The sequence below is a fragment of the Puccinia triticina genome, chromosome 18A, assembly GCF_026914185.1.
Source record: "Puccinia triticina chromosome 18A, complete sequence".
Lineage (NCBI taxonomy): Eukaryota > Fungi > Basidiomycota > Pucciniomycetes > Pucciniales > Pucciniaceae > Puccinia > Puccinia triticina.
Window position 1 is genome coordinate 693,630 of NC_070575.1, and position 56,914 is coordinate 750,543.

General features: G+C 46.2%; 4 protein-coding genes across 4 annotated transcripts; 2 read left to right on the plus strand and 2 right to left on the minus strand.

Moving 5' to 3' along the window:
* Positions 1-5,930: 5,930 nt before the first annotated feature.
* PtA15_18A88 (uncharacterized protein) lies at positions 5,931-27,534 on the plus strand (the record flags this gene model as incomplete). The annotated part of the gene is made up of 9 exons (XM_053165046.1): positions 5,931-6,072; positions 16,125-17,320; positions 23,236-23,247; positions 23,328-23,378; positions 23,472-24,885; positions 24,956-26,020; positions 26,116-26,468; positions 26,528-26,989; positions 27,079-27,534. The coding sequence occupies 9 exons, from the start codon at positions 5,931-5,933 to the stop codon at positions 27,532-27,534; spliced, it is 5,151 nt and encodes a 1,716-aa protein (XP_053028587.1).
* A 3,085-nt stretch (positions 27,535-30,619) lies between these two features.
* On the plus strand, positions 30,620-31,698 carry PtA15_18A89 (uncharacterized protein; the record flags this gene model as incomplete). Its single annotated transcript, XM_053165047.1, has 3 exons — positions 30,620-30,772; positions 30,847-31,251; positions 31,333-31,698. 3 exons carry the CDS (start codon positions 30,620-30,622, stop codon positions 31,696-31,698), a joined length of 924 nt encoding a protein of 307 aa, XP_053028588.1.
* A 6,025-nt stretch (positions 31,699-37,723) lies between these two features.
* Positions 37,724-38,797, minus strand: PtA15_18A90 (uncharacterized protein; the record flags this gene model as incomplete). The annotated part of the gene is made up of 7 exons (XM_053165049.1): positions 37,724-37,777; positions 37,855-37,977; positions 38,048-38,081; positions 38,147-38,189; positions 38,253-38,319; positions 38,395-38,645; positions 38,740-38,797. The coding sequence occupies 7 exons, from the start codon at positions 38,795-38,797 to the stop codon at positions 37,724-37,726; spliced, it is 630 nt and encodes a 209-aa protein (XP_053028589.1).
* Positions 38,798-47,104: 8,307 nt separating this feature from the next.
* PtA15_18A91 (uncharacterized protein) lies at positions 47,105-50,289 on the minus strand (the record flags this gene model as incomplete). Its single annotated transcript, XM_053165050.1, has 2 exons — positions 47,105-47,426; positions 50,273-50,289. The coding sequence occupies 2 exons, from the start codon at positions 50,287-50,289 to the stop codon at positions 47,105-47,107; spliced, it is 339 nt and encodes a 112-aa protein (XP_053028590.1).
* Between the last annotated feature and the right edge of the window lie 6,625 nt (positions 50,290-56,914).

Sequence of the window (56,914 nt, forward strand, 5' to 3'; positions counted from 1 at the left end):
AGACGGAAGAGATGAGAGAAGGAAGGGGAAGAGAGATCGAGTATGAGATGGGAAAGGGAGCGACTGGGAGCGGACGAGCATTGTGCGCGACAGAGCGGAAAATCATGCGCGACGGGGCGGGAATCCCAGCTGCCAAGTTGGGCAAATTCCAACACCCCCCTCAATTTGGTGAGAAAAGAACTAGAAAGCACCTTTCTCTGATTCTGTTGAGGGATGTGTGATTGCTTGCTTTGGTTAGTGCGTCGGCTATCATAGCTTCTGACGGTATGAGTTTGACATTGATTTGATTCTTGTTCTTGAGTTCACGTAGCCATTTTGCCTTGATGTCCAAATGTTTTGTCTTCGAGTTTGAGCCGAAGTTTTTTATTTTTTCAACTAGACCTTGATTATCTACTTTGAATTCAGAGGGATTGAGTTTTTCTTTCCACAGTTCTTCTATAAGATATGTGATCCATTGATTCTCTTGAGCTCCATCGGATAGGGCGTTCATTTCGGCTTCTGTTGAGGAGAGAGTAATATTTTTTTGTTTTTTGCTGTTCCAAGAAACCGGACATGATTTCCAAAAACAGATTGAACCGCTCCGAGAGAGTCTAGTTTCGAGATCATCAGCCCATGTTGCATCTGTGTAATATTCTAGAGCTTGAGGATGCTTGTTTGAGTCGGGCAATAGTTTGAGACTGAGATCGGCAGTGCCCTTGAGGTATTTCCAACAGTGAATCACTTCTTTCCAGTGATGAATTCCGGGGGCATGATTAAAGCTTGAGAGAATAGATACAGCGGGTGCTAAGTCAGGTCAAGTTCAACAGGCCAGAAAGTTAAGTATACCGGTGAAGGATCAATAGTTCACTCCGAGATTTTCAAACTGTTTGCGCTCTTCCTCTGATGCGGGCTTAAGTTGAACACCCACAGAGAGAGGAGTCTTGACAGATCTGCATTCGGTTAAGTTCAGCATTTCCAGTCCTTTTTGAATTAGTTTTGGCTGTGACAGTTTGATTGATCCCACTTCCTGTTTCACTTCCATGCCAAGCAACGTGTTAGGGTCGTGAGCGGTGGAGTTGGGAAATTGGTTCATGAAGAGTGCTTCGAATTGTTTGACTTTTCCGACTACGATTAAATCATCCACGTGAAAGAAAATGAATGAGTCGCCATCATTGTGTATGAAGAGGCACGGGTCGGATGTCAATTGATTCAAACCAGTCTGTTAGGGTTTTATACCAGTTAGCGGGAGCTTGTTTGAGACCGTAGAGGGATTTTTTCAGTTTGAGAAAAGGAGCTTTCCGGTGAGAGCCTTCAGGAGTCTTGATGTATAGTTCTTCCTCTAAAGGTGCGTACAGAAAGGCGCTTTTCACGTCAAACTGTCTTAATGGAAGATTCTTGTCGATGGCAAACAATAAGAGAATCAGCAGTGTTGTAAACTTCCCGGTCGGAGCAAAAGTGTTTCCATAGTCGATTTCAGGAATTTGAGAGAAACCTTGGATGCACAGTCGTGCTTTCTTTCTCTCGGCAGCGGAGAGAGTTTGAGGCTTGGTTTTGAAAATCCATAGCGTGTGGAGATAGGACTCGGGTGTTTTCCACATGTCGTCCCATACTTCGTGAGCTTCGATGTTATTCAGTTCTTCATCGGCAGCATTCTTCCATTTCTTGCATTCAGGTGAAGCCATGGCCTTTTTGAACAAGGACGGATCAATTGATAAGTGAGAATATTTCACTGGTTTGACTTTTGAAGTTCGTTCTCGAAGGTTTTGCATGTTTTCCATAGGTGGAACCAGACTGTCTTCAATGTCTTCTTCGCTTTCATCAGAGGAATCGGAGCTCGAGTCGGAGTTTTCTTCAGGTTCGGACTTGCTCTGAGGGTTCATGCTTTGAGGAGTGTCTTGTGTTTCATCTTCATTGTCTGTTGCATCGTCCGTGAGATCGACGGGGGAGTTCTTTGGTACTTGTGTTTCTTCAAAGGAGTCTTCAGTCACTTGAATGTTTTCTTCAATTATCTCAAAGTCCTCTTCGTCGATAGAACTGTTCGAGCTTTGAAGGTGATCTAGAAACCGTACGTTTTTGGTGTCAACAATTTTTCCGGATTCACTCAGAATCTTGTAGGATTGGATTTCGTCGTTGTATCCAAGCAAGGTACCTAGTTCTCCCTTTGGCATCAGTTTTGAGAATGATTTCTGAGGTAGAATGAGATAGGACACCCTATTTCCAATGGGATGAAAATAGTCAATTGGGATTGTTCTGTTTTTGAAGATCTCAAACGGCGACTTCTTACTTCTGTGCGACGGTATTTGATTAAGGGTGAGCGTGCTGACTTTGAGAATGTCCGACCAATATCGTTGACTAAAGCCTGAGTCTTTGAGGATAGTTTGAAGTGATTCAAGGATAGTTCGGTTGTGTCTTTCAGCCAGACCGTTCTGTTGAGGTGTGTACGGGTCTGATGTTCGAGATCGAATGAGATGTTCCGAACAGAAATCAAGCAAACTTGTGTTAATGAATTCACTTCCTCGGTCTGAGTGAATCACAGTTGGATAATAGCCAAATCTTTTTGCCTCATGACCAATCATCTTAATCAGGGTTTCAGCAACTTCACTTTTTGACTTGACTGGAATTGCCGAGCAGTATCGAGAGTGACTGTCTACCACAGTGATGATGTAGCGGTGTCCTTCTCTGGAGAGAGGATGAATTGGTCCAATCAAGTCTAGGTGAATTTCCTCAAAGGGCTTGGATGCAGGAGGATGCTTGGCTTTAAAGGAAGCCCGAGTAATCTTTGCTACTGAACAGGCCTCACAGGTTTTCTCAATTTTAATAGGAAAACCAAGCTTTTGCCTTAGTCGATGATAGCTGACATGCCCAAGAGACTTGTGCAAGTTCTCTGAGCTGGTGAAGTGCGATTGATGTTCATTGTTCACAAAGGAAAGACTCGGAAGATTAGAGTAGTAATGCCCTTTCATTTTCAGTTCATTGTGTTTGAAAACGTAAAAATGATTTTTTCCAAATTCAACAATATAATCATCAAGCGCTAAGCATCTAACAGACAGGAGATTAACTACAAGATCTGGAACAAAAAGCACATTGTTTAGAATCAGGGAACCGTGTTCATTAACAAGTCTGATTGATCCCATTCCCTTGATCTTCAGAGATTCGCTTCCTGAGCTCGTGCGGACTAGTCCTTTTTCTGTCAGATCAAGAGCAAAGAAAAGTTTGAGATTTGAGACCATGTGAGCAGATGATCCGGAATCCAGAATGAAGTGGGAAGAGGAATGAGAAATTGAAGTGTGAAAGCTGCTGACCGTAGATTCAGCACGTCCGGTGCCAGGTGACGAGTTGCTGTTTGCTGGTCTGAGGTGCGGATACAACATCCAACACTTCGATTCAGGATGATTCGCAAGAGTATTGTGTGCTGTTTTCTTGCACTTCTTTGAGGCATCAGTGAAAAGCGCTGTCACTTCAATCTTCGAGCTTCCAGTGCGATTTGCGGTGGCAGATTGATTGTTGAGGAATAGTCAAAGATGATCTAACACTACATCACTCGTGAGTTCTTTCTCCGAATGGGTGATCTGTTGACTGATGTTGGTGAGGGACGAGGGAAGCTTCTTCAGGAGAATATAAGCGACCAGGTCCTTCGGAAGATCGATCCCGATTTCAAAGAGTCGTGAGTTGACTGTTCTGACTGCAGTGATGAACGTTTGAACATCGCTAGGACTGAAGGTGAGATCCAACAGCTCGTTGAAAACTCGCGCACAATTAGCTGGTTGAGTAGATGCGAAGTAATTAATTATAGACTTCCATATTTCTCTGGCCTTTTTCTCGTTTTCGTGATTGATCACGTTCGGATGAATGGCGGAGTCGAGCTTGGAAGTGATGATTGTTCTTAATTGAATGTCTTCGTTAGCGGAAAGGGCACCATCCTCGGATGTGAGAGGAATTCGAAGTCCTTGAAGATCGAGCATATTTTCAACTCGATTCTTCCACATGGTGAAGTTGTCACTTGTGAGGAGAGGGATCGCTTCGATGGCTGTTTTGAGGATGGTGGCGTTGATTCTTTCCATGCTGGATTCTGTGTTCTTGTTTTGAGAGATTGGGTTCTGGTTGGAAGTTTCAGGTTCGGTGATTTTGATATCCGGGACAGTGGACATTGAGGTGTTGGTGATCGTTCGCTATTGTTTGACTGTTAATCGTGAGAGAAAACAGGATTGATTACGCTAACTAGAACCAGAACTTTTTAAAGATAAAAAAATAGTGAGTTAGAAAGGATAAGAAAATCAACAAGATAGTAGACAAGAAAGAGCATACCGCGATGAGAAGAGGTTTTAGGTGGAACAAGAACAGAAAGACTGAAGAACAATAGGTCAAACAATGACAAGTAGTAAACACTATAAAAGGGAAAAAAGAAGGTCAATAAGTTTCTTGAGGATGAGATTTCTGTCTTGAGATTGATTGTTTTCTCACCAAATTGGAAAGAACCAATTGATGAATTCGAGGGAAAGCGTCGGAGCAGCAAGGATGATTTGCGTTGAAGTTACAGCTGATCTGAGAAGAAACCGATGTCGGTTTGAGTTGATGAGGAGCGAAGTGAGTGAGAGGAGATAGAGAAGAAGAGAGGGAAAGAAGCGAAGTCGGAGGGATATTCGGAGGAGAGGAATGTTGGCTGGATTTGAGCAAGAGCCAGGCGGCTTGAGGCGGAGAGAGATAGTAGAGCAATGGAGTGATGACTGTGTTCGAGTGAGCCGCTGAGGAGGGAGCTTGAGATTGAGAAGAGGCTGTCTTTTATAGCTGTGAGGTTGAGGGTTGAGTTGTGGTTGATCTTCTTTGTGCGCATGAGCGACGGCTGACTTGTGGTTGTTGAGAGTAGTTTCAGGAACCATAGGCGGAATGACTCGGAGCAGATTACGGAGTTGTTTCGGAGTTGTGAGACGGAAGAGACGAGAGAAGGAAGGGGAAGAGAGATCGAGTATGAGATGGGAAAGGGAGCGACTGGGAGCGGACAAGCATTGTGCGCGACAGAGCGGAAAATCATGCGCGACGGGGCGGGAATCCCAGCTGCCAAGTTGGGCAAATTCCAACATGTCCTTGAGGTTGAGGACCAGGCACAGATGGTGGCTGATCCAGTAGTGCTTGCATTTGTGCCAATTTGTTCACATGGGTCCTAGATTTCACGTGGGCAGTGATACTTTTGGGAAGACAGGGCCTAACCCCACATACAAGACACCTATATGTCACTTGTCCATTCCTTGGAGACAGTTTTTCAAACCCTAAATGGCACCATCCAAACCAGCTTCAGCCAAATCAAAAGAGCAAAGCACAGATCCTTACCAGGTATTTCTGCAGACATGGCCCCTAAAATTAACCAACCCTGTTGAGGAAGAAAAAACTTTTTATGTTTTGTGAGGGATGGTGTTTTATATGTGTAATTTTTAGTAGTGATTTTTTATTAGTATCCCTCTGGTTATTTCAAGATAATAAAGTATAAGAATGATAAAAGAAGAATTAACAAAGTGGTGGGATATGTGTCTATTGGCACTCAAACAGAGTCCTTAAATAAAGGGGGCAAAACTTCCCACACCGGAGTGGAGGGGAGCCTTAGCGCTGCGCATACTCTCTCCGCAGTATCTGAGTTCCCCCAACCGCATCGGAGATGTATCCCTTGCTCCTGATCCACCAAGTCCCCTCGACTCCCCCAGACACTCCCCTCCGTTGTGATCCATCCCCAGACCCCAGCCAATACCTGCACCTCCACCGCCAATACAAACTGGCTTGACCCCGCTAGAACATCCTGCCACATTGACCGTCCTGGTTGATAACGGTGTCGCCGAGTAAGTCCCACCCCATGTTTCCTTCCCCCAACCGCATCAGAGATGCACATGTACCTCACTCCTGATCCACCAAGTCCCCTCGACTCCCCTCTGTTGTGATCCATCCCCAGACCCCAGCCGAGACCTATGGATCACACGCAACTAGACAATCCTCGGCCCGACACTGCCAGTAACTATCCTCGCCCCGACGCTAACGCCGCCGGTAACAATGCTTGCCCCAACGCTAACACCGCCGGTAACTATCCTCGCCCCGACGCTAATGCTGCCGGTAAATATCCTTGCCCCGACGCTAGCGGTAACTGGCCAATGCCAGGAGTAGATGGGTGGGACTTGTTACATGATGAACACCAACCAGCTCTCGTCGCTTGTGCACCGCTTCAGTCTAGCACACACCACGGGGCCCCAGGTGGATTGCCATTGCCCATGATGGCAATCCAAGGGGGGTTCCAAGGCCACTCAGCTAACGATAACACTACCGGTCAGACCGCAGGCCCCGGGCCGGCCTCAGGCGCATCATACCAACACTCCATGGCGCCCGGGCCCCCAATGAATCCCACCGTAAGCTACATGTATGTCTTTGCTCGGGGTATAACACTGAATGGTACTCCCCCAGCGCCCACCCACTCATACCACGGCTGGCAAGGCGCGAGCGACCCTGGTGGACCTGGACTGATCTGGGATACCCCAACTAACCCAAGCCCAAGCCCGTACCACTATAGCCGCCATGAGCCTCTGGCCCAACTTGAGCAGCCCTTGGTGTCACCTGAACAAAGCCGCAGACCGACCCAGATGGCTTCTGGGCCCCTTCCCCCAACTGGTGGTGCAGGCATGAGCGAGCGTGTACAGCCTCTCCGTCGAACGCACAAAGTGCGAGAGAGGCTTGTGTCTAAAACGCGCATGCTCGCGTGTCACGGTTGGGCTTCTGAGGTCCTTTTTTTTGTAAAAATCCTATAAAATACACCCAAATACCCAGTCAATAATAATGTTGGGCAGGGTGTGCCCAAGATGGGGGTCTTCATCCCCATCAAGAAGGATTTTGAATTTTTCAAAAATTGTATGTGTAGGATTTTTTACAAGCCAATTTTAGTTCAACATGACTTTGTTTGTTTTTCTTCAAACCAAACCATTCCTTATGTAATCAATAGAGGACGAGATGGCCATCCCAGGATAGTAAACAAAATTGTTTTGAGGAATTTTTTGAAGGAGGGATCCTGGTTGAGAAGACAAGAATCAACTTCAGTTCAATCCTGAAGAGTCAGATTTTCAGATTTTCAAAATCTTGAAAAAATTCCTGCTGGTCCAATTTTCAATATTTTCTTTTGAAAAGTGGATGAGGAGGTCCGCACCATCCTCCTCTATCTCCTTTTTACCTCCGGGGAGATGGATGTACAGGAGGTGCAGCCGTCCAAAAGTTGGCTACACCAAAACTGGCCAACTGTGACGCGGTTGTAAGTCAGTTTTGGACTCAAGTCCCTCCTTCGGAGGGGTCGCTCCGCGACCAGGGCTGCCCGCCCCCCCGCAGAAGAGAGACTTCCACAAGTTTGAGGCATGAGCAGCCCACCTGCATTGGAGCGGCCCCTTTCCCCCGCAATGAGCTGGAGCTCGAGCCACTCAGAAAACTTGTTGGCTTTGGTATGTCTCAATACTCTCACATTCATCAGAGACAACATCAGCACCCTTCGTGCCAACATTGCCAACACCAAGGAGTTTATCAGGGTTGCTGCGCCAGTATTTAATGTAATTCCAGTCCCCCTTTACCATAATTCCTCCCCAGGTGACCGACCTGTCTCTCACCGCGGGACATTATGCCCCCCCCAATCACAAACAAAATAGATACCCAAGCACAAGAGATGGCCAGCAGCCATGGTCATGATTTTTGCGGGGCTTGAGGATATCCAATCCGGTATGGTCACAAAGCTGGTGAGCGAGTTGAAATCCCGCACCAAGGAAGCAAGTTGACTGGCAACCACAACCCTACTGGCTCCCAAATCGGAAGTGGTGGGGACCCTCAAGAACTTCGTGCACACCAATCTTTTTATTGTCTTACTTGATGGCACTCTTGAAGCTTATGGCCGCCTCCGTGGACGACGTATCAATGGAGCTGTCACACCTTTCACGGCCATGAAGGTGGGTCTTTTAATTTTCTCCCCTTGTAAGCCTGGACCCGCAGCTTATCAAAAGTGTTTGTGATCAAGCAGGTCCTCATTGGCGAGCAGGACACAGCATTCCTCTCCCAATTTCCCGCCAATTGGCAAGACAATGACGTGTGGAACTCGCAATTTGACACCCTTATCACCAATGAACTGAAGGCCGAGAAGCACAAACTGGTTGGTCTCCTTGCATCCAACCTCCCAACCACGGGCAAACCACCCCCTCCGGTCCCTGACCTGTTTGACCTCGTCGAGAGTGTGTTCTTGGGAATGCTGCCGCGCTACAAGGATGCCTGCCCGAAGAAGATCAATGTGGAGGTGAAGGCGCCGGCCAAGGCTCAACTGGCCCACATGCGAATGGTTTTCAACCTTAATTGTATTGCACGTGACAAAGGCAGCAAGGTGACCTTCTGGCATCAACTGGACAACGACCTCTACACGCGGATCAGTAATCCGCGCCTGTACCACTTTGCATTTGCTCAGCTGATCCTGAAGAAGGATTGAGCCCTGTGGAACAAAACCCAAACGGTTAACAATGTCGACCCCGCTGACTTTGCGTTGCCAACCAAGGGAGAAATCGAGGCTGAATGCAAGAATCAACGGGTTCGGCGCCAAGGTCAAGATCCAGCATTGCCTCCCCCTGAAGATACATTGGACCTTGAGGACATGTATCCTGGCCCGGATTCCTCATACTTGCTGTCTCTCTCTCTATCTCGTCGTCTATCCTATTTACTGGTTCTAGCTCCATCTCACAGATATCTTGTCTATCTCAGTTTCTTATCCTTATATTACTACAACGGCGCAATACAACATATGATGAATGTCTACTTCTACTCTACAACTGTTTGATCGGAGTAATACGGAATTGGCAGTTGGAAACGTTAGGCAAAACGTTTTGCAGGGTGAAGCCAATGAGTTTTGGGAGCACCCGGCAATTCCAATAATGTTTTCCGTAACGTTCACGGAAACTGCAACGGTTTTCCATAACGTTTGTTGTTTCCAAAAACGTTGTCAATTGAGTTGTGTGGTTATCCAAACGTTTCCCATAACCTTCCTCGTTGGTGGAAATGTTTGAGGTGTTCACATAAACGTTTATGCTAACTTATAAAGTTGGGAGCACCACATCCCAACTTTATTAGTTTCAATTCCGTTTGGGTGATGGTTTCTCAACTTTTGTTCAAATATCTCCCCAATCTTCTCAAAGTGGTTTCTGTGGGGGCTTCGCCCCGACGTATTCCAAACGTTTTGGAAACCATACCACAACCACATCAAAACGTTCGCTTGCAGCCGTGGTGTACATACAATTTGTGAAGGGTCCACATAAGCCTGTGTTGCTGTATGCGCACTCAGCTTGGCTCAGTGATGAAAAATGTGACACACCACCATGCATGTGTAAATTTGTGTAAAATATTCTTCAGCTGCTAAAGTTTTTCCCCCGGGAGTTCAAATTCTGGGACAATTCCAGGGGGGCCTCAGATTACACGGGGTTTGTGAATGACTTCAGAAAATCTCCTCAAAGAGATTTATGTACAGATGTATGAAAATCAAGTGAAATTTGTCAAGGATTCTCTGAATCCCCTGGCTCTGCAGGGGCACTCAGTGTGGCGCAGTATTGTTTTGTGATGAACAATGTGTCACACAGACGTGTGCACATACGTTTGTGTGACACAACTTCTCACACAAGCCCGCACACATTATATGTTTGTGTGACAGTGGGACCTTCAGCCAATGCAAGCCAAAGTCAAATCATAGTACCAAGGGTGAAACAATCCGATCTGATCCAATACCAGCCCTTTTATTGGGATCATATTGCTGTGAAGCACCCGCGCACACTAGGGTTTCACAAGGAGTATCACAAGACTCCCCGGCCCGTATACTTAGTTCCGCTTCCTGTCCACGTCCTAGCCGGTAGAGATTCTTGTTTTCCCATCTCTCCCGGCTAGGTAAGAGTTTCCTTATTTCTTTCTCTTCATATTATTCCTGGTTGCACTCAACAGAGAGATTCTTGTTTTCCCATCTCTCCCGGCTAGATCCCCCGAAGAAATACAGCCCACCAATTGGACCTAGAAACGTTCCCGGCTTCTTAGCCCCTTCCCGAGCGCCTTTTCCCATCATTTTTAGTGAGGGTCCACGTGACCCTTACAATTGCATGTCTTGATACCCTGGATAAGAAAATCATGGATTGTACCAATCAACCAATACAATCCGGCTGTATTGTATTGGCTGGCCTGATCCCCCAGGCTCTCATTATGTGTATTGTAACGCAATCCCAGAGCAATACCAATACAGTATCTCTGGTATTGGGCAGTGGAAGTCACAATTAATTGCTACTGTGATAGAGAATGAAAACAATGTTGGAATTTTGTTCCCCTGTTCTCCTTTTACTGCCTTCTGCCTCATTTTCCCTTTCCAGTCCTCTCTCGAATGCCTCACTCTGATCCTGTTCTCTCTCATCTTATGCTACCTCACTTCCTATGACCTGTATATTGTAGGTCATGATCGTTGTTCCGTACTTGCCTTGTGACATTGTTTCCCTGCCGAGATTAGACTATCAATCTTTCCCCAATATCCTTGTTCTCTGATGTGCGCGCGCTCTGCATGTGAAAGTTCTGACTTAGTTGAGATATCTACTGTGTTTGAGTGTTCCAGACTTTTCTATTCATTATCATTTCTTATTCATGTCACCTCAACCACAGCTTGATCACTTGTACATAGACTACATAAGCCAGCCTAGATACAAGCAATCAAGTACCATCGGTTCCTCCTTATTTTTCTCCGCGCCTCCATCCCGAGCCAATCCGGTGAGCCCTCAACACTCACTGCCCCCTCTCGAGCCCACAGGCTCATCTTTCTGTTTCCTCGTGCTGCGGTCCTTCAGTAGAAATCTCAACAAACAATAACTACTTTTGATAACATGTGAGACTGAGTGGGGGCTGGGAGTAAGCAGAAGAGGTTTTTATTGGAGATCAGTCTTTTTTTGGGTTTTATGTTTATTGTACGTAGATAGCAGACTGAGTGGGGGCTTTGATTAAATGAAACAATAAAAAGAAAATATCATATCATTGAGTCTCTTTGACTCTGGCTTGTTTCTCTTGTTTGTAACTGGAGATGATTTCTTGCACGGCCAGGAATGGGCCATCAGGCTGAACTCCTTGTTGGATCCACTGGTGTGAACTTACACATCTTTTGATCGTTTGAGCAGCTAAGCCACCCCAGTCCGGACCACAAACATCTGTGGCCGCTGAAAAGCACCTCTCAACACTTGCCAAGGTGGCACACGTGGTGAGATAGTCTCTAGCTAGTAATGATAAGACCGGGAATTCATGGCCATGGTCCTGCAAGAATATTCTGTCAGTATCTAGCTGCATTCAACATGAGCTTGCCAAGTATCTAGATTGATACTGACCTTCCACCACTTTGAACAGTTTGCTGCTTGCTAGACGCCAAACTTATGCTTACCCGTCAGGTAAGTTGTTAATTCATTGGAGGTAGGATCAACGGCCTCAGGGAATAAGTCAATGTCCTTGGAATCGTCTTTCTGTGTTTCTCTTGATTTATTGATTGGTGATTGTTCTGTTGCTGCCTGGGCTTGGAGTTCTATTTTCTTCTCGTTGTATTTGCCTTGAAGAAGTATTTGAGTATAGTCAAAGTGGGCAGGATACCACTGTTGGATTAGCAGGGGTTGAGGACAGTTGCAAGCAGGATGGCATCACATTTCAATGCCTCGCCAACATACCCCTTTGTCTTGTCAAGCATCACTTTTATCATTTTTTGGAGTTTGGGTTTGGTAGTCAGTGTCGCTTTTTTTTCTAAGTGGTCCTTCATATATTTGTATTGAGCTAGAACCATTGATCCCAATGGTAGATTGCCCTCCATCTTCTTAGTGAGGAAGTAAAATTCCTGTATAAAAACCAATACAAGAGCATTCAGATGTTGATGCAATGGGAATGGCTTACCCCAAGTATGTAATTGACTTTCTTGATGATATCCCAGTCGCCTCAAAGGATTTCCTGCTTGTTGAAGTAATTTTTACCTCCCTTGCGCTGTGGTGGCCCATTTGGTTGACCGCTAGTCAGAAGCATTCTTGCCGCTGCTGCCAGCAAGATCAGCAAGTATCAGATTCATTCTCACCCTTCAAGATTTTCAAGATTCAAGACTTCACGCCTCAAGACCCAAGATCCTCACTCATTCCTCAAGATCCTCAAAGTTTCATCTTCAAGACCCTCAAGACGTCATCAAGATCCTCAAGGCTTCAAGAATTCACTCCCCAAGACCTCTCAATCTCAAGATTTCCCTCATTCCCTCTCATCCTCAAACTCCTCTCTCTTCAAGATCCTTTCCTCCCCCCCCCCTTCTTTCTTCTTTTTCCTGGTTGTTGTTCTTTGTTTCCTTTCTCAGTTTTATTTTCTCCTGTCCTCCCCTGTTTGTTTGTTTATTTCTCCCCTTGCGCGCATTGGTAGGTTTCAGAGTGGAGGGTTGGTTTTGTTTTGTGTTTTGTTTTGTTTTGTTTTGTTTTGTCTTTGCGGGCATCATGATAGGTCCGCTAGATGTCACAAACCCCAGACTCTGAGTTCAGCTCAAACTCAGAGGATGGGGTGGCATGAACTCTGTACTGATCCAAGTCAGAAATTCGTCAAACCTTATTGATCCTAATCCTTCCTCATCTTCCCTGAGCTTCCCTTGATCCCTTTTCCTGATCACTTTGCCGGCAGTATCCACGGCCCTCTTCTCAAACACCTCAACCGCCGACGCGCGCTCAACGCCGTCGTAAAATACCCTTTTACCTCTTTGCTTACACGATCCTCATCACTTTTCCGGACCACCCACGAGGGCAGCCTCAACAGCACGCATCCCCTCGACGCTCTGCCTACCACCTGGCACGGTAGGAGTTCCACAGCGCTCATGTTGGTCTCGCTCATTCTCAATGAGTTTATTTATCACATTTTGAGCATGATAGCCTCGTTCCCTACTCTCAAACTTGATGTGCCAGCGTATCCTGTATCCTGCAATGAGACCAGGGCCAGAGTACTTGAGTCTTTTGGCCCATGTATCAAATTTGGAATGCTTAGCAGCAGAGGACGTAATTTTTTGAATGATAAAGTCGACCTTGAGCAAATAAAAAGTTAGTCAGTTTATCTACACAATGACAGGAGGACCGAGGGCAAAGAAAATACCTTTTTCATGGTGGTGGCAATTAAATTTAAATTATCTTTTTTTTTTTTTTTTTGGAGTCTCATTATCACTATCTTCTGAATCAGAATCCTCTTGTTTGAGCTCAAGCACAAAGTTTTGGTCTAACTGAAATGGATCAGTTGGCAAAGAGTGATCTTCTGATTCTTCCGCAATGTCCGATAAGCCAGGTACGGATCCAAGAGTTGATTTATTTGACTGAACCCGGTGGTTCTTTGCAACATCAATTGCTTTGAGCCCGGCGTTGAGGATAAGAGCTAGTTTGTGACAGAAACATTGAATGTGATTATTGGCAAGATCAGCATTAAATTTAGTTTTGTCCTCTATCAAGCGGTTGACTTCAACCGCCATGGTGATGTTATTTGAACCCAAATCAGTAGTTTGAGCTATGATGTATTTAATTCAAACAAAAACTGATTAGAAAGCGACAAAAGAGTTTATCACAAATAAAGTATGAAAACTACTTATCTTTTGGTGCAAATGTGACTTGATTAGTATATTGGCCATTGGGATTGCTAACTATTTACCCTTATGCGTCCAAGCAATGTATTTGACGGCCAAATGTCTGATCTTGAAATACCAATGATTGTTGATGTAAGCCACCGATATCCCTAAGAAGGCGCGCCGATTCCCCTTAGTAGTCCAGACGTCATGTATGAGCAATAACTTTGAGCTGTTTGACTGCAAATCAGAGCAAGAGATTGAGTATGAAGGTATCATAATTTGTCTCAACAACAGATAAGAACTGACCTGAAGTTTGGATAAGAGTTTCTCCTGCAGCTGACAGTACAATCGATGGGCCTCAGTTGCGGCCCAGATCCAAGTGTATGTCTTGGATGCTTGGCAAAGGTAGTTGAAAGCCACTCTGAGGATCAAGTCTTTGATTTGATTCCAGGGCAAAGGATGTTGCACCAACCAGAGGACAAGAATTTGGTTGAACGTCCGATTATCGAATTTGCTGCTATGAACCCACTTTTGCAGGAGATTTTTCTTGGGTTCCTTCTCTTTGGCTTGTATCTCCTTTGTGGTCAAAGGGAGCTTGACCCCAGGAGCAATCGCCTTGGCTCGTTCCAAAAAAGGGGCTCGATGAATATTGCCATCACAATGCTTGACGAGGTTTGCGCGTGTACCAGCTCCTTTTTGATAAGTATTGTGACACCATTGGCATTTGTAGAGCATGGGCTCAGTCTAGTGCAATATTTAAGAATTTTTTTATCAATATTTGATTCTGAGTGAGAAAATGAACCCCAGAGAAGGACTACTTACCTTGCCTTTTGCACACACAGGTGGATGAAAGTAATCATTGATGTCCTGGAATTCAGATTCCTTTGCTGGTTTTTTCTTCTTTTGAAGGATGAACCTTGAGTTTTCTTCATTGGAATTCTGGGTAAAGTCAATTACCTCTACAGTTTTGGGATCAGTTATTCCAGGCTGGGAGGTTGAGTTGGAATTGGAATCAGATTTGGATTCAGATTCAGACGCAAGGCCATTGGTTGATTCAGCAATATTTTTCTTTTTCTTTTTGTTTGTTTTCTTCTTTCTCTTGGGTTGTGCCGCAGTACTAGTCAAAGCTGATGAGGATGGTTGAGATTGCTTTTGTTTAGCTGTGCGCGCTTGAGAGCCCAACAGCTTTCGAGAGTCACTGTGTGGTATAACGTAGTTGGGATCAGTCCGGACGGGTGTGGTTATTCTGGTTGACTGGCAAGATGTTGGTCAAGACTGAGAGGGAGTGACTTGGCCAGGTGGTGGAGAAGCCAATTGCCGTCTTGAAGAACAACCCCAACTCCGACTCGAAGCCATGTTGGTATTGGCGGAGGTTGGATGTTCCTATTCCAGGTCCGACCGGACCTAGGAACCCGGGAGCTGAATTTCCCTCACCTGAATCTGGTGAGGCTGCGCCGCATGCACCCACCCCCAGTGCTCAAATGCAAAACGTGCCAATACCGGCAATACTGTATTTGGTATTTATTGGTATTGTCCACAAATTCCAATACACAAAACCCAGATCCAGTGTATTGTATTGGCCACTCCAATACCCAAAATAACAAGAGCAAGTATTGGATTGGTTTTCAGATCCAATCCCAATACACAGTATCAGACCAAAAAACAATCTGATATTGATAAATACTGATACATACATTGGATCAGTTTCACCCTTGATAGTACCAAGGCAAAATCAGACCTCCCAGAGTCTCACTACACTCCATCATAAGTTTGAACCATGTGTAATAGAAAAAAATTAACAAAAACTAGCAGATTTTTGGTGTGCACCCAGAAAATCAATATAAAACTAGTTTCTGAGAAACCAACAGGGTATGTGTTTACAAAGAGGTCAAAAATCATTACCATCAAAACATGAAGAACTTTGGTCAAGATTGAGGATCAAGTAAACCTTATATTGGCCTTGTTTCCAGGATAGGTATGGCATACATTATACACATACATTATACAATACAGTGCTGAGCAAACTCCCATGGTGTCGGTTAAGTTCAAGCTCGACAGGAATGTGGACCGGCCGGAATCTCTCGCGGTCATAGAGACTGTACATACATCTCGTTGACCAGGAGTGATTCCTCCGGAGTCCCAGTCAGAAAGTAGGCCGGGGAACCACTGAACCACGCGATGGGTTATTTTCTGATGTTTCAGGAATCTTGATTAGGCTGGATTCCATGCACCTTGGGCTCCAAAATCTCTTTTTGGGTTTCAGACATGGTGGGTCAAAGATGTTGGGCCAGGTTTATACAACATAGCTGAACTCATGGTGAGCAGCGTGAAGGCCGGACCCACCCGATTGTCCTCGATTCCACTTTTTACACAATAATTATCCGAGGAAGTAGGAACAACTCCATCATGGTTCCGGGACCAAGGCGTAACTATTACGAACGCACTACCTACTCCAGCATTCCCTTCTGGGTGCTCATTTGGCTAGCTTGCTTATTCGTGCAGAATGTGCAATGTATGTTTCATCCGGAACCTGCAGAGACATGGCTCAGGCTGCCGTCGGCTCAAACGATGCAAGAATTGGATTCCCTTCATGATCTCCTCGTTTTCTCCCATAGCCCGTTGCCAGAATCTCATCCCGCTGGTGGAATTGATACGCGTCCGCCGCCTGGATCACATGACCTGAGCGACATTCTCAACGTTGCCAATATTCCTTGGCCGGAATCTCATCCCGATCCCCGTAGCACTATCACTATTGACAATGTGCATCCGCTGCCTGAATCTGGTTACCTTCACAACAACAACATCCTCGATTTGGCCAATCGCCCACAGCTGGAATCTCGTCCCATTTTCACGGCCACCGAGACGCATCCGACGCGTGTTCAAAAAAAGAGGCCAAGCGGCAAAAACCAGATCGGAAATTCAGCAAGAAAAAAGAAGAAAGCCTCAAGCGATGAGACTAGTGATCTTGCTTTTGAAATCATCAATTCTGAGTGGTCCATTGAAAACGAAAGACAAGTTGGCACTATTGACAATATGCATCCGCTGCCTGTATCAGGTCGCCTTCCCAACAATAATATTCTCGATTTCACCAACACACCACTGCTGGAATTTAGTCCCATTCTCACTTCCACCAATATGCACCCAACGAGTGTTCGAAAACTGAGGCAAAAGCGTCAAAAAAAGCTCAAACCTTTACCGAGAAAAAATAAGAAACCCTCCAGTGATGACACTGCTCCTGCGTTTGAAATAATCAATTCCATGCGGCCAGTGGAAAGCGAAATACGAGTCATCTTTGAAGCAATCCGAAGCTTGAAAAAAGTCAACGGAGACAGATTCATAGGAAGTGAACAGGAAGGCGAATACAAGATGCTTAAGATAGAGGAAGATCAAGTTTTCAAACGAAACGCAGACGTCTATAATCAAATCAGAAAAGTTAGGTCGCCAGGAACCGCACATATCGATTTTGACAAACAACATAAAGCAAGAAGGTGGGGTGCCGTGAAACGATTCATGGATGAAGCCAACAGTAGCAATCTAGAATTGTGGTCGCTCTACACTGATCGGGTTGTCCCGCAGTTCGTACATCTTAAAATTCAGCTTCAAGAAAAAATCAGGAAGAATCACTCTGGACCATCGGAACAAAGTTTACTGGACGACTTGGAACACACCCTGAAAATTCTACCAGTCTATTTGTTCTACGTAGATATAATCAACACACTCATTCCAGCCCAAGTTGCGGGGACCGAAGATGTGGCTACGTTGCAATCGCAAAGGCAAGCAGCTGGGCGGCATTTTTTTGAGTACCTGCGTGAACTTATTGAGCACCCATACCCGGTAGCAGATACACCTCGAAAAAAGGGCAGATTGCGATTATATACAACAAATTTGCATAGAATAAAAGCGATTTCTGGTTTTTATTGGCCCATCTTAACACGATGGATCTATTCCTCAAGAGCTTCACTATCATCTTCACTGCTTCTTCATTGCATGGAAGGAGAATTACCTGTCAGTTTCAAGTACTTGATCAATGAAATCTTTAGCTGCTTTGTGGAGCAGCTCAGTGACAAGCCCATGATTACACTTCATTGAAGTTCCCTTTGAAAAACTTTAGACAGATATAATCAAATCTTTGTTTTCTTTCAATTAATTTTATGCTTTAAGAACAATTCACTAGGCCTATCAACCTTACTTTTTCCAACATTCAGCCAGACTCTTAGGCAGTAAAAACAAAGAGGGAAAAGACTGTTTGAAAAGTAAGCACAAACACCCAGACAGGATGGCCAGTAATGTATGGTATGATGATTAGAAGCTGAAGCCACAACTCTATGCAATTAAGGTGTTCAAAGTTGAAATCATAAAATTTTCAACACATAAAATCATAAAATCATAAAACTTTCAAGTGATGATTTCATATGTACCATTCTAGAAATGTTGCTGTAATTTGAGTGTTTGGGTGGTACATATTTTTTTGAGCTCAGAATTTTATGATTTTGTGGTGTTATGATTTTATGCAAGTCAACTTTGAACACCCTAAAACCAAGTGAAGCAAATTAGCAATAGGTAAGACCAATGTTATTTCATGGGTTGTGTGAATTCTGACATGTGGATCATTCTTCATGCAGATCCATATCTGAGTTTTTGCAACAGTGAAAGGCTATGCTGTGCAACAAAAAAGTGCCTGCTTTAGTGCAGCGCAGCAGGTACCCATACACTTCCATCCCAAAAAGCTGTAGTGCTGCGCTACGGCTACATGTAGCCCACATGCACCACCAGGAAAAAAAAGTAGTCACTTGATGGCAAGTGACATGACACAGCTTTGTTTTCAGCTCCAACACTGCTCCAATGCTGCTCCTCTCCACCAGCACATCTGGGGCTCACATGATAGGTGTCAGGATCAAAGCACTCAATGTGAAAAAACCAGATGATTCTCAGCTTTGGCCCTGGCCCAGCTGATGCTCAGATTTTACCCTGGCTCAGCTGATGCTCAGTTTTTCCCCTGGCCCAGCTGATGCTCAGCTTTGGAACTGGTCACCTGATGATCATCTTTGGTCCTGGCACAGCTGATGCCCAGCCTTGGCTGTGGCTCAGCTGATGCTCATCTTTGGCCCTATCCTAGCTGATTTTCAGCTCTGATCCTGTCCAAGCTGATTCCCATCTTTTTCCCTGGCCTGGATCAGCTGATACTCAGCAAGCTGAGCATCAGCTGGCCAGCTGGCCCAGGACTGGGCCAAAGCTGAGCATCAGCTGTGACAGGACTAGGAGAAGGCTGAGCAAGGACTGGTACAAAGCTGAGCATCAGCTGCGCCAGGACTAGTACAAAACTGAGCATCACCTGGGCAAGGACCTGTCAAAAGGCTTTATTCCAATTCTGATAGTGAGCTGTGTGAAAAAGCTGAGTATGAGCTGGGCAGAAAAGCTGAGTATGAGCTGGGTACCAAAGCTGAGTATCAGCTGGACAGAACTGAGGATCAGTTGGGCTCATCAAAAACTGAATAGGACCTCCTTGTTAAATTTTGGAGGTTGAGGAGATGGTTGGGAGGTTGGGGTAGATATTGGATAGATATTGGATAGATAGTGGGTAGCTGGCTGGAGCTGGTGTAATGTCACTTGTCATCAACTGACTATTTTATTTTCCTGGTGCACCATTTTCCCAGGGCAAAAAGCGCAAAAAGCCATGCTATTGCTACATGATTGAGCAGTGCAGCCAAAAAAAACACTTCTTTCCTGCTACAAGTGCGCTACATGTACTTTTTGGCCAGAAAAGTGTATTATACATGTACCCGTCCAGCATATCCATCCATCCGGCCAGCGGTGGCGTGGACTGAGCCGGCAGCCCTTCCTCACTTCTGAGTCCCTCCCTCACCAATCTGTTATCCACTCCATACTTGAATATGACTGGCAGACACCCTGGAGATGCACCTTCATCCGCCTTCTACCCCTCCAAATACAACCACTACCAGCAATCCAAGCAATCAAACTCAGTCAACCCGCCAAGAATCCTCCCGCATGTGCAGCACAAGCTCTCTCCCCAGATTTGTACCTACTCAAGGTGATTTTTGGTGAGCCCTTGTTCCTCATTTGCCAAAGGTCAAGAAAGCTGCCCCAGTCCTAGAGGATGCACACTGCCAGCAAAATTGGCTGGGCTGAGGTTATCCCAGTTAAAATGGGATTGACTCAAACAAGTCAAACTTGGTTGATCTCAAATGATGAAATGTGAATCCAAGGTACCCCCCTTGGCTTTATATTTCATTGGTTGAGATCAACCTAGGGATGGCACTTTGCACCCAGGTACCCGCACAGGTGCGGGTACCTGGACAGATTTTCACGAAAATCAGACACCCGCACCCGCACCTGCGGAGCGGGTACCCAGGTACAAGAGGCAAGTACCCGCGGCCCGCAGGTACGATTGGGTCCCAAGACCCAATGCATGCATTGAGTCCTGAGATCCAATGATCGGGTCCTGAGACCCAATGATTGGGTTTGGAGACCCAATGATTGGGTCAGAACAGTCAGGCAGGCGGGTACCCGCCATTTTTCTAGCAAAACTGAACACCTGCACCCGCCAGGCGCAGGTACCCGCAGCCATCTCTAGATCAACCCATTTTAAATTGGCTGAGTGCATCCCAGTTAAACTAGGATGACTTAAACCCAGCCAAATATGCTGGCAGTGATGACAAAGAAAGCAAACCAGAAATTGTGGTAGAAAAAAAGGCCACCACTAAGAGACCAGGTCAAGCCCTTAATTTAAGCCCCAGGTCTGTTATTGTGTATTATCATGCTGGCCATTTTGAAAATTGCATGATCTGAATTGTTTTGACACAGGCTGAGTGTGGACTAAGACAGGTTGCTAGCCTCACTGTTAAGAACATATAAACGGTCAATTTGGATCAGAACTCAGATGACAAACACAATTTGAAATCAAAAGAGAAAAATAAAGATAAGGATGGGTTTGATCCTCCCCGCTTATATTTTGGCTATCCTGTTGCAGAAGGACGGATCAAAAAATCTTCATATCTCTTGTCAATCAATTGTTATCTATTGTCAATTAATTGCTAATTTGTTTTGGTTTAATTTTCTTACCATTACAGGATGGAAACTTGACTGTGTATTGCTGCCAGTGGTGCCCAAACAGTTTGAAGGTGTTGGACCATTCAATTTCAAGCTTCAACCTCAAAAATCATTACAATGGGGCCAACAACAAAGGATTGATCCAATTGGGGCTTCCTTATTGTGAACCCCCCCCTAATCCGCTTGAAGAAAGAAACCTAGAAAAAATGCACTGAATCTGTCTCTTATCCTTTGTGATCAATAACCATTGATTTTGTGAGGTGTTTGAAGTGAAGAGAGCTCTCAACTTTTGCTACATTATGAATTTGACCATGCAGATCTTTAGTTTAAATACTAGAAGCACAAAATAACTTATAAGCAATGATAATCATACATTAAGATTATCAAAACAATGCACCAGCTCATGATTGATCCCCTTTGGGTTGACTTCCCGCTTCCAATATGGTACGCTTCGATTTTCATTCCTGTTGCGCCAAAAGTCCCCCACCCCCTGGAGTGAATTTCATGTGAATATGAATGTCGGAATTTCACAGACTCCTGGAATAAATTTTGTTGGGTTCCGTTGTAACACTCATATAGTTGTTGCATTGGATATGTATCACTCTCATTCTTGTTCATCCGGTTTCTTGAACACCGACAGTGCATGATGAGCCTCTCATTCTAAGCATTGTGTTTTCAACCGTCTTTCCACAACAGATCAGGCATCAGAGCCCGTCGATCAGACATCCCATCCTCCCTTGGGTTGTTTTTGGCACACCTCTTGGAGATATGTAGACCTTGATCAAAAGCTTCGGTAAAGGGTGAGAAGTCTCGTCTGAACAGCTCGGAAGACCCATGCCCTTTCCCTCTCGAGACTCACCTGTGTATCGGTTACAGTGTTTTCGGAACCTGCGTAAGAGGGAAGCTTACGCTTGGTCTATCGATTTATGTATAGGCCCTTACGGGACCCATATATGTAGAAGGCGTATAAAACTGTTGGATGAAGGCTTCCAATCATATGTGTGAATCCAAATACGACCAAGTCATATGAGATGATGTGTAAATATTGGCGTGGTTGGTTGATAGCCTGTCTTGATGACTGCTTTCTTTTCTAATCAGCTCGTGACATTTCGATGTATCGCTTGACCTGCTTACCGGATCAGGTTTCGTCAACTGGAGACCTTCAACCAACCCATCCGTTGTCCACAGATATTTACATATTTACATACGATTTCTCGATGCACGGAAAGAACCTGATATGTATACGTTGTACTCGATGGTTGTGGCCAGCATTCTATGCAAATACTTGCTAGTAGAGACTCTCTGCTTGTGATCAGGGTGCCACGAATATTTGGTGGATCGATATCAGGATCGATGCTTACCCTTGTGCTCTTTGATGGTAGGGGCAAGTGGAAGCTCTCGTGCTTCGTGGTAGGGCTCGAAATGGCCACATCGGTGGTGCCGAGTGGGCCAAGCGCTTGACCGTTTCTTTCCCGGTACAATGGACGCGGCCCGGCGACTCGGGGCGGAGGGATTTATTTGCAGCCTTCTACGTAATCATAGTTTGCATGTTTATTTTCAGCCGAGCCATCGGACGTTCTTTCGCCGAGCGTTGAGGCTAGCCACAGGTGTCTCGTGGGCTGGTCGCTAGTCGTGCAGATAGCTGCCTGCTGTCCAGTTTAGGGGGGTATTTGCCCTTGGGCACAGGATCCACATCTTCGCCGGCGTCGATGCTGATCGAAGTTACCCCCCGGGTATCCGCAGCAGGGAGGCTTTCCTCGGAGGTTCCACGGATGGCCCGAGCCGTGACAGGCCCGGCTGCTTGCTCAGCCAGCGGAAATTCATTGAGCTCGTCGCCCGCCTGCCCTACTTAAGCCGCCCTCGCCCTCGCCCTCGCCAGCTCCCCCCAGGCTCCTGACTGTCGACCATCGGGCCCCGTCTCCACTTTTCTGGCGCAGCCTGCAGGGCCTCATGAAGCGAACCTACCAGGGATTCTCTGCGCCGGGGCAGCCCAACCCCAATCGTCAGTCCTCTGTGCTCTCTCTGCCCGGCTCGTTTGACGAGTGATCGGCGTGTCCAAGTATTCGCGCTGCTGTATATTGCCCCAAGCTGCCATCCCGCCGATCACTCTTTCCGTCAGATACCAAGCCAGGCCATGCCCGCTGATGTCCATTGCTTCCTGTTTCCTAGCCCCCGCCAATCTGTCCTATCCTCCCCTGCCGTCAGGCCAGCCACCTCCCCAGCCCAGCTCCAACCCCTCCGCTAGCTACCAGCCCCAACAGCCGCCGGCAAACACCATCCCCCCTGCCACTTCGCAGCCCTATCCTTATCCCCAGTTTGCCCCCGCCCCCAGCGCTTCCTTTGGCCAGTACGCTGGCTATCCTCACGCGCAACCAGCTGCAGGTGCCTACCCAGCTACGGCTTATAACCAGCTGCCGCCAAACCCCCAACAACAACAACAACAGCAGCAGCAGCAGCAGCAGCAGCAACAACAACAACATCAGCAGGCCCAACAGCAGCAACAGCCACAACAGCCACAACAGCCATCTACTCACCCTGCTTACGCGAACTACGGATATGGCACTCCCGCTGGTCCACAGCAGCCGCACAAAGTCAGTAACAGACAACCTCAAAATATATCATAGCTCAAAACTAACCATTTCCGTGAATTTCTACATCGCTGTCTGCCCAGCCGTATCAAGGGTACCCTGCCCCGAATACAAACCAGTTGCCTTCAAACCCAGTAAGTCTACCCCCGCGCTCTCATTGGCATTCGTGTTGCCTTCTCAAACCGATATGCATTGTCGCTAACAAACACCGTTCCCCCCTTTCACAGAACCCCATCCCTCAAAACCCCTATGTGGGGTACCCTCCGGCTCAAGTAAACGGGCCTGGTCTTCAAAACTCTCCGGGAGGTGGTGCTGCCCAACCGCCTTTCAAGCGGCCACGCTACGAGGCCAATAATAACGGCGCAGGATATGGATCCCCCTCTCAGCCCAACCCGTATCCGCCCTCCGCACCTCAACCCAACTCTAACGCGCTCCCATCTGCGCCAACACCGCTACGAAACAATAACAATCATCATAATCATAACAACAAGATGAATCACACTCCCACTGGTACTATGCGAATCGGTGCCAGTACCAACAATACTCGTGGCGGATTCTCTGGCAGCAGACCTCCCCGCTCTACTGGCCCGTTTGGTAACAACTCACCCATTCGCTTAAACTTGGGCCCCGGTGGAGGAACTGGCGGCTACGATCCTGGCTCTGCACCTCACTTCGAACCTCCCCCTGCCATGGCCCACCCGCTGCCATCTTTTCATCAGTCCCCGCAGGCGTCGGGCAATCACTATCCCCCAACCTCATATAATAACGAGGCTCACTTCCCGCCTTATGCGGCTAACGCGGGCTACCCCTCTTCAAACAACAACGATCCATCGAACCCAGCCATGGGTGGCCATTCTCGTGGAAACAACAGCTTTCATTCGGATTTCAGCCCTGGCGGTCCGAGCTACAATGGCGCCCCCCCTCAGACTCCAAACGACCCTTACCGAGGCCCAGGCGGAGGTCCAGCTAACCATGCTCCTGGCTCTCATCGGTCGGGCCGAGGGGGCTTCCGCGGCAACTCTGGAAACTCGATGTCTGGCGGTCGTGGCCCCCGTGATCGAAACGAAATGGGTGGTGGCGAGGCGATGAATCCTCGCGGGAATAGACCTTACCCAAACCAGTCTTACGGACCGTCGGGCAAGTCTGAGAGAAATGGTCCAGGAAACCGATCGATTCGGGGCGGACATGGTCATCGCCATGACGATCAGGGGTCCAACTATGGTGCAACGGGCGGTGGTACCTCTAGGCATCAAGACCGGTCTAATGGCCCGGCCAACCGCGGCCCGCGAAACATCTCGAATCTGCCCACTGCTCCTTATCACAACAAAGGCCATGATCGCAGAGGTGGCGGAGGTGTGAGCAACCGTGGGGGAGGTGGAATGGGAGACCGAAACTCCGGCAACAGACGCGGGGGTGGGAGGATCAATGGCCGCGATGGCAAATTCGACGATCGACAGAACCCCGGTCGTCCGAGCCGAGGTGGCGGACCCGGTCCAAACTCGGGACCTGGTGGTGACAGGCTGGATAAGCCTAAAAAAGATGCTCGCCCCTCGGCTAGTCGCGCCAAGCTTGGCTGGGGTATAGAGTTCAAAGAGTTCAACGACCGCGAGCAAAAGACTGATGCTAAGCGCGCAGAAGAAAGTATGTCACATTGCTCTCACCTTTCTTTTCCAAACACCCAGAATGATTAACATGAGTTTTGCTCCTCCAGCTCCAGCGCGACGTCCCTTGACCGATTTCCGTATCAATGGATTGGAAATCCCCATTCTTCCGTGGTTATGGCGGGCTGATACCTCTGCCGGTGTCGATGTAATGCACATTAGCGCGGCAGCCGGCAATCTCATAGAAAACTCCCACTTGCCTCAGTCTAATCCCGAGGACAATTCCGGCAGGGCCACTGGAAAACATGCCCGCGATGATGACGCAGACGAAGATGACGATAAGCCTGCACCAGGTGATCACGACAATCCGGCAGGTCCCAGTACGTCTTCCAAGAAACTCAAATCCGACACGGTCGAAATGGCCAAAAAGATCTATGAGGATGCTGCATCTGCAGTTACAGGCTTGGATCTCGAGAATGAAGAGACCAATAGTGACCACGAGGACAACAATCTGGATCAAGAAATTAACGACCAACTACTACCTGACTCTTCGAAGAAAACCCTCGAATCGCGCGAGGCTGATCCTACCAGCACCCCTGCTGTCACTGCTGATGGCGATCAAAATCCCGAAGACCTTCCCCAAAAGGAGAGTATTCCCCCCATCGTCATAGACGATTCAGAGTCGCAGACCGCCGCCGCGGCTCAGCCTCCATCCGCGGATCAAGACCAATCCTCCGATCCCGTCCATTCGGATGCTCAACCCAGTAATCCACCCGAACCCGAAAACAGTCGCCTGCGGATCTATTTTTCCACTATTCTTGATTCCGTCAGACCCCTCGTTGCCCCCGCAGGTCTCCCCAACAAACCTGTGGTGGCCTCTGGGTCCGGAAAGCGCAATGTGTCCGGAGCCTCCGTCAAGAGTGCTGACACAAAGCTTGGTGGGTGCGCGCAAGTCTCTTCGCCCGTGGCGAACTTGAGTCCCTCCAAGAAAACCCCTAAAAAGGAAACCAGTTTGCATCCCCCATCCGCTGAGGCTGTTGTCAAAGAATCACCCAAGCCTGAGAGCTCGGCTGCTCCGGTCATTTCTACCCCCGATATCGTCGAAATCCCTAAGCCTGATAATCCAAGTTCGACCAAAGAGGTCGTTGACTCGAAAGCTGAGGATGTCAAACCAGGTAAGCCTCTACGAGATTGACCTCTTGGGTGCATGATTATCGGACTGGTTACTCACAGGCGCAATCTTACATTTTTCTTACTATTTTATACAAAGTTAAAGAGGAGTCAGCCCCGACGGCAGGACCGTCTGGGGAGAAGCCCGCGGGAGATGAGGTCGCCGAGACCAACGGCACCGACCCGGCCGCCAATCTCGAAGCCGAGGACGAGAAGGACCGGCAAGCAGAGTATGAGAGTCTCCCAGCCCCCGAACCTCAAAATGATCGGATATCGATCTCGTATGCTCACAACTCCCGTCGGATAGTCATAGATGCTGACGTAGTTCAGAGTATCAAAGTGTTCAGGAACGAACACAGGATCGAGGTTTTGGTCAGGTTGATGCCGGCTGTCATCCAAGGCGGGAAATTCGATGGTGCAGTGGATGTCTATCGGATCTGCAAGGGTGTACTGGTGAGAGTCTCTCCTTCTGTATTCCTGTGGCCATGTACTAATTTTTCTCGATTTATTAGGTGGAGGCCTTCGATCCAGAACTCAAAGAGTACGTAGTCATTGATCGTGGAACGCTAGAGGCCTCGTGGCGGGCGAAGGAAGCCCAAACGCACGAAGACAATGGAGACAAGTCCCAAGACGTCGAGTCCCCACAGCCAAGCGATGATGAAAATCCAGAGATTTCCCACGATCCTCTCCTTCCGCCTTTACATCGATTTTTCCTTTCGAACATGGATGGGCCCCTTTCCCGAAAAGCCCAGAAGTCACCGGAAGGCAAACCCGACGTTAAACACGGATTCAAACAGGAATCGTTTTTAATTATCGCTACGTTGGATAGCGTCCACCCATTCACTGAAGCGAAGTGGGTGAGGACTGGGGATCTCGATTCCTGGATTTCCCAGATGACGGGGAGGATTTTCAGACCCGAAGACACATCGGAATACGGCTGGCGGCGTAAAATTACGGTTGCTGATCCTGAACCTGTCAGTCCACCTTTTCTTTTCTTTTTTTTTATTCATCCTGAGAGTTTTAAGTCCCTCGGCCTAACACCGGCACCTGACTTTCTTGTTAGCCTCCTACCATCCAGCATATGCTCGATACATGGTTGACCACGTCCACGCTGGGGACGCTTGACAGTCGCCAACGTTTTATTGACGGCCACTTTGGCAAAGACGCGGACATGGTTATGGAGATTCTGCTCCGGATCATCCGCATGGGCCAGGCCAACCTGAGCTTCGTGCCTAGCCCGGCGCCGGTAATTCTCCAGCAAGCCATAAGTCTCCATGCGCCCTATCCAGAGCAACAGACCCAGGTCTCGCTCGCTGTCCTCAGCCTCTACAGAATCTCCCTCGAGACCGCCGTTGCCGCCGGCCGCCCCGTCGATCAAATCATCAGAAGAGTCACCACTCTTATCAGGGGTCTGCCCTACAGACTGGCCTTCGCCGCAATTGATGGCATCTACAGGGACGAACATGGCATCCCGGACCCCAGCAAACCCCCCGATCCATCCACCTCTACCGAGCCTTGATGGATTCCTTCCGCCATCCCATCCGCTGCTTTTCTGACATCTCAATCCAACTCTCTTCTTGCCTCCCTGTTCTTCCATGCCTCCTTTCCTCCAGGCCTCGTTTTCTGCGTTTTTTTTTTCCAACTCAACCACGATCGTTTCTCGTTCGTCTCTCCTATCCGTGCTGGTCAGTAACCCTGATTTCCCCACAGAATACCGACCATCTGCTGACTTGTTTCTCATCCACATACTCCTGACGCGAACCTTTCTGGGATTGAACGCGCACCTTGAATTCTTTTCGCGTTTATTCGTTTGGTATTCGCTGTTCGGACACGTGCTTGCTTATCTAGGTATGCCTTGCCTTTCTTCCTTCCCGGGCAACCCAGCGCCTCCTCTTTTTTTCCACCTCTGCGCTTTTTCCCTTCATATCTTTTCTTTCATCGCGGATTTCTGCTCTCGGCAATCATTTTCAAAAGGATTGAAACTCAACAGAACCAGCCCCTCATGGACACTTCCCCCCCACAAAAAAAACTTCTCGAGACCCCGGCCCCGACAAACCAAAATCATTAGAAGAAACTGTTCATACTCGCATCATTTTTGCGCTTCTTTGCCTGTTGTCCGCTATCCTACACAACCTCGGGGGCTTCTTGATCCAAGTTCTATGTACATCTCCGCCAAAGATTGGGGTTTATCCCGGCTTATCTTCACATATATATACATATACAGATATATTATATATATCCATCATAACATTTCTCTGGCTCTCTCTTTTTTGGTTTTTTGAAAAGAAGAAAATCTCGATTCTTTCTCGGAAACTTTTGAAGAGCAGAGTGCTCTGGTTGAGAATGTTATACATCCAACCTGGACGTGAATGCACCCTAAATGACGTCCAAGGGAGATTATCCCCTAATATCCTGATGTTGGATGATGGAACTATTTGAAGATAAGCCGATACACCCTTGAATTTGAACCGATTGCGGAATCCCGCTCCTCTTTATATTTACATGGGTCGATAGAAAGATCCATGTCTTTTTTTTTCGTTGCATCTCATACCCACCATCCCCACTCATGTATCGCATAAAAAACCCCAAAAAAAAGTTTCATCCATCTGATACCACACCATTTCTCACACGCCTAGCGCATCCTGTTGTTCTTGTTTCACGTCTTGCACAATGAGTTATTCCCATCCTTTAATGTTTCTTGATTTTCTAGTTTTATACTCGTTTCTTGAATCCCCCCTCCCGAGTCCCAGTTTCTGTAACCTCCTTTCCTTCCATTTCTTTTCTATCAGTCTCTTCTGTCTGAATCCTTACCATCGGATCGAATCGGTCATCGGTAATACGTACATCCAGAAGAATGCGAACACTAGCTCTTTAAATCATCGTCAGTATATGTCGGTCGCGAACAAAAATCCTCCAATATTTATTTAAATGAACATTATTCTTCCATACATATCATGTGTAGGCGTGCCCATAGTCATCAGTGTCGTTCTCCCATACATACCATATATACCATATACCATAATCTGCTATGTAGTCGTTTTTTTGGGTCGATTATATAAATACGTAATGGTAACGCTCTTGATTATTGTCATCCTTCATGAGCCTCCTTGCTGGCGTTTTGTGTTTGTGTGTCTGAGCCGCTTTTCTCAAGCCCGGACGCCGTTTCCCTTCCGTTTGACTCAAACGCGTAGTGGATTGCGCGCGGACATACGCAGATAAGTTGTCACTATTAAAATTGATGTTGCAGTACTTGGGTTGAGATTGAAGATTTTTGCGTCTGCAGTGCTCTCCACTTCTGGCCGTAGACCTAACAGCAGGTGAGCCCCATCTGATATAAGGCGCGAAGTATGCTGGAGTGCACTTGCTTGGTAGAGGTGAGAGAAGCTACTAGCTGGGAAGATGCTTTCACAAGTTTGGTTGATACCGTTTACCTTACCTCAAACGGTTGCAATGGCCATTACCTGTTATTGTTAAGCCTGCTGTTCTTTTCTGATATGTTCAAGAGTAAACAGTGAGGTTTCCTCTTAAGAAACCCCCATTTCCCATCTTTTCTTGTATAAACTCGTAATATTTTCTTGTATTCACCTGCCATCTGTTTCCTTTGCCTGCCCACCTTTGTCCAACCTTTACGCGTCAGTCAGTGCCTTGACCAATTGCAATACATAAAAAGCTCTCAGCTGTAAGAAGTAGTCATTCCTATCTTCCTGCCTTGTTATTATTTTAACTTTTTGTAGTCTTTTTTTCCCTTCTCAGACTCTTGTTGTGCTCCCATTCTATGCATGTATCTTTCTATTTATCTACCTCACATTCTAGTACTCCAGTTTCCGTTGCCTGACCCCCCTTCCCTCTCTAGCAGCTCAGTCAATTTTACATCGGCATTTGTGTTGGTTGGTCTTGTGAGCATATGCGCACATACTTTGGATTATTAAACCTCAATCAATAGGGCCATTTGTGATTGTTTGCTCTCTAGGAGATGATTATTTTGAATGGACCCTTTTGATTCTCCATTACCGAGAATGTTCGAAGGGATGGTTACATCTTTTCACACTGCCACTCGCCGAGAGGACTGGCTTGTCCTGTGTACCGATCCCCTACCACTTGACCGATCTCCAAGGTCCAGGGTCCAGCAACCAAGCACCTGAAAGAAACTTGCGCCGTCTAGCTTAGGCTGTAATCTTGCTGGCCAAAATGGTGATTCCTACCTTCAGTACATTGGTAAGGGTTCACTCTGGTTCCCTTGACTATCTCAGTACTTCAGACGCCAAGGAACTGGGTCAACGAGGCGCCCAGTGCCTAGCTGCTGCCGGGAGGGTCTGCGAAACCAAATGTGACGTTGCTGTTGATCCCTTGAGGACGAAGTCAGGCATTAATTAGTATTTATAGAGAATCAGGTTCCGTGCGACGAACCCCCCATTCACCCACCATCCCCAATTCCAGTGTACATATTTACTACCCGTTTTCACCAAACCATTTTTGCGAGGAACCGGCCTTCCTTTCTTGTCCTTACAATTTCTTTTTTCTGACGTCTTTTTTAACTTGACGGGCTGCCAGAGGCTATCAACAAAGCAATTTCACTTCCCATTCTCAATCCACCGTTACCCACCATGCAGATTCAAGCCTTGTTCTTCTTTGTCCTTTCCGCCACAGTTATGAGTCGGAGTATAGCCCCACAGCCCTCGCTCAACACCAGAGCAGTTGGAATTAATTCCTCATCATCCCACTTCGCCAGAGCCCTTGATCGCAGAGCCATCATATTGGTGAGTCAGCCAATTTAGCTTCATAGACGCGGACCAACATACTAATATTCTCAACCACTCTTGATAAATCCCAGAGACGCGCAGGTAGCTCGGACGATGACCACTCTAAAGACAACCTCCCCTCGAAAGACGTGTACGAGAAGAAAGTCGAACCCAAAAAGAAAGAAGACCCCACAAAGAAAGAAGACCCCACAAAGAAAGAAGACCCCACAAAGAAAGAAGACCCCACAAAGAAAGAAGACCCCAACAAGAAAACCAACACCACCAAAACCGACAATTCTCCACTCCCTGATCCAGTTGTGCCGGAGGGCACGAATATCAAAGAACAGCCGGAAAATAAACTCCTCAATGCAGACGGTAAAATCCCAGACACACCAGAAGGGATCCAATCAAAGATAGATACCGAGAAAGCGAAGTTGGTCATCTTGAATCAAAAAGTCAAGGTCAAAGAAGACAGGATCGCCGAATTGGAAGAGAGGGTAAGCACCGCATCGAACATCATCTTACACCCAGTCCAGCTCCAATCCGCTCAACTCATTGATTCTCTCCACATCTGATAGAAAAAGAAAAAGGAGGCTGGGGGAGACCAATCCAAGGGCGTCACTACCAAAGACAACGGAGACCAATCCAAAGGCGACACTACCAAAGTCAACGGAGACCAACCCAAAGACGTCACTACCCAAGACAACGGAGACCAACCCAAAGAAAAAGCATTGGGCACTGCGAACCAAACCCAAGACACCGGAAACCAAAGCGGAAAACAGCAAGAGACCGGATCCCAACCACTATCCACCGAAGACCAATCCAAAGGGAAACCTGCAGAAAATCAGACCGCGGTTTCTCCTGACCCTCCGACCACTGACCCGATACCCGATGCTGGGCAAGACTCTTGTGGAACTGAGCATGGCGATGATTCTCAGCCTTGAAAAATATACTAAACAGATGTGCCCCCAGAGGACAAATAAGCACAGTGATCGCTCCGAACTTGTCGCCGAGTACGAAGTTTCTACCGGGCTATCTCGCTCAAAGATCACCACATTTGTTTTTCCATCCATTTCTTCCCGCCGGTCTGTGGGTTGAAAATTGTGAGGGTGCTATTCACAGCGTTTTCAATCGACATTTGTATCTTACTACTGTAGTCTCATTGATCTTGTGCATCCTAAGTGTTCCTATAAAAATCCCTAAATCCAAAGTCTCGCTCCTGAATTTCCACAACGTCTTCGAGTGCCTTTTCGTGCAAGCCCTCCGGATAATATCTATGCGTAACAAATTAATTTTGGAATAGTCCGGCCCACAACAAAGATGCATGACAAGGGCTCCCGCGCCCGGTGCTACATCAGATCCAGTGTCAAGTGCGTCCAGATTAACTGGATCTGCCAATTGAAGTTGTACATACTACGTGGCTCTGTCCGCTGCGCCTAGCCTGTCTTCGTGCGCTCGACTGCATTGACTTGCAACTCCAAGTGGATATGTTTTATCCCCCAGCCTTTGAAGCTTTCGAACATCCAAGTCATCCGCAGCCCATTCCCCTCACCAACCATGTGGCCATCATTGATGCCAAATCCAAATATTTCACAAAATTGCTGTCCCGAGTGGTAGTTAAAATGATGAAAAAAGAAACAGGTTGCAAGAACGTGTTATGATAACATGGTGAATGTCAGAGGTTGAGGAATAAGAGCAACCGAAGCGCTCGTTTCAGGGGGCGGAAGCCCCGGCGCGCCAAAGGCGCCTCGCGAAGCAAACCTCTGAAAGAAAGCGCGAACCTCCGAGGGATCCGCGCGTCGCGCGAGAAATTGCATATAGAAATGCAAATTGGATATAAGGGTTGAATAATTGTAACAATAACATCAAACCGTTTGATCAAGTGAGGGTTAGAGTGTTGCAGAACAATCCACTAAACCACAAGCTGGACAAAAGGATTAACAAACAACAAGTGGAAAACTAACCCAGAATGTATATAAGGAAACAGATACACATAAGAAACTCTCACATAATCTTTATAATTCTTTTCTACAACTTACAGAAGTTACAACCAACAATTACATTACTTGCAAAAATTCTATTGTGAACCCCCCTATCAGTCCACCTGGCTTTTAATACCTCTTGTCAACTGCCCCTAATTGTTTGTTACCAAACCCCTCTGAGAAGTATTATTAAAATCTTGTACCTTTGAGCGCCCAACCCCTACTCATGATTCATTACACACCTTCCTTACCACTGTTCCTAATACAACCTTGTTCCTAAACATGCGTTAAAACTTCCTGTTATATAGTACATAAAGCGCTTCTGGTCACATGCCCCAGTCCCACTTGGCCAAGTGTCACTGGAGGTTTGGGGTGTGCCCAGGAAGCTTGATTGGGGTGTTTGGGTGGCTGACCAACCTTGGCACATACCCAAGTCCCGCTTGGCCAACCCCAAGCTCTGGGCCAATGGGATCATTGCAGTAACATCATTCTAGTATATCTAGACTGGTGCGTGTACCGGCCATCTTGTGTATCATTATTGAGGGCCAATACACATGCTAGTTTTGAGGAGGAGAGAGTTCCCCTCCTCAATGGTTGGTCTGCAAACAGGTCATTGAGGGGGAGAGATGACTACTTCTCAGTGGACAATACCTGTATTGTTCATCAAGGAGGGAGTTTCCCTTGATGACCGGTTTGTAGACCAACCATCAAGGAGGGAAGCTTTTCTCCTCGATGGCTGGCATCTTTGGCGGGTGTGGCCATTGGCACCCTTGCTTTGGCCTAGCAGGGCTTTGTGCCAAACCCGGCCAACTTGGCCATGTGCCAAGCACTAACTTAACTAAGACCCTCTCTTTGTGGAGGGGGGACACCTTCCCACATGGACCCTCCAAAGGAGGAACTTATACACTATGTGCCATTGCTTGCCCTACTCATTTTTTGTTTTTTGTTTTTGCTTTTTTCCATTATATTGCTTGTACCTCTTCAGTTGTGAGGAATAGCAAGAAGGTTCCGCTGAGCCAAATGGCCCCTTCCTTCTCCTGCATCTTGTAGAATATGTAGAATTATTTTTGGACATTCTTGCCATTTTTTACTGTCAAAATAAGACTTTCAAAGTGCTCAGGTTTGATGGCACCACTCTACTCTGACTGGTGGCTTTACATCATGTAAGCAGCCTATGGATGTATTGCCCATGGAAAACAAGGAAAAAGACCAATGTAAAAGTGAGTGGGACACTTGATTTTTGGCATGCTTGTAGAGGAGAAGCAGGCGGTCATGGGACACTGAACAAGAAAAAAAAGGTTGAGTGGATCAAATTTGATAGTGTTTCTAAAATAATGCCCTGCCAAATGCCAAAAATAGTAGGGCAGGTAGGGGGGTATACGGTGCAAGTCCCTCTTTTGACTAACTTATCAAAGTCCCTCCCTATGTGGGAGGTCAGAGTTTGGAGTTTGGGTGGTGGTTTGGGTGGTAGCTCATTTGGGTGGAGCTTAAGTTTGGCTGGTGGCGAAGCCACCCATCCCGCAGGGAGGGACTTAGTGTGAGCCTGTGTCTCTTATGTGACAGCAGGACACAAGAAAAGAGAGGAGGAATAGTTTGGATTTCTTGGGATAAAGAAATACAAACTGAGAGAGAGGAAGAGAAAGAGAAAGAAAGAGAAGATCAGGCCTAGACTTTAAGTCTTTATTAATTGATCTGGGCTATTCTCAACCTGGAAAAGTTGGATGCCAGCTGTGCAAGGCCAAGAAAGAGTGCAACAGCCTCCACTCACAACAAGGAAACGTTGGTGGGATTCAGAAGTAGGGTTACTACTCTGCTCTGGTTTTGTAGGTCTTAACCAGAGATAACCTTTTGATCTTTTAAGATTGGAAGAGTTGAAGAAAAGAAGAAACAATCAAGAGCAACAGAGTTTCACTCTGGATAAGCAAGGTTCAGAGAAAGAGTTTACTTACTGTCAATATCCTAGGCGCCTGTGACAGTAGGTATACTGGGAGTGTGGTAATCTCTTTGGTGGTGATCCTGGGTTATCTGGGGTGTGGTTCTGGTGTGCTGAAGTCTGTAGATCCTCCTCAGGCAAGGGGGATCCTGACTTCGAAAATTTTCACTGTTTGCTTATGTAATTACATGTGTACATGTGGTTTGGCGCGCCTGGTAGCGCTGACACGTCACAACTGCGCATGCGCGCCACAACTCAATAACTCAGGGAAGGAGTATAGTTACAAAGAATTGATAAGTTGTAACTAGGGTTAAAATTGCATGAGGAAACAGAAAATGAAGTCAAAACAATGATATCTCTTAAGATGAAAAAGATATGAAGTAATTTCATATGTAATAAGTAGAAAAGAGGCAGACTTTAGGTCAGCTGTGTTGACTCTAAGGCTGACACTTAGGCCTAATGTGGGGGTCGTGGCGCGTAGGCCACCCACCAAAAAGTGGCCGAAATGCAGTCTTTGAGTTTTGCAGCCTGTAGTTTCAACACTGGCCATTCCAGCTACCGGAACTTAGAGGCTCCTCCATGGCGCCAATTTTTAGAGCTCTCCCCCCATCAATCAACCCATCGGACTATTTTTGGTTGATTTTTGAAATGAGTCAAGGCAAGCCAGAATGACCCTCATCTGGTGTGGTGCTTGAGTCCGGAGGTCCGAGCAAATCCAGTTTTTGTTTGGCTTCTTCATTGTTTCTTTTTTTTTTGACAAGATGTATCAGGATTCTGAGCAGACAGAACGATAGCCAAGATGCCAGGGTATCTATCAATGCCCGGCACCTCATATGTAGCTTTCAAACCAAGTGAGCTACAGCCTGTGTAATTTGAACCACCCATTCCCACAATTGCCTACACGCCACAACCCCCACTTTAGTCCTAAGTCCCTCCCTGCAGTCGGCGGCACTTTGTTCACCACTCAGCCCCGCATAGGGGGGACTTTGTTAAGTTAGCTCCTTTGGAGGCTTGCTTCGCAAGGGGTGCTGCACACCAGCCAGGCTGTACCAGGCCCTCCAAAGAGGGTCTTGTGTTAAGTTAGGCCAAGCGGGCTTTGGGATAGGGCCCAGCGGGCTTGGGCTTTTCACCCCAAACTTGTGCATGTGCTGCCCAGAAGGGCTTGGTGCGCTACATATGTGTATATCATATTCACCAAGCGCCTATCCACCTTTTAGCTGAAGTGCCCTTGTCATCAGACTTCAGGAAGCAGCTAACTTAACTAAGCCTCTCAAACAGAGGGGCCAGGGGACCCTGCCCGGAGGGCTCTCCGTAGGAGAGGCTTATGCATAATTTCTGAAAGCTGGCAGACAAGGGAAGGATTTTCAACCCCCAAAACACAAAAACAGAATTTAAAAATCAACAACACATGTACAGAGAAATCTGAGCAGGCAGTTCTCTCAGCAGTACTGATGCGCACCCTCACGCAAGCTTTTGAGGCATAAACTCCAAGACTGATTGAAGGAACCTTTTTTGAAGGTCAAAGGAATCCTGAAGGATATTCCATTGCTCTGAAGATCCAATTTTGGATTTTCTAATAATATACACAATTGAATATACTATCTGCAATAATTGAGTGGCTACAGGTGTAGGATCTGCAGATATCTGCAGGCTTGAGAATCCAATATTGACAAGGCATGATGGTTGTAATTCCTTGTTTTACATGTCTTTGTGTTTTTATTATTATTTTTAAAAGATTAGTACAAGGAAAACGGCCGGGATTGAGGAGATGAGACCAGCACCATTTGAAAGCTGAGGTTCTGAAGTATATTTTGGATCTGGGACAGATCTGCAGGAGCTGAGGGGGAGGCTGGGTGATGCTAAGTATTTTTCCTCTAGCCATTCATGATTATTTTCTCAGCCAAATTTTTGACTTTGTGCACAAGTCTCTCCCTGCGGGAGGGGCCGCTTTGCGGCCAGCCACAGCGAGCCACCCACCAGGGGGGACTTGTTTCAAGTTAGAGGAAGCAGCATAAGCCTTGTCAATATTATCTGAGCCGCCATTCAGTACACCTTATATTGACATTTTTGTTTGACTGGTTCCAAAAATGTCAACGGCCATAACACTGAGGCGTCAACTGTAAGTAGTATACGCCTGAAAGTGAATAAGGGGGAATGAAATTTGTGTCTGCATGGTGAAGAGGAGGATTGGGCAATTGTGGAATAGTAAGGATGGGTTTCCATTTGATGATTCTTGTGCACTGCAAAAAAAACTGTGTCAACTGTGAGAAGTTGACATCTGGTAACTCTGAGGAAGCTTGTGGTGTTACACCAGCCTTACTCAAGGTTTGACTCAACCCAAGCTTCAATTGACTGTGCCAACAAAGGCACTTGTCATTCAGGTGGAGTTACAATGGCAGCTTGGCTTATGAGTATCCTGCATGTCAACTTCAAGCAGTTGACCAAGTTTTTTTTGCGGTGGTAGGCACTAAGGCCATGCTGTGTCCATTTCTTTTATTTCTTTCTTGTTTGATTATTTTATCTTACATGATCGCTTCCATTCTCCAACTCTTTTTTTAATTTTCTCATTTCATCAGGCTTCCAAATAACTTGTCATTGAACTCTCTCAAGTATCTCGGTGCTTCTAAAACTCATGTCTCATGTTCTCAGTTTCTCGGATTGGCTTCGTCAGACTCATGCATTATGCACCGTCCAGGCAAAATCACATATGAATTCGATATCATCGGAGTAACTAGGAATCCAGCATAAAACGCAATAAAAAAATGAAAATGATTGTATAAATGTAAGTTTTTTTTTGTAGTATTTGGTCTAACCGATTGGATCGCGCGACGGGCACATCTGCGAAAGAAGCTTTAAAGCATCATACAAGACATGTGATTTTCAATGATCAATTTTTTCGTATATATGAGCACAGTAATAGTGAATGGAGATTCTTTGTCACCAATCTAAAGATGGAGAAATGTAGCAGAGAGCATAGAATGAAGGAATTAGACAATTCCGCCTTGGAAACTTCTGTCTTGAGCAGTTGGATCTAAATGACTGACTGGGGATAAACTACTTAGACATCTCGATGTCTCGATCATCAAATCTTTGGAGACTGATCATCACCTGTTTTGGGTAGAAAGAAAGGCGTTGCATTCAGTGCCCCGGGGATATATAATGTCAACCAACAATTATTGACTCACATCATTGAATTTGTAGTCCAGATATTTCTTGAACATGCAAACTCCACCGATAGATTTATCTTCTTGCAGTGAACATTTTCCGGCTATTCTTCCGGCCTGCGCACCTAACTCAGCCCAGTTGTACTAATCAAGCACATCAAAGCTCAGTGGTCAGTTCTAATCTTTGTTTCACGGGGGAAATTTGGAGACTTACCTGGATGTTATAACTGGACTCTTCGGGGTTTTGGCTGATAAAATTTTGGAATCAGTGAAAAGGGATTATCTTGGTTTCCGAAAAAAAGCTACGACCTACAATACAGTAGCACAAGTTCCGTAGGAAACAAAGACCCATGTTCCTGCGATTGGAATATGGTTAATACTGACTTTTTCCGAATGCAATCAGATCGTAACAAACGTACCTGGGGCGGCCGAAAGACTGCCGGTAGAGTGGTAAAGTTGAGCCTCAATAACTTTCTGGCAGTCCTCCTGCGAAAGAAAGAAAAAAAAAGTATGACTTCACGAGAATATCATGGGGGAATGTGAGCTAGGATGGGGTCTTACTAGGGCAGGTGGCTGAAAAGTACCGGGATAGCAAGTGGGACTAGTACATTTTCCCGGTGTTAAATCAATCGGCTGACTCGGATCTGGGAGTACCGAAGTAGAATTCGAATTGCTATCGGGAACTTGAGGCCCGACATCAAGTCCTCGTCTAAACAGCTTTCCAGCAGTGCGGCCGGGTATACGGTTACAATAATGAACGTTGGCTTCGCCCATGGAAAGTGTCTTGTAAGCTCGGTACGTGGGATCAGAAACTGTCCATTAAGGGTTCAAACTCGTCAGTCGCTTCGGCCATGCTACCGGCAAGGAATTATTTGAAGGGGAAGATGGCCGGGCTTTTGAGCTTACCCACTGTGATGATCATCATCTTGGACAGAAAAAGGCAGAGTGTGATAGAGGCCAGCATCGTGACTGATGTAGATCGCTTAAAGAGTGTATAGTGACTGATAGCTTTTGAGGGGATATTTCTCCGAGATAATGAATGGGGGGACGATTCAAGACAGGTTGCACTTTGGCAGAGAGGGCGGGATCAATGTTTTTATCTCGGGGGAAGAGAGGAATATGGCTAGAAGTACTAGTCGTCCACGTTTCAGCCGCCCATCGTCTGTCGCCCAGAAGGGCGCCCGGATCAAGATGAAACCAGGCATGAAAATCCCCGCAATACATGTCAAACATTTTGGCGACCATACAGAACTTGATAGAGATAAAGGCTACATAAATATGTAAATATGTAGCTAGACATAGCTGCACCGGTATAACATCATACAGCTCGAGACGAGGACACGCCTTGGCCTTACCGTCTCTTGCCGTACGCAGGCTGAGGCAAGTCAAACCGATATCGAGTCTCGACCGGTATCGACTCCTGGCCAGCAGCCTCCAGCATAAATAAACCTTAATCGCGCGACCATCCTTTGTACACGGCGGGGCAGATCAGGGCGGATCGACGAATGCCGGCGCGCCACCAACACGAACCGCCTTCAGAGGCCTTTAGCAGCCACCTCGGCGCCACAATCCGCCACTGCGCCACCAGGGCTCACCCTTACCTCCCTTAACCCTTGAATTTGCGCCTGCATCATGGGCCCTGGAGGCGTTATGATGTGTCCGTCAAGGGAAAAGCAGCGTCCAGCGACGTCACCGTGAGTCGGGATAGCCGGCCACTTTGACCTAGTCCGGCGCGCGTCCCGTGTGTATCAAAATCATGCAGCCCGAGCCTTACCTGCGGGAATCGGGAACGGGAACAGGGTAGTCACAGATAATTAGCGGCTCACAACGCCAAATTAGCTGTAATTTGTAGCAAAAATTGCACTTTTGTGGCCAATCTGAGTTAGCTGTAATTGTAATAGCATGTCTGCTACAATTTAGCTTAGTGTAGAGGCGCTAAAAAAACGTATAAATTAGAGTGGATCCCAAAATGGGGTAGAAGAAGGACCAGCATGTTTTAAAAATGGTGGGTTTTTTCAAACCAGTCAATTACACAATAGGGGGTATCAAATATGAACAAATCCACCATTACATAATTGACGCATTTGGAAAAACCCACCATTTTTAAAACATCCTTGCCCTTCTTCTACCCCATTTTGGGATTCACAGGTGAAAATTTCATTTTTGGCTAATTGACTGGTTTCTAATTGTAGATTTCACATATTTGATACCCCTAATGGTGGATTTGGTCATATTGTTTGTTGATACAACATATGGTATCAAATTCTTGAGTATGTAAAAAAATGCTATACATATACAGTGTCACTGTCAGTAATAACTGTCTTGGACCAGACACTACAAGAAAAACTCTGGAAGCTGCTAGCAGTTGAGATGCAGAAGCTCAAAGGAAGATTGAGGTGATACTCAAGCCTTTCTCAAAGTTTATTTCAACCAAGGGTGAATGCACAGTCACTGTGCAATGTGCACAGTGACTGTGCATGAAAGGGCATGATGTAATTATGTGGAGTTACAATGGCAGTTACCCTGGAGTATGCCACATGTCAACTGCTGGCAGTTTCTAGAGTTTGTCTTGCAGTGAGATTGGTTTCAGTGTTGCAACTTCAAGGAGTTGTTCATTTTTTTCTCACCTTCAATGAACCAAGCAAGCAAAAAGGGGAAAAATATGGATTATTAATTTCTTGAGAATGAGTGGGACTTTGTGAGGAGGGAGAAGACAAGCATAAAGAAACCCAATGGAAGACAAAGAAAAGGGTATTTGTGAGTGACTGCACAGAATAGGGGGGTTCACAATTGAATTTTAAAAAACTTTGGAGGTCAATTTAAGGCCTTTATGAACATAATTTTAAAATTTTGGCATGATGTCCAGAAAAAGATGAGACTGATCAATCAGTGCAATTTATCAACTTTTTAAAAATATGTTCATAAACAGGTTAAAATGGGTCCTAAAGTTTTACAAATTTCAATTGTGAACCCCCCTAATAGGGGGTATAAAATATGAGAAATCCACAATTAGAAACAAGTCAATTATCCAAAAATGAAATTTGTCACCAGTGGTTCCCAAAATGGAGCAGAAGAAGGACCAGCATGTTTTCAAAATCATGGGTTTTTTCAAACCCGTCAATTACATAATGGTGGATTTTGTCATATTTGATACCCCCTAATGGAGTGTCAAAATGTCAATATTTAAACACACAAGAAGAATTTTAGACAGTGTCAGCTGAGGCTCAGATGGGAAGCCTTCCCTGTTTCCTGCAGGCTTTTTTTGTGTTGTGGTATTTTCTGTGAGAATGAGAAAAACTGAAGATTTCAATTTCTTTTGTAAGTAACTAACAATGATAGTAAATTACAATTATTCTTAATCTAAAATAGGAGATAAATTACCTGGAGGCAGAAGTACAACCTGCGGCCAATAAACAATCTATTAGGTTTGATCTTAAGGCTCTTAACAAAGAGAGAATCTTTCTATAATTGATGAGGAAATCAATTTTAATGCAAATTAATCAATCTTGATAGATAGTTAGTTTAGGCTTGTAGAACTTCTGAGTTGAGGGTTTCAAGAAGGAAACACTTTACTTAGAAATAATGGTTAAACTTTTCTTTCTCTAGACTGATGATCAAAGTGTCATCCTAGTCCCAATAAGATGGTTAATGGTGGACTTCTTCATTCTGTTGGTTTGGTTTGAGCTTTGGTAGTTTTGGATCTGAAGAGGAAGGAAAGATTTAATTTTCCAACCTACTAATTTTATGAAGCTTGATTTACTCACAAAGAGCTGAACAATTGGAAATTGTTTGAGTTAGTTGTGATATTGTTGATTAGATTTTCATAGCTATTCACATGAGCACATAGCTTCTTGTGATCTGGTTTGTGCAGAGTACCTGTCACAAATTTTAAACAAAATGAACATGAATATTCATTTTGATACAGTGAGTGTATAAAATTACTACTCACCTGGAATGCTCCTCTTGTGAGGGAGGGTTCAAGTCTGATTCCAACATTTTCATGGAGGGAAAGGTCAATTCCTAAGAGAGATGATGTGGGGGGGTCAGCACAAAGACTTAGTTGGAAAAAAAATGGGTTTTCATATGACTTATGCTGGCCAGTCAAATCACACACAGGAAGGTTCATGACACAATCAGCATTACCATTGGAGGGCAAAAGAATAAAAAAATCAGCTCTCTCTGGGGGTGGGTTAAGGTGCTGTTGACAACAATGGGAAGTTATGTTATCCGTAAAAAAAGTAAGGAAATAACATAACTTAATTGGTGCTGTTATTGTTGCGCTAACGGAAACAATGTTTCAGTTAAATTGTTTTATTTATTTATTTCCTAATTTATTAGGCCCCGTTTGGCTGCCGCGTTATACGTGATAAATGGGCTTATTTATCACGCGCGAACCCCAGGGGGTCAAAGTTTTTGGTGGAGACGGGGGGCAAACTTTGGGTTGCGCGTGATAAATTTGCACATTTATCACATATAACGCGGCAGCCAAACGGGGCCTTAGACCTATTACATTATCCCCCGCATTGTTAGGGGGATAACATGAGTTTTTTGCCCATTTCCCAGTGTTTTTGCGCCAGATAATTTGGTTAGTGCATTACTCATATTATTTTTGGCGGTATTGAGGAGGAAATCCCCCTCCATTATGTTATCAAAACGTGCACAGGCACATTTTACCATGTGTTATCTGGTAAAAGTGGGAATTTACATAAAGTCCCTCTATATAACTTAATGTAAGTAACTTCCCATTGTTGCTGTTGAGTGTTACATTTGAGTATTTTACTCACCCATTGCAGTTAGTTTTGTACTCAAATTGCTGGTATTTCTGATGGCAGTTTCACGACTGACTGACAATGTATTTGGCAGTGAATCTAAACTTGGTTGCAACATATTTAGTGACATTGGTGATCTTGTTCTTGGGTTTTTCACCATGAGCAAGGACAATGTTCATCATTCTGATTATGATTGTGGGAAGGGGGGAAGATTAGTCAATTGAAAAATAATATGATTACACCAGGGATGATTTTGACGCACTCCCCAGAGAGTGCCATACTGTAACCTTTTTCCGGAACTGTGCTGGATGCTTTTAGTGAAAGTAGTGTAATAAATGATGAAAAATGCTTGAACTCATCCACAACTGTTCTGAAACTGATCCTGGATTCATCCATAACTCATCCAGAACTCATGCAGAAGTCAACTGGAACTCAATTGTAAAACAGTTGAAACCACTAAGACACAATGGCCACAATCAAATAATAAATCAATTTGAACTGTTTGTTGATTGGTATGATTCATTGGGGTTCAATTTGTACTAGAGGCCAAAGCGGCTTCGCCGCTGCAACACAACACACAAGTCAGATTTCCCAATCCCCACCCCCACCAAATAACCCCCCGACTTCCCTCAAGCTGCAGAAATTGCCACTCACATATATAAATTTGAATGCTGTTGAAGGATATTAAACCACTACGCACCTCGACTCCATTCACTCCCTGAAGGCTCCACTCAGGCATTGTCCCTGCCACGCTTTACTGACGGGCTTCTCAATTCGCGCGGCTCTTCTACACACGCCCAGACGCCACAACACTCGTATTCTCCGCCATGCCAAGCTGGTCCTCAGCCCAAGCCCCCTCATCATCCGCGTGTCACTTTGGCCGTCGCCAAAACGCACTTCTAGGCAACGCATTTATTTTCAGACATTTCGTTGTAAGCTTCCCCTCACGTCATCAACAAGCTCACTTGGCAGCAGCAGCAGAGGGCTTCCAGTTCAGTAATGGTTTAACCCGATGGAGTCGACAACGATAATTGTGAAGTCCAGCATTCTAGCCGCTCCTAAACTTACAGTTATTGTTTCAATTAGGTTATTTCTGGCCGGGTTGGCGGCGCTCCTGGATTAGGTTCAACTTAAGCGTCTTCATCTGCTCAATTGATTTTCATGGCAACGATGGTAGTATGCTATATGTTCCACGGGCCACAAGTGCTGATTGCCCAATCCACGCGATCCAAAGTCAGTTTCCCGTTACTAATAACTCATTCTGTATTTGTGTCGACTACTATGTAAACTGACGTTTCATTAGCCAATTGAACTTGAGCGTTTGGAGCTCCAATGAATTCGACTGTTAAATGCATAGATCCGGGCATAGTAGACTGAGAGCCTGAAAGCTATCGACTCGATGTGACACTATCGATTGTTAAATCGGCCGAATTTGCCACAATTTGTTGCGTCACAGAAACGTTTGGATAACACTCCGGTTTCGAAAAATTGATGCGCCATCGAGTTAATGCGAATCCGAATAATTCGTGCAAAAAATTAGTGGCCGGTAGGTCGACTGACGTAAGTGGGCCAGATGGTGAGGAAGAGGGGGGCAATTGAGGGGATACAACTGCTTTCAACAGGGATAAAGTGATCCTTGAGGTGACTGGTTGAGGGCAATTGTGAAGGCAACATGCATATCCTCGAATTGTGAGCGAGAAGTCTTTGGTCGAAGGGAAAAGCCGGTCGTGCGAAATAGAGTTTCATTTCGAGTAATGGTGTGGCATCCTGGAGCTAGCTTACCGCGACGTTGCATATAAACGTTGAAGTGGAGGTTTAGCCAATATTCAAACAAGTCATTTGTTGAAACCGCCATCAATATCGCCCAAATGTAGCCGTGCATGCGCATTTACTTAATGGATTTCAAGCCTAAACGTGCGATCAATCGCCACCAAAATTGGCCATCCTCAACGGAGCAATATTCAGGGCAAACAACTGATTTCTTCAGGTGATAAGCAGGTAATATGCCCGCCGTTATGACGTCGGTAAGAGGCGGGTGGAAGTTGATCTCTCTGATGACAGAACTCAGACAGAGGTGGGGCAATGGTTGCCACCAAACGGCTTCTGCCACAACTCGACTATCGTAACGTCGCCACTGATGATGGGTCGCCCCAGCTGCGGATGGGTCTTATTTATAAGCAATGCAGCTGATTGTAATGAGACGGGTTTTACTTATATTCCCAAGCTAATGATGTCTTTTAAGCTGAAAGCAGCGATGAGCAGCGAGGACGGGCCTCACGTTTTTTTGTATGACAGGAATGCCCAAACCACGTTTCGCGGTCAGACACAAAAGGGGACAACAAAGTCCGAATAATCGGGCGAGACAGCTCAAAATTGTTTGTAAGGCTCAACAAGGGGGTGCTCGTCAATTGCACAATGGTTTCAATGAAGATCTCGAGGTTTTACTCGAGTGCGACGAGGGACCTATTATATTAATGCGCAGGGCGGCAGCACATCTGGTGACAACGGCCAAGAAGAATGCAATTAAAAAGGGGAGAAAGTGGAATAGAGCTTCATGATTAAAACGAAAGCTACGCGAAGAAAAACTATGTGATTTGCCAAGGACGCCGTAAGGCGCCGGGAACGTCTAGCAGCATGAACAATCGCGAATCAAGAAAAAGAATTGTAGCAAAGTTGAGAAAGAGAGCCAAAGTCATCTACAAAAAAACACTGATTGGGCTGAAGCAGGAACGGTTGTGACTCAAGAATACAAGACCATCAAGTTGCAATTTGGTCTCCGAAAAAGACCGCGGAGAAATGCGAGGAGACTAAGGAAAACGGCTCTATCAAGCAGGAAGTAACAATAAAAGTCAATTTGAGATCACGCGCGTCGAGGTCAGGGAAAAAAAAATGTTTTGGGAGCCATTGATCAGGCAATCAGATCGCGAATGTGTTTAATCACAACTTGAGCTGATAGGCGAACAGCTCAGAAAAGTATTGGAAAGGTTGCCGGGCCAATTTTAGGACCGTTTCATCCGTTTAGCAGCGTCCTTCAAGATGTCCTTGCGCGGTCGACCTCGGCCCTTTGGCTTCACTTCTTCCTTGCTTTCTTCCCCGAAGTCTTCCTCGGAAGCAGTCTCACCATCGTCGGAGGCCTCCACTGGAATTTCTGTTGCCTTGCCCTTACCTTTGACGGATGATGGAGAACAGTTGGCCCGCGGGCGAAGAGCTTCTATTTGCTTTGACTTGTTGGAGGGCGACCCATCGGCTGGGGCAGTTTTGATGGGGCTGAATTTCGTTCTTCTCGAAAAACATTGATGAGGAAGATTGTCGGCATGAGGAAGGGGACCGAGAGACTCACGGTGAACGTCCAGTCTTGCTCCCGCTGGGCCCCGAGCCAGCTCCTTGTGCAACTTGATTACTCAAGCCAATCATATGGCCTGACGTGACCGCAACGTGGCTAACCTAAGGATTGAATCATCAGAAATTTCAGTGAACCAGTAGCTGATGTAAAATTTAGGCTCATAGAAGGTGACTTACGACAACAACGGCCATATTCGACTCCATTTCGAAGTCAACCAAACGGCCGCTCAACTTGACCTCGCGCCCCACCACGTATAAGCTGAAGGTTTTGACGTGAAGTTTAGACCCTGGCACAATATACTTGATGGAAAATCGCTTATGGGCGCGGTCCTGCGAATACATGTGAGCTATAATTAAATTGATTTGATGCAAAAGTGAGTGCACTTACTTGTGGATCCCAGTCGTTGTGTGCAACAATAACTTCAAGGTGAGATGTTCCTTCACCACCTTCGGAGACAACTTCTCGGCGGGCTGAGACTAAGCCCAGAGAACTTATGGCAGCTCAATTTGTGAAGTTGCAAACGTTGTCCGCAATGGCGACGACCGGCGCGGCAAGTTCCTGAACATAAGTCAACTTGGGGGTTGTGCCATCGTTAAGTGGCATGAATTTACCACTCAAATAATGGATGAAATTCGGGTCGAGAACATTGTTAAGCGCCGTATTAGTAGTCACCTTAATTTGAAAATCTTTGCTTTTGTTGTTCATCAGCCCGCCACATGCGACAAAACTGGGAGTGGTGACATTCCCGTACTGGTTTGCGCGGATGGCTTCGGGTACAGACTGAAGCATAATGTCAGCTGGAGTACTTTGAAGAGTCAAAAACAGAGCTAACCTCGCCGAGTGGCTCGAACAAACCCGTCATGTTGGCGGGGTGGTTTGGGGTGCGGGTGAGAGACATAATGATTTAATTCAAGAGGGGGATGTAAGGCTGGTGTCGCGTGTTAGGAGAGTAGAGTGATGATGAGGTGGGAGAAGTGTGGTGGGGGAAAGAAGTAGATCAAAAGGCTCCTTAAGTAATGAAACCCGGGTGAATATTAGGTTTCTGCGGCTGGTTTGTTGTTAGGGTGAGGGGGAATCCGTTGTTGAAGCCTAGTGTATGCCGGGCGCCTGGTTTAGCGGAGGGTTTGGGCCACTGCTGTTGTATTTGAGCGTGTGGTAGTCAATGCCGAGTGTCTGTGGAAGATGGGGCTGAGTCCAGATGAACAGGCAACGTGAACGGTTGCGGGCTACGCTGACCATATGCGCTGCGAGCTGACAGTCTCATGGTTGTGGCGACTATAGGGGTGGGGGATAGGCCCTGGTGAGGAGTCGCGTTGGGCGCGGGCCGAGTAAGCGTTGAAGAACCAGGCGGTGAGGCAGGAGATTCAGGGCCGATGAGTGCGCCGAGGTGGCCGTAATACTTGAAATAGGGCTGGTGTTGGTGGCGCGCGTGCAAGGGGCAAATGATTAATTTGCCACGGTGGGCGTTGTGGGGGTGGAAACTGAGATGACGAGATGAAAAAGTAATATAAACCCTTGCGGGCTGGACTTACGCGAAGTTGTCGTTATGTCGATGATAGGGGTGGCCAAATTAGGTAGCATTGTACCATTGCGATAGCGTAAGAAATCAATATTTGATAAGTCGTTTGTGTGGCTGAAGTTTCAGGACAAGCGGGGCGGCAAGGGTGACTGTAATACAGGTGAGTGACTGTGATTGTTGGGCAAGGGTCCACGAGTCGGCCGTCGTTGTCGAGTCAGGCGCGGAATGTTGTTGCTTTAAATAGTGGACGATGGGTAAGGCTGAACGCCGGGGGATCCGGTTTCGTCCTACCCCCTCCCTGGAGCTGCCCTAATTATTTGATTAGGCCCCCCTTGAAATCCAAATTGACCGGCCCACTTTTGCTTGTTGCTACCGCACAAGCTGGAGGGTCAATCCGAGGTGCCCCCCGGGGTATTTGGGGATTATTTTCAATTCAACTTGTATTAAATATGAACTTTGGATTGTTTTCAATTCAACTTGTATTAAATATGTACTTTGCTAATGAACATAGGCAAAACCCATGATCTTGCCTTCCATGATTCTGTGGATTTAATAAACTTGGATTAGGGGGCTTAAAAATAAGCATTTTTGCTTCACGCGGCACTAAATTTCTTTACTTGCGGGTGACATACTCGCTTAAAAATTTGGTGTGAAGTCCCGGGAGAAATCACCCCAAGCATCCTCATAACAATACTTGCAAGCGCTCAAACACCTTCCTGGGTTTCCTTATTGTGAAACCCCCTATTATTCCCATGCTCATGAAGGTGTTCATTGTTTTCACTTTGCTGATTTTTCCCTCATGTGTGCGCATAAAAGGTTGTTACAAACTGCAGGCTGGGCCTCTTTAAGGTCAACAACATGTACAGTGGGCTATCAAATGTTTTTGTCTCCACATTTTTGAATGCAGAAGCTCAGGCAACAGCATTTAATTCATGAGATTGGCTACAGGGGCGGAAAAGAATTCCCCAAGAATGATTATGAAATAAAAAATGGACCTACTTTGCGCAGCAGCAAAAAACTCTTTGCGCACAGAATGGATGACTTCCCGTCAAGATCTGGGAGTCTCCCACAAACAATCTAGAGCCCAAAAAGCTAGATTTCCCTGCAAAAATCTAGACTTTTTGGGTCTAAAGCGGCATCTGGGAGGGTGCCAGATCCCACGGGAAGTCACCCAATCAACCGTCCCCCAACGTCAAGCCCGCTGTGCGCGCAAGCTAAAAAGTACTTCACGCACAGCGACTTCCCCCGAAAGAAGATGATTTTTCTCTTTTTTTTTGATTAATCAAAAGAGGGGGTCTTAACTGCCCTCTCCAAAAAATATTGGATTTTTTGGAGGTGTCCTTGTCATGTAAAAAAAAAAAAGTAATTAATATCCAAAAAAAAGGCACCCGCTACCCCGATAGCCCACCCCGGGGACTTTTCACCTGCTAAGACTTAAGTGGTCGGGTACCCAGCCCCTCGAAAAGAAAGTTCGAGGGGCAGCAGCTCCGGGCCCGGCTATCCCCCAGCCGCCGTGCCAATGGCCGGCACAGGCCATCGAGCGGAGTTGAACACTCCCCCGATGACCGGCCGGCCAGTACACATGTGTGCATCTGGCACTAATTAGCGGTCATCGAGGGGATTATGTACTCCTCTCGATGGCAACGCTGTCCCGGTCATCGAGTGGAGTACATACTTCCCTCGATGCATCGAGGCGAGTGTTCACTACTCTCGATGACCGGAGCAATTGGGTCATCGAGGAGAGTATGTACTCCTCTCGATGACCGGGTCCATGCCGGTCATCGAGAGGAGTACATCCTTCCCTCGATGACCGGGTCCGTTCCGGTCATCGAGGGGAATGTTCACTCCTCTCGACGACCGGAGTAATCGGGTCACCGAGGGGAGTGTACTCCTCTCGATGGTCGGAACAGGGCGTCCATCGAGAGGAGTACATCCTTCCCTCGATGACCGAGTCCGTTCCGGTCATCGAAAGGAATGTTCACTCCTCTCGACGACCGGAGTAATCGGGTCACCGAGGGGAGTGTGTACTCCTCTCGATGACCGAAACGTCCCGGGCATTCTGGAGAGGAGTACGTACTCCTCTTGGTGACCTGGTTGCTCCGGTTGGCGAGAGGAGTGAACACTCCCCTCGATGACCGGAACGGACCCGGTCATCAAGGGAAGTATGTACTCCTCTCGATGGACGCCCTGTTCCGACCATCGAGAGGAGTACACTCCCCTCGGTGACCCAATTACTCCGGTCGTCGAGAGGAGTGAACATTCCCCTCGATGACCGGAACGGACCCGGTCATCGAGGGGAGTGAACATTCCCCTCGATGACCGGAACGGACCTGGTCATCGAGGGAAGGATGTACTCCTCTCGATGACCGGCATGGACCCGGTCATCGAGAGGAGTACATACTCTCCTCGATGACCGGAACGGACCCGGTCATTGAGGGAAGTATGTACTCCACTCGATGACCGGGACAGCGTTGCCATCGAGAGGAGTACCCTCGATGACCGCTAATTAGTGCCAGATGCACACATGTGTGCTGGCCGGCCGGTCATCGGGGGAGTGTGCAGCTCCGCTCGATGGCCTGTGCCGGCCATCGGCACGGCGGCTGGGGGATAGTCGGGCCCGGAGCTGCTGCCCCGCGAACTTTCTTTTCGAGGGGCTGGGTAACCCAACCACTTAGAGCATCTCCACCGCGGGCCCTAGTTTGGGGTCGCTAAAATTCAATCTTCGGGACTGCGCAGCAGGTTTTACCGCCCCAAACTGCTGCGGCATACACCGCGAGCCTCCAAAGGGAGTCTCTAAAAATCACTGACACGCCACCAATGTACATGTATTCCATGACGGGCACAAACCGGTCATCCAGAACGAATGCACTTTGTGCAATGACCATCCAAGGTGGATACATAAATAACACTCCTTGATGGCCGTCACTAACCGGTCATCCAGAACATTTGCATGTTTTTTGATGACCACCTCGTTTGATGGCCTTCCATGGCGGTCATCGAGAAATCATGAAGTGGACTCACCTCAATGACCGGTACGAACCGGTCATTGAGGATTTATTGGTGTGTGTGTGGCTGACAACCGGTCGGTCGCTGCTGCGATGGCCGGTTCGTTCCGGACATCGAGAGGAGTAATAACTCCCCTCGATGGCCGGAACGGAGCAGTCATTGAGAGGATAATAACTCTCCTCGATGGCTGGTTTGTTCCGGTCATTGATAGGAGCAATAAATCTCCTTGATGGCCGGTTCGTTCCGGTCATCAAGATGAGTAATAATTCTCCTTGATGGCCGGTTCTTTCCGGTCACTGAGAGGAGCAATACATCTCCTCGATGGCCGGTTGGTTCCGTTCATTGAGATGAGTACATATTGTAAGATTGGTTCCGTTCATCGAGGAGGTGACCAATGGAGTTTCACAATGTTGTTGTTATGTGACAGTGTCTTTTGGGTTGTTGGAGAGAGTCTCTAGGAGTCCCTACATGTACGGACTCGGGCATGAAATTTGGGGACACCTGTAAAATTTTGACGCTAATAGCGCCCGCGGTGGGTCGGGTTGAGTCGGTAAATTCCAACTAGAGACCCAATTTAGGGCCCGCGGTGGAGTTGCTCTTAAGTTTGAGCAGGTACAAAGGCCCCGGGGTGGGCTATTGGGGTAGCGGGTGCCTTTTTTTTGGATTAATTTTTTTTTTTTTTTTGCATCACAAGGACACCTTCAAAAAATCCAATATTCTTTGGAGGAGGCAAGTAAGACCCCCTCCTTTGATCCATCAAAAAAAATCCGGAAAAATCACCTCCTTCTTTCGGGGGAAGTCACTGTGCGCAAAGTACAGCTAACACGGAAAAGCTTCAAGTTCAAGTTGAGGTCAGCTTTTGGACCACTGATTTCAGCCTCAAAGCCTGTATGGCTCCTGCACATCAGGAATGCCATCAGAAGAAAAAACCTATCTTCTTTGTTTTCCACTTTGGGGCCTCGAGGGCCCCACCATTGGATTCCTGGAGTGATTTTACGTCGAGCCGCCCCCCCGCTGCTCTTGCCTCCCTTGCCCCTCGCCCGGCCCGGCACCCATGTCAAGCAAAACCAGCCGGCCAAATGGGTTTTGACTGCCTGTACAGGCCTGTGGCTGAAATGCAGAAGTCATTTCAGCTACAAAATTTGGCAAGCTTTTCCATGTTAGCTGTATTTTTCGGCTTGCGCGCACAGCGGGCTCGACATTGGGGGATGGTTGATTCTGTGCACAAAGAGTTTTCCGCTGCTGCGCAAAGTAGGTCTGTAAAAAAAAGTAAAAATAAAACAATGAAAAATGTGGAAATTTTCTAATTTCTTGCAAATTTCTCAGAATGTTCATTACTGGTCAAACCAATGAGGGGAAATTGGAGAGCACAGTAGGGCATGCAACTGAGAAATTTGCAAGAAATTAGAAAATTTCCACATTTTTCATTGTTTTATTTTTACTTTTTTTTTCATAATCATTCTTGGGAACTTCTATTCCACCCCTGTAGCCAATCTTGTGAATTAAATGCTGTGGCCTGAGCTTCTGCATTCCAAAATGTGGAGCCAAAAACATTTGATAGCCCACTGTACACCCCGGTGAGAATGATGTGAAAGGCCCATGTGAATTGGCATATTTCCCTAAAAAAAGACAGGTATCATCTATAATTTGAAAAGAAACAAAGATCTAAGATTTTATTTCTTGTTAGATAATCTAGACTTATGATTTATATACAAATGGTTTTGTCCAGAGAATTAAGGGTAAGAGATGTTTTTACCTAAGAGCAGGAGATTGACCGCTCTCTACTGATTAAACTTGAAAGAAAAAAGAAAACAGAGATGAAGCTCTGCAAAAATGTTTGGTCTGTTCCTCAACACAAGATTACTTGTCATCAGTTTTCTTTCCCTGTCCTACAGTGCAGTCCAAGTTTGGTTCTTACACGTAAAGAACCGCTGCTGAACGCTATCCCGCTTTTTCAAGCTTTGGAGAAACAACATAGTAAACTTGCAACGTTATCTGCAGTTTTCAAGCAGCCGTGTTTGCTTATCAGTCTTTTTGTTTCCCTTTGCTTTAGCTTTTTAGCACAGTAACTCACCGATTGTTTCTCCTTCTCTTTGAGAGGAATTGGTGGTTTTGATTTCTTTTGCGTCGACTTTGTCTAGCAGAAAATGGGCAGTGCGTCAGCTCCTGCCTTATCTTTTATCTTCCAGTATTGATCCCACCACTTACCTTTGGCGCTTGTGGTGATCCTTTCAGATAATGACTTTTGGTCGGGATTTTCCTTGAGCCAAGTCTTGCCGCTTGCTTCTGTTGGACCTGTAAGCACCAGAGGTGTAAACAGAGTTTTTCCAACATCAGCCGCTCTGTGCTTGGACTGCGGAAGTGTTTGCTTTGCTTACCATCTTCCACAGCTGTTTTGGCTTGCGGCATTCTTCTCAATTTATGAGAAGAATGCCAGTCACCTGAGACCATAATCTCACATAATTGAGCCAAAAAAAGGATGAAAATAGGGTGAAAGTATGTGTCAAGTCAAGCTTGGAGGTTTTTAGTACCAGATTTCAGCTAGAAAACCTGGCTTTGTAACACATATTGTGAAACTCCATAAAATATTATGTGTCCTATGGGAGTTGAACCCATGTCTCTTATATCCATGTCAAGTGTACTAACCACTGTACTAAGGACACTTGGATATGAATGGCTGCAGGTGGGTGAATGAACATCCACTGGTGTCACATGAAGATCCCTAATTGAGGGTAAGACCTGTAAATGTCAGGTCATGAATGAGTGACACCAGCAGGTATGATAAAGCTAAGAGTAGCAGGACCACAACCTGACAGCCCCCCGTGCTATGAAAGGGGTTTATCATACCAAGACTCCATAATATCCTAGGTATCACGCGGTAGCGCTGGGCTCATAACCTGTGAAACTCCATAAAATATTATGTGTCCTATGGGAGTTGAACCCATGTCTCTTATATCCATGTCAAGTGTACTAACCACTGTACTAAGGACACTTGGATATGAATGGCTGCAGGTGGGTGAATGAACATCCACTGGTGTCACATGAAGATCCCTAATTGAGGGTAAGACCTGTAAATGACAGGTCATGAATGAGTGACACCAGCAGGTATGATAAAGCTAAGAGTAGCAGGACCACAACCTGACACATATAAGCTTATGAGTTTTTTTTTTCCAATGTCTCCATGCACATGCATGTGAGCTCTTTTCCATTTTGCCAATGTCACCTTTGTGTACACACGTACATTGAGGTGACAGATGACCAGAGGGAACTTTCACAGCCCCATGCCAAGTAAAAACTGTTCAGAAAGCCATTCAAGTCCCAGCTAGTCACCTTTATATATTGTGAAACCCCTTTCACATAGAGAAATTGATCAACATAAATTCACCATAAATGATTATTAATTGGGCATTGAGTAACTATCATTTCATCATAGGTTGTAATTGAGTTATCCTTGATTAAGGAATGAAACAGTTCTATACAACATTGCATGAGGTCATGTGATACTTCCTTGTAAATTATGACAGACTTCCCTTTGAATTCTGAACATTTTATCAATCATTTCCAAATACACATCTGACTGAAACCAGACCCAGAACAACACAAAATTACAGTCAGGCACTCTTTGTAGAGTGGGTCAAAGTCTCCCCTGGTGTTAGGTCTGTTTCAGGTCAACAGAAGAAGAGGTTGCCCTCAATTCCCCAGGCTCCATTGGGACCTTTTTCACTGCACTTATTGCTTCCTCTGGTGACAAAAGCACCCTATTGGATAAGGAGGGGTAGTGAGAACATGCTCTGGATCTTGCCGTCAGATACCGGGGAAGCACTGACCATATGTTGGAGGCCCAAGTTGAGTGATGTGGCTTGAAGGACAGTTTCATAGTCAATCTGGAGCTCAGAGGTTGACTTGGCATGGGTTTCAAACAAGAAGGCCCTATTTTGCAAGACACTACTGATACCAGTGTTTGAAATTGAGCTGATGGGTGAATTTATGATAGATTGAGTGGTGTTGGTGATCACTGATTATTGATTGCATGTGAATTTCCCACTGCAAAAACATGCTGCCAATTTTTGCTCACTACAGAGAGTAACAGCAGAGAGAAGGATGGTAAGCCACTCCAGCAGCTAGGGGAAAGTGAAACAGAAAAAAGGGTATTTGTGCTATTTAGCTAACACTATGGCTGCAGGGGCAACGGTGAAACTGCTGTGCTGCGCTGAAATCAGCGGCACTTTTAGCACAGCGCAGCGGTCTACCACTGATCCTCTAGCCCAATCAGCTTGCCGCGGACGCCTGCTGTTAATCAGCGTTAGCGCAGCGCCGCTGAAGGGCGCTAACGCTGAAAATCAGCGCAGCGAAGCGGAATGACCGCTGACGGCCGCTGACCGCTTTTTCAGCTTCAGTGTGCTGATTTTTCTGCGCCCAACTAGGCGCTGAACATGGCAGCAATGACAGCGGCGGTGCCAGCGTGTTACCTACATAGTTTCATTCACTCAATCAACCTCCCCACCACCTTTTTGCCCCCCATTGGGCCTCACCTGGTCCTTGTGACCATGTTGGGGCACCACAAAATTAGTGCGCTGAGGCTGAAAAAGTGGTCAGCGGTCATTCTGCTGCGCTGCGCTGATTTTCAGTGGTTGACCGCTGATTTAGCAGCGCTGAAATCTGCAGGTTTTTGTGGTGAAAATAATCAGCGGTTAGCGCGTCCCGCTGATTTTCAGCGCAGCGCTCCCAAAAAAGTGGTTTCACTGTTGGCAGTGGCCAAAGCTCAAAGCCGCTAAACTATCACACAGGGTCTGTTTAGCGTAGTTTAGTGTAGCAGCCCACAGTTGACTGAGGGAAAGACAACTGGGGATTAAAGATAAATGTGGGGGAATTTGGCCCCAAGAGACTGGTTGAAGGATTTTTGCGGGTGGGCTGTGCACAGGTGGTGTGGGAAGAATCAAGATTCTGTGTAAATGTATGAGCAAGGTGGGGAAATTTTGAATACAGAGATCATGCATGCAAGATCAGCTGTAGAAACACCAAATACGGATGCCTTTCATGCAAGGTGTCCATGATTCAGCATAATGTAAGGAGTGCTTATTTGGGTTCATCAGACGTAATAAGCTGTCATACAGCAGCTGCAAGGTGTGTGTAAATGAAGCAGAGAAATGTTAAATACAGGAGAAAATGGTGTCAGAAGAGGGCACAGCCCGCATATGCAGTTGAGATAAATGGTTACTGGTGTGCATATGAGCAACGGTGAAACTGATACAATACATGTATTTTTATCTGTATTGGTGATACATATTTTTGGAAAAGTGTGTATTGTATCTGATATCAGATACATCACAAATACATGTATTTCAATACAATACAGCATGTATTTCTCCAGATACATGCTGTATTGTATTGTATTGGACACCCAAATACACAGTTTTGGAAAACCATGTATTGTATCTGATAACCAATACATCCAAAATACATCTATTTCAATACAATACACACACGATACTGATACTTGTAAAGTATCAGTTTCACCGTTGATATGAGCTCTTGGACTAGGATTCCAATCCACGTGAAGTTTGTGCATATCCAACATATATCCTTTGACATTGGAATTTAACTGTAAGGCTTGGCTGGACAAGGAAAATCACCAGTATGTACCAACTTGGAGAATCTGTGGCTCCTTTGCCATCTGGTTTGGAACCTGTACACCAGCAAGTTACTGATGATTCACAATCCATTGTGAAGGAAGATGTTGTGTTTTGAAATTGACTGGTTAATCAATTCACCAACTCAAGTCTGTGTCATTTGTCATTTGGGCCCGGGCTCACTGCTAAAATATCCGGGTCAACTGTAAGCAGTTGAGCTGCAGGAACCTGAGGCAGGCTTGTGGTGTTACTCCAACCTTTGCCAAAAGGGTTTACACAATTCCGTAATTACAAGTGGGATTACAATGGCAGCTTGGTTGGACTCGAGCACCCTGCATGTCAACTGCAAGCAGTTGACCCGGTTTTTTTGAAGTGGGTGTTACTGACAATCTTTGATCACATGGCCACAGGCTCATTTCCTGAAGATTGTTCTCAGCTGTTCTGCATTCACCGCGCACCAGCCTCCCGTTGTAAAAGCTTCAAAAAACTACATGCTTCGGGGACATCACTCTGATCTGGATGAGCCGAGGACTTGGTGAGAACAAGACATGTTTTGAGGGTGGTTTTCTTTGGGTAGCAGAGATTTTCAAGGATGAAGATGAAAGGAAAGAGATGATGATAGGAATGGATCATTGCAACGAGGAATATAAAGGCCTTAGATAAACACACAAACGCAAAGAGACAAACAAAGAGATAGCGAGACGAGTCGGAGAGAGAGGGGAGAAGGAAGAGGAGAGGGGGATGATTGGAGATCCAAGATAAGCCAAATAGAAAAAGGAAAACAAACAGAACCGAAGCAAAGCAGGGGTAGATC